The sequence below is a fragment of the Dermochelys coriacea genome, chromosome 1, assembly GCF_009764565.3.
Source record: "Dermochelys coriacea isolate rDerCor1 chromosome 1, rDerCor1.pri.v4, whole genome shotgun sequence".
In the NCBI taxonomy this organism is placed as follows: domain Eukaryota; kingdom Metazoa; phylum Chordata; order Testudines; family Dermochelyidae; genus Dermochelys; species Dermochelys coriacea.
In genome coordinates this window covers 32,118,944-32,191,032 of record NC_050068.2, presented here as the reverse complement: position 1 = coordinate 32,191,032, position 72,089 = coordinate 32,118,944, and the positions used below count along the sequence as shown (strand labels likewise).

Below are 72,089 nucleotides of genomic sequence, written 5' to 3'. Positions count from 1 at the left end.
CAGTTGCCTGCAGAAGTCATACAGGAATTTTTTTCCCCAAAGCACAATTGGCTAGGTGTACGCTGTGAGTGACGTGGGGTGGTTCCCTCTGACTTTCATCTGAAACATAAGGGATTGACCATAGCAGGAGATGGGACACCTGGTGGGGTGGACCAGTGCTCCAAGATGGTTCAGAGAATCTGTTTCCTTAGATGCCTGGCTGGTGAGTCTTGTTCACATGCTCAGGGTCCAACTGATCTCCAGAGTTGTGGGTGGGAAGGAATTTTCCCCTGGTCAGATTGGCAGGGACCTTTCGGTGAGAGGATGAGGCACTGATCACCTGCTAGGATCATCTAGGTATATCTGACCTAATCAATTCTCTACCATTGCAAGGGCCTCAGGCATTGGGGGCACCTCAGTCTCTCCTGTTCTCTGCCTTTGGCACACAACAGTTTAGTCTCCTAAAGACTGAAATGTTTTAGTCCAAGACAATTTTGGGGTTCAGTGTAGGGTTGCTAGGTGAAATGTAATGGCCTGTGAAATACAGGAAGTCAGATTAACAGCATTCCAAAGCATGAAGGAGGAACTAATCAGATTTCCCCTTCCCAGGAAAGACTGCTTGAGGTTAGGTGATTGCCCATTCTTTATGCAAATTGCACCCTTCAGTTCTAACACCCAGATGCAAACGGAATCATAACTGTAACCTACGCTGCCCATCTAGCTGCAGTAGTGATAGTGTGGGATGAGGAGCACTAGTGTTGCTAAGAAATGTGACCCCATGCCTTGTTATCCTGCATTTAATACATTAGCAGAGCTTCATATAGACAGCTAGAGGAGAAGTCCTTCTGCATTTTTGTTGTAATTTCCCCCATCTCCGATGGATTCCATAGCTAGATGTTGGCTCCATGGATGCAGAAGACACAAAATGAGAACTCATAATAAACATAAAACAACTGGGAGAAAAGGAGGAAGATCTTCCCCATAACATTCAATAGAAACGCAGATTCCAGATTCTCAGGAAGTTTCCAGGCCCAGAGGCTGTAGGCCAACTATTCAACTGGTGTAAATCAACACAGTTACAAGAAGTCAATGGAGTGATGCTGGTTTACAGCAGCTGAGATTCTGGTCATATAAATGGAGAACATTACAGCTAATCTATCTATATGCCTATGTTTTCTGAATGTGTGTGTGAATATAGAATGGATATAGAGAATACAATGGTGACCCTTACCTCTGTCGGTTACCTCCTGCTCACTCACAAATGTATTCATGTTTTACTCTTTCCTCAACATTTCCTCCAGCCCTTTCTCCAAAGAGCTCCAGTACTGATAGACAGTTGGCCTCTGAGTCTGTCATGTCCAGGATAGCCAGTTAAGATTATGCAAGCACTATTATGACATCCATGTGACTGTGGCATACCCCATAAGCTGCTGCTGACCAAATAGGTGTTGTAATTACATGGACTCTCTCACTTTGCTGGAGAGGATTATGGTCAAGATCCTCAAAGATATTTAGGCTCCTAACTCACACTGAAATCAGTACAAGTTAGGAACCTAAATACTTTCCAATATCTGGACCCATACATGTAAGCAGTCCAATAAGTGGCTAAATTTGCTCCAGTGTAGAATTTCTCATTCTCTCTAAATCATTTTGAATTTTGGTTCGGTCCCTCTCTCAGTTTGCCACACTTTCCAATATTGGTTTTATCTGAAAATCTGCTCCTGGTTGAATTTATATAAAATAAAAGCACCAAAGAAAGAAAGACAAGAAACTGCCTTGGAGGATGCACAGTGACACTTGAGTGTGATTGCTTGGTTTCCTTTGCTTTTTAATTCGGTTGATCAAAAAGCTTGATGAAACCTTATTGGACTGCATTACAAATATTGATTTTTATATTGTTTTACAATGAATTTAAAATTATACTTCATTTCCATGCCCTGCCAAGCAAATCAAGTAAATTAATTTATATTGCATTTAATACAGTGTGGTTTCATATGTAAAGCCAACACTTGATTTTGGAAGTTATATTGCCTTTAAAGCATACAAAGTGATGACGCTCTTTGCAGTAAACCATATGGTAAAAGAATTCCAATTACATTTGTCCCTTTCTAGGTATAACTAATTTTGTGCTTTACCCTTTCTGATTTTGTCTTTACATGTATGTGCTATTCTTTTGTACTCCTCCTTTTTCATGTTTCCACATTTTGTAGGATTTCTTTTTGATTTTCAAATCGTTAAAAAACTCCTGATGGAGCCATATTGGCCTCTTACTATTCTTCCTGTCTTTCTTTTGCATTGGCATAGTTGGTAGTTGTGCCTTTAATATTGTCTCCTTGAGAAAGTGCTAGGTTTCCTGAACTCCTTTATGCCTTAGCTTTTTTCCCCATGGGACGCTACCTACCAATTCTCTGAGTATGTTAAAGTCTGCTTTTTTGTAGTCCTCCTTCTACCATTCTCACTCCTTCCTTTCCTTAGGATCATAAAATCTATCATTCATGATCACTTTCACCCAAATTATCTTCCACCTTCAGGTTCACAACTAACTCCTCCCAGTTGGTCAGAATCAAGTCTAAAATGATGTCCCCCTGGTTACTTCCTCCATTTTCTGAAACAAAGCATTGTACCCAGTACATTCCAGGAACTTACTGGATCATTTTGTGTTTTGCCATATTACTTTTCCAACAGATGTCTGGGTAGGTAAAGTTCCCCATTACTATCTGGACTTGTGTTTTGGATATTTCTATTATTTGTTCTAGAAATGCCTCATCTCCCTCCTCTTCCTGATTTGGTGGTCTGTAATAGACCCCTACCATGACATCACCTCTGTTTTTTCCCCTCTTTTATTTTTACTCAGAGACTTTCAACTGGTCTGCTTCTCACCTCCTTCTGGACCTCAGAACAAGTGTACAATGCAATACTTCCTCTTTTTTTTTTCCTGCCTATCCTTCCTAAACAAGCTATACCCCTCTATACCAATATTCCAGTCATGAGATTTATCCATCAAGTATCTGTGATGCCAGTTAAGCTCAGTTATGACTTACAAACTAAAACTCCCAGTTCTTACTGTTTATTCCCATTATTACTCCTAGATTTGTGTATCGACTTCTAAGATGTTAAACAGATGCCCCTATGGATTTCCCTCTTGCTGCTCCTATAACTCTACTGGTTTCAGAGTAGCAGCCGTCCTAGTCTGTATCCGCAAAAAGACAAGGAGGACTTGTTGCACGTTGGAGACTAACACATTTATCTGAGCATAAGCTTTCGTGAGCTACAGCTCACTTCATCGGATGCATCACGAAAGCTTATGCTCAAATAAATTTGTTAGTCTCTAAGGTGTCACAAGTACTCCTGTTCTTTTTGCGGATACAGACTAACATGGCTGCTACTCTGAAACAAGATGGAAAGTACACAGCGGCACACAGTTGAGGCCTACTCCATTTTTAGTACATAAACAGGAGGCCACTTCCACAAGAAGCTATGGGCATGGTCATCACAGAGAGTTTGCCTGTCTCTGTGCTGCTGTTATGCACCCCTCACTGTCTACACCTGGCTCCATAAAGTCAGGCCTTTCAAAAATGCAGCATCATGTAGGAGCACAGGTAATTTTAATAATGCTTGTTCACTGCTGCTAGCCCATAGCAGGTCTTGGGGTTTAGATTCATAGATCCTAAGGTCAGAAGGGACCATTATGATCATCTAGTCTGACCTCCTGCACAATGCAGGCCACAGAATCTCACCCACCCACTCCTGCGAAAAACCTTACCTATGTCTGAGCTATTGAAGTCCTCAAATCGTGGTTTAGAGACTTCAAGGAGCAGAGAATCCTCCAGCAAGTGACCTGTGCCCCATGCTACAGAGGAAGGCGAAAAACCTCCAGGGCCTCTTCCAATCTGCCCTGGAGGAAAATTCCTTCCTGACCCCAAATATGGCGATCAGCTAAACCCTGAGCATATGGGCAAGATTCACCAGCCAGATACTACAGAAAATTCTTTCCTGGGTAACTCAGATCCCACCCATCTAATATCCCATCACAGGCCATTAGGCCTATTTACCATCAATATTTAAAGTTCAATTAATTACCAAAATCACGTTATACCATCATACCATCTCCTCTATAAACTATGCAATTTATAATGCAATTTATAAGTGTATGTAATTCATACACTTGTCTCACTAATGAGGATCAACGGATCAGCCCATACTGAATGCAGCTTGACAACACACCATCACTTAACACACATTATAGTCAGAGAGGACGATAAATATACCATTTATACACATTATGTACAAGGCCCAAAATGCCTGAGGAAGCAAGAAAACAAATGTGGTAAATGGAGAAAATGCACTACTACAAAAATAGCTAGCAGATTTACTCTTGCAAGTAAGAAGCTTCTGTATAATGTACAGTAAGATATAGGGCTTAACCCAACTCAGTGCTAGGTTGAATTAAAGTCAATCAAAGTTTTGTCTTAGTAGGGTATGAGGCCCAGATCCTTAAGGGTATTTAGACTCCTAACTTTCACTGAAATCGATGGGAGCTAAGAGCCTAAATACCTCTAAGGATCTGAGAAAGGACGTAGAATCTGACCCAATAACAACAATAATAATAATTTGCATTTCTAGAGAGATTTTCTTCTTCAAAGCATTTTACAAACATGTTTTCTAACTCTCTGCTTCAAATAAAAGCCATTATTAACAGACAATTATATTTTTCCATCACAGCACAGACAAATAGGAGAGTGAAGATAACACAATTTATTAAAGGGATTTTAAGCAGGTTCTTGCATGGAAAAAACATTAAAGATCCAGCACTCTATAGATGACTCTGCTTAGCTGTGTGCCTTATGGCTTAAAGCAGAATTCCAAGAACGTTACTTCGCTTTTTGAAACAGTTTCTCAATAAATGACAATTCAAAATATCTGCTTCCACCTAGTGGTGTGGGTTTGCATAATCTGTGTTATTTATATTCCGTTTTAGATATCTTTGCCTATAGGATAAAATACATCAGAATCTACTGAGACAATTCACACTTCTACATAAAGCTACAACAGCACTAAGAATGTATATATTTGTTAGCAAATACGATCATTAGGGACAAGGAAAAGGATAATCCCAAGAAGCAGCTCTCTCTTTCTCCTTCACTCTATTCTATATAGGTTCTTATACTATCATCAGTGCAGTATCTGAGCAGCTTCCCCTAGTACATTAATAATATGACTAACATCTGTCATGGTAATATCTTTTATTGGACTAACTTCTGTTGATGAAAGAACTCCACAGAGTTCTTCTCCAGGTCCTTGAAAGATTGTTTCTTTCACCAACAGAAGTTGGTCCAATAGAAGATATTACCTCAGGGTGACCAGATGTCCTCATTTTATAGGCACAGTACCAATATTCAGGGTTTAGGTGCCTATTAAACCCCTCCCCCCATCCCGATTTTTCATAATTACTATCTGGTCACCCTATACCTTACCCACCTTGTCTAATATCCTGGGACCGACATGGCTACAACATGATTGCAAATAACATTTGTCATGTCCAGTTCATTCTCTCTCATCCTCTTCTCATGGGGAGAATTGTGTGTGCAGTGGATTGTTTTGTTTTGGTAGGGCTTTGATTTCTGGTTTGTTTGGGAGTGAGGTTAAGTGTACACATTGCTCATGAATTTATATTAGAGAAGTCAGGTTGAAGAAATGCACTTTGCACTGGGAAAGGTGGAGAGGTTTGTCATGGTCCTTAGTTCCTTTGGGAGTTTGTTCCACTGTCACAGACTGTCCCCTGAGAAAGCTCTAGCTCCTGCACAGACAAACTTCACCCTTACAGTAGAAAACTTCGTGGTGCCTGAGAAATAGGACCTGTCAGCCTGATATTTTAGATATACTGGGCCCTAGCCATTGAGCACCTTGAAAATAAGGACTGAGACCTGGAACCTGATTTGATATGTTCATGTTGCAGAAGTATGTACACAGGTGCACAGTGCCTGAAGGCAAACAACAAACAAAACTTCAATTACCACTGAATGAGGGGGCCTGTGGAAAAAAAAATAGTACAATTGTGTAATTAAAGACTGTGTCAAAATGCATGTGCACAGTGCTCACACTACCTGAATCCTGGTGTTTCCTAACTTTCCATTGCTCAGTGTTGCAAACTTACTAATCGTTATTTTAATGCAGATTTTTATAAATTTGTTTGTCATATAAATATGAAGAAATACAGACACTGATTCATATCATTTTAGCGCAAACATCCCCATTTCACTGTTTGTTTGTTTTTAAATAAAAAAGGACAGGACTAGGTTTGGCAATTTCTATATTCAGCTGTAAAGAAAGATATTTTTAAAGGTTTTAAACTGTAGAAACAGAGACACAGGAATTGTCTAACAAAGAGAGGAGCAGATGATGTAGTGCACACTTTCCCAAGCCAGCAGAGTTGCTGCACCCCAAGAAATTCCCCCTCTATTCCTGAGTCAGCCTTTGCCAGAAGCATGCAGACAAAAGGGTAAAAGTAGCTCTCCATTTTAATATAGGCTCTTGTAACTTCCTAGGTAAACTGTTCCCTTCCATTCTTTAGTTGACTACCACTCAGGCTCTTTTCTTACGGGCAAACTTGAAATTTGATTTTTCTACGTCATGGCCAGTCTTTATCACCTCTCTTCTAAACTGAATATGCCAATCCCTGAGAGGACATACTTTCTTGTTTTTTCCTGATTCAGAAATCATAGCTCTGGGGATTGAGCTCCCATTTAAGATACCTTTAAAGATCACCTCCCCCCCCCCCCGTCCTTTATATCAGGATGTTCAAAGAGAGCAGCTATAGTTAGGGTGACCAGATAGCAAGTATGAAAAATTGGGACAGAGTGTGGGGGGTAATAGGCACCTATATAAGAATAATCCCCAAGTATCAGGACTGTCCCTATAAAATCAGGACATCTGGTCACCTTAGCTACACTTCACTGAACGCCATTGCTCTGACTTCGGATTCCCTTGTAGAATGTGTAGCACTGGGGTAGCTGTCTCAGCTGGATCCTTAACCCAGAGGAAAGACGCTCTGTCCTTTTAAATCAAGATCGGGAATAGCACATAGATTTGGGATAAAAAGTATATTTTACTTTGACTCTGTTTTATTATTTCTCAAAAGGAATAGTACAATAAAGATAAAACCATCATGAATAAACAATATAGATATTGATGCATCTGTTATGAAATGGGACAGCTGCTCTTCGACTAAAAGGATGGATGCCACATCAATAGATAAGATAAAAAGACAGGCCTGACTGAGAGATTGAACCCATAATTAGGTCCAAATTCTGCTCCTCAGTTACATGAATATGTCACCCCCTGACTAGGGCCCAAATCTGTGTAAAGAAGAGTAAACCTGGTCCTGAGGGAGTATAGAACAACTTGGAATTGTTTTTATTTTCTGTCTTCCAGCAGATGGTGTTACAAGTCAATAGTATTATTCATGCTGCAGCTGTATTACATTTCCTTGACTTTGGCTTGCTCTAAGATAATTTTGTATTTGTTATCAGGGTCAAACCCTCAGCTAATGTAAATCACATCGTTTCATTAAAGTCAAGAAACTTTGCCAATTTATCCCACCTAAGAATCTGATCTTTGCAGTTTAATACTAATTAAGCCCCTTCTATATTTATAAGGGAATCATGTTTCCTCAAATGGTTTTAAATTTGATGTCAAATCATTTCAAGTTTAAATGTGTTTAACGAAAAATTAACTGGTTCAAGTTAACATACCTGGGGCACCAGATATGTTAAAACTGTTTAAGAAGGGTAAATTTTAAAGATATTTCCAAATATGGACCACAGTTCAGGAAAGCAGCCCTATTCATCATAGCATATGAATGATGTAAGCAAGTTCTTAAAATTTGGAACTTGGCTCATGGCCATAATTAAAAAATATTCATTGACACAGCTGGACACCATCCACATTTGAAACACAAAGTAGCTTAAAACTGTTTTAGCTGAAGTGGTTTGAAACTGCTTCAGGAAACATGGTCCTCTTACAAGTATAGATGTGAGGTTGCATGTATACAGAGTAAATACTGATTTTAATCATAAAAATTTCCTAAGCACCTTACAGAATATCTAAATGCTTATTTTTAAATCCTAATCAAAGAAAAATTAAAATGATTAGTGTAAATAACTGAATTCTAAGTATTGTGTAACAACAAACACTCTTATTTTCTAGATCTACTGATAGCTAGCTCTGAGCCAACAAAACAGTATTTTCAGCCTTTATGGTTCTTTACTCCAGGTCTATTCTTTATCTAAGAACAAACAAGCCAAAGAATTCATAATACTGTTATCCCTTTTGACCCGAGCAATTAGTTAATATTTGGGGGACTTGTGAGTTTTTTCCACTAGGGGGAGAAATTGACGATGGAGTCAGGTATTTCTTTGATGCAATCCTGTTTATTTACAAAGAATGTACACAAAGTTCTATTTCCCTAACGACAGCAGGAATCAGTTTCTTTGCTCACACTTCCAAACCTCTTTCTATCCAGCAGTCTACCCAAAAGTGCGCTCTCTCTCTCTCTCTCAGCTTTTTCTGAGATCACACTACAAATACTTCTCTGGGGCTCCTTTGTGCTTCTGCAATGTCACACTCCTTCCCCGCCCCCCCATCCCCATCCCCATCCCCCTGCATTTGCATTCAGACCCCAGTGAAAACCCCTTTGACTGCATGGCTGAACTCCTATTCCAACTTTACTTGGTGGTGGCTTCTATTATGTCAGTAATCTATTCCACAAAGGAGCTTGATTGTTTGTACATTTATCCTGAACAAAGGACAACTAGTATGCCCCCCAGCTTCAATAAGGCTTCACCGCCCTCCCCAGCATAACAACCTGTTTTCATGTTTTTTTAAAATCTTGTACACTTCCACAAAACCTACAGCATTCTTTTATTTTTACTAACCTGAAACAGGATATTGAATGCATAATTTCAGTTACACCAATGTAAATCTGTAGTAATTAATTAGAATTATTCCATATTTAGCCTGGTGGCAAAATATGTTAACAAGTCACTAGAGAAAACATTAAACGTTTTGATCATTGTTATAACAGACCTATCACAAGCCAGAGAATTGAGATAATCATTTTTGGTTGGAAAATGCTGATGAAAATTAAACATTTTGTGCATTTTTCCCCCCATTTTCTAACCAGCCCAACAAGTAATCTTCATAGCCAAAAAACCTAAGGGGCATTCAGAAGGGCAGATTCTAGTAAAACTGCAGTTCCTGGAATTTAGTAGAAAGAAAATTGTATGGTATTAAAGTGATGGGGAGGCTGTTTCTTAGCACTTCATTTCCAACAGATTTGGATTCAACTAGTCAAATAGAGCACATTTTCAGGTATCAGTAAAGCTATGCCTACACGGATATCTTCCAAAGCAATTGCATGTTCCATTAAATAGTTATTCCCCACCCTTGCCTCAACCAGTGGTTCAAGGCGATAAGTTGACGATAAACATCTGTCTCTCTGACTACACTTGAGAGATTTCAGAAGAGAGCAGTATTTTTAAGGGCCGGGATTCGTTGTAAAGTGATTCGATCCTATCTCTGTAGTACCCAGATTTTGAGGTTGGATAATAATCAATGGCCATGGCCGTATACATGCAAACACCATGTACATCAGGTGCCAACCCAACAAAAAAAAAACCTCAGGAAAATAACTCATGACCTTTGCCTCCAAAAAATAGGTCTCTATCTAGTAAGTCAAATGAGTACCTCTACCTTTTAAGGCTCTTACTGAGCAAAACACCAGAATGTCTTATGCAACCATTAACTTTAAACACATGCTTAATTCCATCCCTCTTCAGCACTGAATGGTACATAAGCAAGTGCTTAATTGCTTTGCTGAATTGGTGCTTTAGACAGGAGATGGAAATTGCATACATACAAGCAGGTCTGAAGATCAGTATTTGATTCAGTACAGAGCAGTAGAACAGGTACAAAGTGGTCAGTCTGTTACAAAACTTCTGGGAAAAGGAGGCTGGCAGAGTCTTTCTGGAACAGAAAATGCATCCGATGAAGTGAGCTGTAGCTCACAAAAGCTTAAGCTCAAATAAATTTGTTAGTCTCTAAGGTGCCACAAGTACTGCTTTTCTTTTTGCGAATACAGACTAACACGGCTGCTACTCTGAAACCTTTCTGGAACAGAGTGATCAGAACAGAAATTTGACAATACTTAAATTATTTCAATCCCGATGCTGTTAATAATTAGAAGCCTGATTCTGCCATGCTCATTTACATCAACTAGTAGTTTATTTCATGAGTAGTGCTCATGTAGTAAGATAATTCCACGTAAGTGTGATGGCCACCATCTTGGCCGATGCACTGGGGACCTCCAGAATTAAGAGCATGAGATGCTACAGCTTAAGCTAAAGAAACAAGGCTCTGTAGCTAGGGGCTGTCACAGCTCATATGCTCTGTGGCTCGGTAGAGAGTAGGATCTGTAACACACTCACTGGTGGGTTACAGAAGGGTGGGAAAATCTGGACCCATGACTGGCTGTGTGGGTGTGCAACGGAAACAGAGGATACAAAAAACCCTTCCTCTTTCTCATGTACCTACCAGCACAGCTGAAACAGCCAAGAACTTAGTCCTCAAACACAAGGGCTGAAGGAGTGCTATACAATAGCAATACAAAATCCAAAGGGGCCAGAATTAGACCTGATGCCTTTCTGCACAGGCTGTTGGGTGTAGCCAACGTAGCCAGCCCTATAACTCTAAAAAGGAAATGCGGTCGCCACAACTGAACTTCCAGCCAGAACCCATGTGTGCTCCACCATTAGAGGCCCTGATGCAGCAAGCTACCCCTATTCAGCAAAGCATATGCTTAACAAGCTTTTGCTTGAATCCCACTAAAGTAAACAGGATGTAAGCACATGCTGAAAGTTAAACATGTGCTTATTCAATGTAGTTGTAGCTGTGTCAGTCCCAGGATATTAGAGAGACAAGACGGATGAAGCAATATATTTTACTGGACCAACTTCTTATTGGTGAGAATGACAGGCTTGTCACTCTCACCAGTCAAAGTTGGTCCTATAAAAAATATTACCTTACCCTCTTTGTCTCTCTAAGCATGTGCTTAGGTGATCTAGCTGAATCAGGGTCAACTTAAGCATGTGCTTACCTCAGTCAGGACTCATTGAGGACTAGTTCTGATGCAGTACCTCTCAACACCCTATACACATGGCTGTAGGTTCTAAAGGCACTGAGTCCTTGATGTTCTGCGACACAAAGGTAATCATTTCTGACATAGGATTCCAAACACTAGAATTAGAAGAAAAACTGTTTGAAAGCAGGTTTCAGAGTAGCAGCCGTGTTAGTCTGTATTCGCAAAAAGAAAAGGAGTACTTGTGGCACCTTAGAGACTAACAAATTTATTAGAGCATAAGCTTTCGTGAGCTACAGCTGTAGCTCACGAAAGCTTATGCTCTAATAAATTTGTTAGTCTCTAAGGTGCCACAAGTACTCCTTTTTTTTTTGTTTGAAAGCATTAATTTCTGGCCAAATATTGCATAACACTAAATCTTGCGGGGGAACTGGCAAAGCTGATCAAAAGTGCGTTTCAACTCAAATGATGTATGTGCTAGGGAAGTAAGCTGAGAAAACAGCTAAGATTTTTTGGGGCAGCTTCTGCTAATCCTGATTCACACCAGTTTAGAGCAAAATTTGATGAATATTATTGATAATAGATAACACCTTTATCTGAAGTTTACATTCTGTGTTCTAATCTAAAGTATCTTACACCACAACATTTTTGTCCAAAAGCTGGTGTAATTTAAACATTAGTGCAATAAAATGTGTAATTCTCTTTTCTGTTGACTTCTTTCAAGGACCAGTATACAAAACATTTTTACTTTCAAAGAAAAAGGATAACTACAGAGCTAGACATTTTTCTCCCTCTGGGACTAGAAAATATAACTCATTTAAACTTATGAAGCTATGAAAAAATATGTTGGTGCATCAAGTGGAGACCTGCATTGTTTTCCAATTGACTCATTAAGATTCTGACTTTCAGATACGCCAAGTTCTCAGACCTCCAGTTCAAGACAATGGGAGCTGCAAGTGCTCAGCATCTTTGAAAAGTAGGGCTTGTGAACATCCAGTCAAGATTTTCAACAACTGGCAGCTAAAATTAGGCTCCTAGATCCTTATTAGATAGGTATAGGTACAATAGGTATACATTTTTTAAAACCCTAGCCTTATTGCAAACACATTTTTGGAATAACTATAGCCATTCAATTTGCAGAAGTCTCTATTAAGAAACAAAAACAAAAAGAAGGAAGAAGGTAGTTTGCTTTTCTAAGTGTATTTATTTATCCAAACTGAAAGTAATTCATTTTTTCTTATTTGACTAATAGAAGATTTCATAACCAAAAAACTTCTGGTCTCTGATGTTTAAAGCATGCTGTGCCGGACATCCTGTGCAGCAAGCAATTTACATTGTATCCAGCTACCAATGTTCTTGTGAAGTGTCTTTAAAGATGAGTTAACTGTTTGAAGTGCAATATTGAGTTAATACCTGAAAATATGCATTTCCATATTGAAAAAACTATTCTCATGCTTATTTAAGAACATTACAGTAATAAATGGGCTATTTTGACTTTTGATTTATTATTTTATTTTATTGACGGTTCAAAATTTAGTAGTTTAATAGTTTTATAATAATTCCATTGCCATCAGATCTCTCTCCAATGTCTATATAAGTATTTCCCAAGAAGGATCACCACATTAGTCTCAGTCTTAATGACCTCTTGTAAAACAACAGATAATGAAAAGATAGTAGCATCCTGCATTGTAATGTGAACCTGTCAGATCTCAGAAGTTATAGCAGGTTCAGTCAATACCTAGACAGGACATCTCCAAGTGCTGTAGAAAATAGCACTGGTATGAAGAATTCCATCTGTCTGGGTCAATATGGAATTGATGCCCAACAATGTGTCAGGGGCACAGTGCTGCTAAATGCGTCATCTTTCACATGAGAGGTAAAACTGACACTTGTGTGATCAGTAAGGATCCCATAGCGAATTTTGTAAAAGTAGGTGTTTTTTAACTCCAGTGATCTGGCCAGGCTCCAAATCAGCTAATTACATTTTAATCTAAGCGTTCCTGCACTTGCAATTAGATAATGTATTCTTCATCGCTTCCTACTCTGAACTGTTGTGCTACAAAACTGTTAATGCATCCCATCTCAGAACTGGCTGCATTTTAGTGGCCAGCAAATGACCCCTTATCTACATCACCAGGGTGTTGTGATACTTAAGCTTTCTATATACGATAGGGCTTTTATGTTGCCTTTCCCCCCCATCACCAGAGCATCTACACATGATCAGTAACAGAGTCCCTAGTGGTCTTAACTTTTGTAAAGTGTTTTGATATTTGGATAAAAATTGCTACATAAGAACAAAGGGTTATATTTTTAAAATACCAAATCAAGAGGCCATCACAGTGAACTGGGTAGCTCTAGTGACTGTGGTTTTATGGAGCCTTTTACCCACAGGTGCTAGAACTAGGGATGCTGGGAGTGCTGCCAGAACCCCTGGCTTGAAGTGATTTCCATAATATACAGGGTTTACAGTTTGGTTCAATGGTTCAAACAGCACCTCCACTATACAAATTGTTCCAGCACTCCTTTCACCTTTATGTTACTGGTATATGTCAGGTGAATAGTGACTAAAAGTTGTTACCTTCTGATGACCAATGGAATATATTAAATAAGATGGTGGCTCCATTTTCTCGTCAACAGATGATAAAACAAAGAGGCTGAGGACAAAATGAGCATAGAGATTGAGCTATTCACCTTTACTTAGATGAGGCCCCTCCATTTCATGGTTGGCAGAGGAAAGTTTGTGCTACAACTTCCAGGCTGTACCTGTTCTCTGAATAAAAAGACTCCAGGGCTGTTGGTCTGGCACCTCTCACCAGTACTCAGGTGACAATCAGAATATTCCATACAACTGCAGCATAAAAGAACGGGCCCCAGCCACACTATTCAGTAGGATATATTTGGTCACAAAGATTTCAGTATAGCCCATTCACAGTCACACAGGAGTAAGTACCATGTAGCAATAAATAATGATGTACAGATTGAACAGACAATGTACAAAGCCAGTAAGGAACAAAAAGCTCAAAGACTTAAAGGCCTTTTACAAGATAAATTCCAAGACTCTCTACAACTGGATTTTCTGGGATTATGGTCAGATTTTCATCATAACTTGTTCACTTGAAAGCCAGAGGCAAAATGCACACAGCTGCACGTAAGCATTTATACTGTTCTAGTTCTTGGCATCCGAATTGCTAAGTCACAAAACCTTCTTTTCATCCCTAAACATCTTTACAGACAAAGGGAACAGTTCAGCATTGTCATTAATGCCTATCCATGGCTTGTTCCTTTATTAAGCCCAGCCTGGTCATGTCTCTGCATATGATGTCCTGACATCTAGCTGATGGTCAGATCTAGGTTGGACTGAGCTTGGTTGTATGTGCTTTCCTTGGCATCCTATCATCTGTTTGTCTTCTGCAGTGTCCCAAGGTGTAGCAGAGCCGGAACAGCATTCCGGCACTTTTGCTGCACAGAGGATGCTATTTTTCTTTCAAAATGGCACCCTCCGCACAGTGTCATCTCACACTTACCATACGTGGAAGGTCACGCCACATGGAAGACACCATTTTGGAGAGCCAAATGGCATCCTCCACACACTTGTGTGAGGTCACTCCAGGGCGGGTGTTCCAGTAGTGTACAACCCATTCAGGACTATATATATATTCAGTGACAGCGTCCCCATCAATGCAATCTTTTTGGTTCTAGCCAATCCTGTACCCTGATTTCACATCTCGCTCTCCTAACATCATTTTTCTTAAGCTCCTTCTACTTTACACCTATCATCATTCAAAGAACTCCGATCTCTACTTCCTCCAACCTTCTGATGTCTGTTTCATTTAATGCAGCTGCTCCCAGACCATAGAGTAATGTTGTTAGTACACTGCTTTGATAAATTTTCACTTTGGTACCAAACAATGTTTTTTGTTCATAATTTCATCTGTTTCTGTGCAACGCTCATAGCTAAGACACACCTCCTTTTAACTTCGATTGGCACTAATCAAGCTTCCTGGGTACATACAAGATTATACAGGTTCTACGACTTCACCGCTGATATATTTCAACATTATCTGTTGTTCCTTTTCCAACATGCAACCACTTGATCTTCTTGGCAGTTATTGTAAGTCTAAGTTGACTACACCGATTCTCCAAGGTAGAGAAGAGAATATCTTACACCATTTGACTTGAGCCAGTTGCTTCAATTTTCCACCAATTCTTATAACTTTTAGTACTTAGCTTTTATAATTGCAGTTATCATATCTGGAACTCCATATGACTTTGCTACTTTCCATAATGCTTCCCTCCAAACTGAATCAAATGCTTGTGAAGTCAACGAAAACTGCAAACATCTTTAAACATTTTCACTTTCCCCCACCATCAACTATCTGAGCATGAATATCTGATTAATGCAACTTTGGCCTGGTCTAAACCCATGCTGTTCCTTGCCTATTTCCTCTAAAATTGGCCTTAATCTGTTAATAACTGCTTTCATCATGATTTTTCCCAGACAATAAGCTTACATCACTATAATTATTAGGGATCATCAGTAACTCCTTTCTTCATGATTGTTTAAAGGCAGTAGTTGTACCGTTCAGCTAGTATCTCTTCTTGCCCCATGTCTTCTTGAATATTTTTTCTAATGCTCTGATAGCGCTCGTCCTACCAGCTTTTAGCAGCTCAGCAGTTATATTGTATATTCCTGCAGCTCTCATTTTCTAATTGCTTCACTGCCCTTCCTATTTCTTCTTCTGATTACAGTTCAGTGCTAATATCCACTTTGCCTTGCAAGTTGCTCTGTTTTCTAGGATGTCTAAAATGCTTGCATCTGGATCAGTGACAGGGTTCAGCACTTTGTCAAAATGCTCCTTCCATATTCTCAGCACCTAGTTCACCAGTCGTCTCTCTTACTGCTTTCATCATTGGCCTGATTGTGTTTCCATGCAATTTAACCTTTTTGTATATCGTTTTCTTGATGCCTCCTCTAGTTTTTGAGCCCTTTCCTTCCAAAACTTTTGCTTGTTAAATCGTTGTGATTTATTCACTGCTTTGTGCAATGCTTCTGGAAGGCAAGCTGATGATGGTGGAACTGCTGAAACCTGTTCCTAGCAGGCCAGTAGGCTATGACATGGCATTCCCATGACCTGGACAGGGCAGACTGGCCCAACAAGACATTACATCTGAAACTCACTTGTTATAGAAACAGTACTGTGAACCAAACTGATTTATATGGATTCTGATCCACTAGCAAATAGAAATGGTCATAGATTTCAGATAACAGCTAAACACATTACACATATTGCGAGCTGGAATGATAGAACTCTATTTGCGTCAGGCCAGGCTCAGCTAGTAACAGAGGAGTTAGGAAGTTACAAGTTTCCGTTAAAAACAACAAGGAGTCTGGTGGCACCTTAAAGAATAACAGATTTATTTGAGCATAAGCTTTCATGGGTAAAAACCCCACTTCTTCAGATGTACTTCAGACCCACGAAAGCCTATGCTCAAATAATCTGTTAGTCTTTAAGGTGCCACCGGATTCCTTGTTGTTTTTGTGGATACAGAATAACATGGCTATCTCCGATACTTGTCACAAGTTTCCCTTGCTGCCACACAGGAGATGCATTGCCTAGGTACAGGAAAGTCGACACTTGGAAATTACACTGTCCTTTACTCTGGACATTCAAGTGGGCAAGTGAAGCATAGAGATAAGGTTGCTATACCAGTGGGCAAGAGAACAGTAACTTCATCGAACAGCTGGAAACTGGTGTCTGAGGAGATTGTCATAGCAAGGTTTCCTACTACCTACAATAAACTATGCACAACTGTGATCTGCTGTTACATACACAAACAGACGCAGGAGAAGAGGAAGAGAAGGACAGATTTATCAACGGCTAGATAGCATTGTAGATGAGATTCCTGATCTAGCTATGATCCTGATAATGGGAGATATGAATGCAAAGATTTGTGGCAGATATGGTAAGCAAATGAACAGTGCTATCCTAATGCCATGTGGTCCAGCTAACGATAATAGAGAAAGATAAGAACTTGCTATAACAGGGGTTCTCAAAAACTTCATTGCACCACGACCCCCTTCTGACAACAAAAATTACTTTGTGACGCCAGGAGGGGGGCCGAAGCCTGAGCCTACCTAAGGCCTGGCTCCCCCAGGCCAGAAGGGGCCAAAGTTGAAACCCAAGGGCTTCAGGCCTGGGTGGGAGGGGCCTGAAACCTGAGCCCAGGGCTGAAGCCCAAGCCTGAGCCCTGCACAGGGCTCAGGCTTGGGCTTCAGCCCCGGGCCCCAGCAAGCCTAAAGCCAGCCCTGGCGACCCCATTAAAAAGGGGTCCCAACCCACAGTTTGAGAACCATCGTGCTATAACATGCACTAATTATTGGTGATACTTGGTTTCCTCACAAAGACATGCACAAGGTTACGTGGAACTCAGCAGATGGTTAAACCACAAACCAGACTGACCACATGTCAGGAGACCGGGTTGTAGGCAGTCAGGCATAGTGGTCAGAGTGGGAGTCATGCCTAATGGTGGAAGTCCAAATGCCAGAACCAGGGATTGAGACAGGGCCAAAACCAAGAAGCAGGTCCAAAGATCAGAACTAGAGTCAGAATCCAAATGCCAGAGCCAAGAATCAAGACAGAGTCAGAGTCAGGAATCAGAGCTGAGGGTCAGAACCAGATCATCGGGGGCAGGGAAGACAGGAGCAGGGCTTGTTCTGAGGCAGGAGCAAGGCTGGGTGTAGGACCGGATCTGGGCTGAAGCTGTGGAGGAGCAGAGCAAGAGCAGGGCTTGGTGAGAACTGAGCACAGGGAGGCAGAGAATCCATGGGCACTGAGCACCCAGCAAGCTACTACTGCTGCTGAGTTTAAGAACCAGCCTACTAACTTCTTCAGCCAACCAGGCAGGGCGGTCCATCAAGCTGCCTACCTGGCTTGTTAGGATGCCAGGAATATGGCACAGCTGAGGGCCTTACTCCTGACACCACATTGTTATCAGTAAAAAGCACAGACAATCACCGTTGGCACTACCCTCCAAGTGTGGTAGTGATCATGAACTACTAGTGGGAAAGGTTACAATTAAGTTCAAGTCCAAGAAAATGATGGATGCAACTGGAGCCAAATTTGATCTTGATGAATTAAAGGATAACTTTGTGAGGGAGGCATACAAAGTAGTACTTGGGGGCGTTTCAGGCCACTACTCTGCAATGAAGAAATCTCACTACAGAATGGATGGGAACTATTCAAGGACACAACACAAAATGCAGTGGAGGAAGTAACTGGAAATTGTAAGCAAACAGAGGAAAGCTGGTCAAGTCTGTGACAGAATACTACAGGAAAAATGTAAACAAGCTAAGACTGCTGAGAAAGTGGAAGAAGTAAAAGCATTGCACAAAACAATGAAGAAATCACAAAAGCACCTCAATCCTATTATTATCAGTGGAATTAGAGAGCAATGTCCGTGTGTGGGTGTGAGCGCACGCGCACAACACGTTAATGAAATGGGTTAAAATTTGACCAGATTCTGATCTCACTTAAGTCATGATTCTACAGCAGTCAAGCATGCACTCAAGGCACCCCTCCTCAGGACTTCAGTGGGACCCAAGCACTTTCCTGACTAGAAGTGCTTTTTGGAATCAGGGCCTTTAAGTCCAGTGTAGCAGGGTGCAGTCTCTGAACGTTCCCCCCTGTGGTGAAGCATGCTCCTGTAGACACCTTGCCTCGGTTCCTCTCCTTTGTCTTCACCATCCCACACATCTTTCAGCACACTCAGCTGCTGAGGTGACTTTAGCCCTGTACTAAGTCACATAAGAGTCAACCCTTCCAGGTGATTAAAGTCCAAACAAACCAAAAATAAAATCATCTGCTCCTCTTGGGCTAAGCAATCCACCCGTCATAAAAATAAAGGGAAAAGTAACTACCTTTCTGTATACAATGTTATAAAATCCCTCCTGGCCAGAGGAAAAACCCTTTCACCTGTAAAGGGTTAAGAAGCTAAGATAACCTCACTGGCACCTGACCAAAATGACCAATGAGGAGACAAGATACTTTCAAATCGGGAGGGGTGGGGAACAAAGGGTTCATCTGTCTGTGTGATGCTTTTGATGGGATCAGATCAGGAATGCAGTCTGAGAACTTCTGTTAGTTAGTAAGTAATCTAGCTAGAAATGCGTTAGATTTTCTTTTGTTTAATGGCTGGTAAAATAAGCTGCGCTGGGTGGAATGTATATTCCTGTTTTTGTGTCTTTTTGTAACTTAAGGTTTTGCCTAGAGGGATTCTCTATGTTTTGAATCTGATTACCCTGTAAGGTATTTACCATCCTGATTTTACAGAGCTGATTCTTTTACCTTTTCTTTAATTAAAATTCTTCTTCTAAGAACCTGATTGATTTTTCATTGTTCTTAAGATCCAAAGGTTTGGGTCTGCGTTCACCTGTACAAATTGGTGAGGATTTTTATCAAGCCTTCCCTAGGAAACAGGGTGTAGGGCTTGGGGTGGGGATTTTTTTGGGGGGGAGGACGTCTCCAAGTGGGCTCTTTCCCTGTTCTTTAACACGCTTGGTGGTGGCAGCATATGGTTCAAGGACAAGGCAAAGTTTGTACCTTGGGGAAGTTTTTAACCTAAGCTGGTCAGAATAAGCTTAGGGGGTCTTTCATGGAGGTCCCCACATCTGTACCTTAGAGTTCAGAGTGGGGAAGGAACCTTGACAACCCCTCTTGGGGGCTCAGTTTCTGTCGTTTTATACTCTCCCTGGAATCTCTCCCCAGCCTGGGTCCTCTCTAGGGTTTACAGGCGTCTAGTTTTTGACCGATGGGGGAGGGAAGAGAAGTGGGGGACAGAGCTACGAGGGAAGAGGCAAAGCAGGGCAGGGCCTTAGGGGGAAGAGGTGGAGTAGGGGTGGGGTCTTGAGGGAAGAGACAGAGCAGGGAAGGTTCGCTCAATGTCCGGTTTTCACAAATTGGAAAGTTGGCCACCTTAGTCCTCTCCCCTACATCAGGGGCATCTGTTAGAGACCTCCTGCTCCCTGTAACACATCCCCATTCTAGCTGTCCTCCTCAGCTGAGCTTTTGTTTTACATATGCCAGGTGCTCTTCATCAGGCACTACAGCTTCAGTTGGGAGGCAGCTAACTACTCTCTGGTGGGGCTGGGTCCATCTCCTCTTAAAAGGCCAGTCACCTTGTGACACTGAGAAACTAAGAGATTATTAGTGTTTTTAATTTTTAGCCTAGCCAATGTAGTTTCAGGTATTATTTTAATCTAAATTACAGAGAAGGGCTTTGTTTTGTTGTATTCTCAACTGAACCATAAAAACACAGGGGAGATGCATTTCTGGAAGGTACTCCGTACAATGATGAAAGCTGTACAAGAACCAGAGCACATCAGAGAAATAACAGAATGCCAGAAATATAAAACTGTAAACTATTTTGACTTGGTGCATGTTATATAGTCAAACTACCCCATAACAAAAATGTAATTTTATTTTAACATTTTAATTTACTAGAGACTGATGAGGCTTAGTCACAGAGAACAAAAGTGAGTGAAAAGAAGATAGGATGGTTTTGTGGTTAAAGCACTGGTATGGGACTCAGGAATCCGAATTCAGCTCCGCCACAAATGTCTGTGTGATCTTGAATAAATTACTTAATCTCTCTTTGCTTCAACTCCCCATCTTCAAAACTGAGATAGCACCACCGTGGTGCTGTGACAAAATATTCATTATTTGTGTTGCAGTCAGCTGTCACTTTGATGGAGCTATACAATGACCTACATAAATAGAAATTATTCTCCTTTAATTTGAGTTTGCTAGCAAGGAATGACACTTTTTCATGCTTTCTATTCTATAAAAGTCCTACACACATTCCACTCTTTAAAATAAGGCATGCTTTCCTAACTTTTATATTTTTCTTCCACAAAAACGTTAACATCATCTTTAACTTTATAGGTATCATGAAAAAACTTTAAAGAAATACTCTTGCAAAATTAGTCATGGAAGGACTTCTAAAGATTTTTTTTTTCCGCTATTCTTATAAAGCAGCCATTCTCAAACTGTGGGTTGCGACCCCATTCTAATGGGGTCGCCAGGGCTGGCATAAGACTTGCTGGGCCCCAGGGCCAAAGCCCAAGACCCACCGCCCAGGGATGGAGCCAAAGCCTGAAGGCTTCAGCCCTGAGTGGCAAGACTCAGGTTACAGGCCTTCCACCTGGGGCTGAAGCCCTTGGGCTTCAGCTTTCCCCCCCACCCCCCAGCTCGGGGCAGCAGAGCTCAGGCTTTGGTCCCCCCTCCTGGGGTTGTGTAGTAATTTTCATTGTCAGAAGGGGGTCACAGTGTAATGAAGTTTGAGAACCCATTATACAGTATATTTAGCTCTTCAGAAGACAGAAGAATGACTACAATTCAGTCAAATAGTATAATAGCGAATGATGTACAACGCTCTCGAGTACGCAGAGAAATTTCACAATACTTTCACATCGCACGTCTTTTGTTCTGATTGCTTAACGGCATAAAACAACAACAGACTACAATAGTCTGTAGAGTCGATGCCAATTTAAACAGGGTGTGCAAAGTATGAAAACTGCAATCCTGGTTCAAAATATTCTTAAGAAGGATGAAGAAAGAGGGTATTTGCACCTTACTGTTGTTCTCGATCAACAATATGTTGCCCTATTGGTGAGGAGAACAAACTTACATTTCGTTATTGAGGCCTAAGTGACCCACTTGAAATTGTTATTGAAAAAAGGTTACTTAGTTAATGATTCCAATAAGATTTGCTTATATACAGTTTTGTTTGCTTCTGTCCTTAGCAGCCCTTATCCACTCTTGTCATAAACATAAAGGGAAGGGTAAACACCTTTCTATATACAGAACTATAAAATCCCTCCTGACAAGAGGCAAAACCCTTTCACCTGTAAAGGGTTAAGAAGCTAGGATAACCTTGCTGGCACCTGACCAAAATGATCAATGAGGAGACAAGATACTTTCAAATCGGGAGTGGGGGGAACAAAGGGTTCATCTGTCTGTGTGATGCTTTTGCTGGGACCCGGTCAGGAATGCTCTTCAGAACTTCTGTTAAGTTAGTAAGTAATCTAGCTAGAAATGTGTTAGATTTTCTTTTGTTTAATGGCTGGTAAAATAGTTGTGCTGAACGGAATGTATATTCCTGTTTTTGTGTCTTTTTGTAACTTAAGGTTTTGCCTAGAGGGATTCTCTATGTTTTGAATCTGATTACCCTGTAAGGTATTTACCATCCTGATTTTACAGAGCTGATTCTTTTACCTTTTCTTTAATTAAAATTCTTCTTCTAAGAACCTGATTGATTTTTCATTGTTCTTAAGATCCAAGGGTTTGGGTCTGCGTTCACCTGTACAAATTGGTGAGGATTTTTATCAAGCCTTCCCTAGGAAATAGGGTGTAGGGCTTGGGGTGGGGATTTTTTTGGGGGGGGGAGGACGTCTCCAAGTGGGCTCTTTCCCTGTTCTTTGTTTAACACGCTTGGTGGTGGCAGCATATGGTTCAAGGACAAGGAAAAGTTTGTACCTTGGGAAAGTTTTTAACCTAAGCTGGTCAGAATAAGCTTAGGGGGTCTTTCATGGAGGTCCCCACTAGCTAGTCTCCTTGTATATCACTATGATATGTCAATATCCCCTTCACACACCTCTTAACCACCCAATATTTTCTCCAGTCTTCTATAACACTACAACATAGAGCATACTCAAACATAACATGACCCCAATACTGTATGAGCTTGGGCAGGAGGACCCTTGCCCCCATGTGCAGCTCATTGTAGGATCAAGGCCTAGAACAGTGGTCTCCAACCTTTTAAGCACAAGATCACTTTTTGAATTTAAGTGCAACCTAGGATCTACCCTGCCCTTTCCCTGAGGCGGGGGCTGGTGTGCAGGAGGGGGTGTGGACTCTGGGCTGAGGTCAAGGGGTTCAGAGTGGGGGGGCCCTCTGGGCTGAGCCTGGGACAGGGAGTTGGGGTGTAGAGGTAGTGAGGGGTGCAAGCTCTGGGAGGGAGTTTGGGTGCACGAGGGGGCTCTGGGATGGGACAGGGGATTGGGGTGTAGGCTCCAGGAGGGGACTCAGGGCTGGGATGGGGGTTGTGGTGTAGAAGAAATGCAAGCTCCCACCGGGCAGCACTTACCTTGGGCGATGGCACACCAGGGCTAAGGCAGGTTACTTGCCTGCTCCAGCCCCGCACCACTCCCAGAAGCTGCCGGCATGTCCCTGCAGCCCCTGGGGAGAGGGGGGCATGTGGCTCCGGGCGCTGCTCCTCCCTTCAGGTCAATGGGAGCTGCAAGGGCAGTGCTACTGGTGGGAGCAGGGAACGGAGACCCCCCCCCTCCTCCCCACGCAGGGATGAGCCGGCCACTTTGGGAGCAGAGTGAGGCCAGGGCAGGCAGGGAGCCTGCCTTAGCACTGCTGCACCACTGGACTTTTAGCAGCCGGAGACTGCGATCGACTGGCAGAGGCTCTGCGATCAACCAGTCAATCGCGATCTACTGGTTGGTGACTACTGGCCTAGAACTTTCCAAGATAAATAATCTCTTTGCTGCTGTTAGTAGTAGTAGTAATAGTAGACAAAAGAAAAATACCCTGTAATGTATTTCCCCATATCTTTTATAAACACTGGCTTTCCTAAAATCAATCAGCACTCATGGGAAAACACAATCTGCAGATAAATCTTCTCTAACATGGCACTGGCTCCTTTAACTATTTTCTTAATCTGTGACACATTTTAAAAAAATTCATTCATATAACACTGTCTCACGTAGGCCAACACAAACTGTCTTCTGTATTGCATCATTTAATGCAGCATCTCATGGAAACAGGCGAGACTAGGAAGAGCTGACTCAATGCAATGGCAGTCAGGCCAGGTGAAGGAAGAGTAGAACAAAAGAGAATGGCAGGCAACATTCTCAAACTCAAAACAATATTAAAAAAGAAAAAAGAAAGAGAGAATTCCAAGTTTCAGCAACAAAACAAAAAACAGGAGAAAATGACTTAGGCAGAGAAAATGGTAGAAGTAGGGGGGAAAATGCCACGTCTTTCTTAGTATACTTGCAATGAAGGAAATCCAACTCAGGCCGAGGTGGCAGACACCAAGACTTAGGGCCTTAGGCCCAGAATGAAAATTCAGTGGATGTTAGGAGCCTAAATACCTTTATGGATCTGGGTCCTAATCCTGAAAAATGATCCACACACGTAGATCTGTGTGTCTATATTTGTTTCAATGGTATTCTACACAGATAGAAGGAATCAAGAGAGCTCCACCCAGGTGGATCAGATTGTAAGATCAAGGAACGAAAGGGTATTCATTTGATATATCCCTTCAGACACACACATGCATGCATGCATGCATACACAGTACCCAGAGAGTTTGTTCTTTTAAAGAAATGATGTGACACACATAAAGCTTACTCAAAGGGACCCATCCTAGATGCAAGCCATAAAAATGTGTCGTAATACATGCCTGGAGAGTCAAATTGTAGGAATATAACCATTGGGAAATACAACTTAAAATAGTTTTATTTCCTAACATTCCTCATGTTTGAGGTGCACACTGAGGCAGGGAGTAGCTAGCATTTTGAAATGTACTCACACACTTGCTGATCTGTTGCTCTCAATCTACAATCTATATCCATAAACTCCCAAGGCCGGCATGCCAGATGCTAAGCAATGAGCAAAAGGCTGAGTGTCATCAACTTCCACTGCCTTCAGTGGGAGTTGTAGATGTTGAGAATTTCTCAGGACAAGGTTCCATGTGACTACCAACCAGTGTGGCCAACTTTTTCAGTTTTTGTTGTTCTTCCTCAAAGCCCTAGCTCTTGGGCTAATTCATAATTACGTGTGACTCAGTTTTTGCCTTTAAAAAGTAAGTTTCTAGCCCTTGTGTGCAGAGAAAAGCTTGAAAATATGACCTGAGGTCACTGGAAAGGCTCAAAATTTAGAAATTAAAGAGTCCAAGATTAAATTATTTCTTTAAAATCGCATGATTTTTTGAGGCCTGACCTGTGATTTTTGCAATGCTTTGGTATGGAAATACTGCTAACATGGTAGATGCAATTATATGCTGAGCCCTTGCAGTGTATTAAAAGGCCTGATCAGTGCTATCCCACAAGAAATATTGCCTTCAGACTGGACAGAAGGATCTGTGGGATCAAGTCCCCATATCGAGAGAGAACCTGAATGGAGCAGACAGGGTATGTCTACACCAGGGGTTCTCATGAAGTTGGGACCCCTTGCGGGGGCGAGTTGTCAACCTCCACCCCAAACCCCACTTGCCTCCAGCATTTATAATGGTGTTAAATATATTAAACAGTGTGTTTAATTTAATGGGGGGGGGGAGGGTTGCACTCAGAGGCTTGCAATGTGAAAGGGATCACCAGTAAAAAACAGTTTTAGATCTACCAGGCTACACAGCAGTTTGGAGCAACCCTCTCAGCCTCGTCAACAGACTTCGGCTAGCAGGAATCAGGCTTGTGCGCTACAAAGAGCTGTACACAGCCAGCGCTTTGAAGTTGTGGCTTGGGCTGGAGATTGGGCTTTGAAACCCAGCGGACAGAGACTTCAGAGCTGGAGCCCAGCCCACACCAAAAGTACTATCTATAACACAGCTATTCTGAGAGACCTAGCACCCTGACTGGAGGCTCTGTGTAGACAGACCCGCAAAGGCAGAGTAGCAGGCCGCACTCAGCTGATCCTCGCTGGCCCAGCGGCCTTCCAGGGTTGGCTGACTTCATGGTGGGGGTGGAAATCAAGGGCGGAGGTGTGGGGGTTTCAGAGTAGCAGCCCTGTTAGTCTGTAGTGGCAAAAAGAACAGGAGGACTTGGGGCACCTATGAGCCTAACAACTTTCTTGGAGCATAAGCTGTAGCTCACGAAAGCTTATGCTCAAATAAATCCGTCTCTAAGGTGCCCCGAGTCCTCCTGTTCTTTTTGAGGTGTGGTGGGGATTGACAAGCCTCCCCCTGGGCTGGAGGCGGAGGGAGGGGGGGAAGGCTGGCTGGCTCCTGCCACGCAGAGCGGAGAGGAAGTTTCCAAGGAGAGGGGCTGCATTCACCCTGAATCCTGCACCGCCGTCCCTAAGGCAGCTGGGGCACGTCGGGGAGGCAGCCCCAAGGGGCCGCGCCGCACCTGGGAAGGCCACCGGCGGCCTCTCTCCCAGGCTCGGTCCCTAGCCCCCAGGCCTGGGCGCGGCGCCAGAGGCGCAGAGAGCCGGCGGGGCTCCCCGCAGCGGGGCGGGAACCGCTTCCCCCGCCCCCTGCCGCCGCGGAAGCCGCCGCTTCAGCCCGCCCGCTCCACCACGTGAGCTCCCTGCCTCGGGGCCCTGCTCTCCGCCCGGCTGCTCGCAGAGAGGCGCGGAGTTGGGGCGGGCGCAGCCGGTCAGCGTCTGGTAGCGGCAGCGCGCGGCCCTCGCCTCCTGCCCTGGGGGCTGTCTAGGGCCAGGCACGGGGCCGACCCCTTCCCCCCAGGGACCATGAGACGCTCCGCTGGGGCTGCCAGCCCTTTGCGCGCTGCGGCGCTGCTGCTCGCCGCCGGCTGTCTCGCCGCGCTCGGTAAGTCAGAGCCGTGGGTAGCGGTGCGCCCGCAAGAGGCTTTGCCCGGTGTGCCTGCGCCGTGCCCCAAGCGGGACCCGAACCGGCCGCTCACGGGGGCTCCCCTCCCGCGTGGGTGAAGGGCCCCTGGCGGAGCAAAGCCCAGGGGAGACCTAGCGGTCTGGCGAGTGCTCCTCATAGGGGCTGCCCGGCCAGTGGAAGTGACCCTAGCTCGGTGTTTCTCACTCAGCCTTTTCCGACACCGGGGTCCGGCTTGCTGCCTCCCTAAACTGTGCCAGAGGGATGCCACGGACCGCTGGCTCAGAAACCTAGCCCTTCGTCCTGGCACAATTGCCCCGCAGGTCCCAGTTCAGAACTGCCTCTTCATTCCGAAGCCTGAGACAGCCCTGGTGAGATGTAAATCCAGCTTTCATTCGAGCCCCGGGAGCCGCTGGTCATGCAGGTTTATAAAAGCATGTTTTCATACCACGCGGATACTAATGGGGCGTTAGTCTCTAACTAGAGCAGTCAGCATCTTAGTTTGTTTTGCGCACTGGGGCTTTTTAAGGTAAGGGATCAAATGCAGGTATAGGAGACGTGTGTTGTGCCTTTCAAAGAGACTTGCAAAAGATGCTTTTCACCATTCTAGGATGATCTAATCTAATGCGTAGACGGCTACTTTGTGTCAAAATCACACTTTGCAATCAGGATTACGGTTTTACAGTGTGCGGAAAGATTTACGATCTGCATTTACTGAGCGATGGTATCATATTCATTGGATCAGTTGTGCACATCTTGTCCACTCTGTAAGTGACGATATGCCAAGCTATGTCCAAACAGAAGTTTTACTTCCTTAGGAAGGGAGGGAATGGACCAGGTTTGCTTTTACCCTCAGGCAATGCCCACTTCAGATGGATTAGCTAAAGTACAGAGTATGGGAATCTGTTGCGCACACTTCCAAAATGACCCTCATTTCAAACACACAGTTTACCTTTGGTTTGATCATGTTTACTGTTTGGTTACATTGTTAACTTTTTTCCTAATAAAATCTGAACCATGGCACTGAGATTGCAGAAATAATCTCATAACCTGTTTGTTCTATGACCTGCAAGATGTCTAGGGTAGGAATTGAAATCGGAATAAAATTGTATTAGAATAAAACTGTTTTCAGAGTAGCAGCCGTGTTAGTCTGTATTCGCAAAAAGAAAAGGAGTACTTGTGGCACCTTAGAGACTAACAAATTTATTAGAGCATAAGCTTTTGTGAGTTACAGCTCACTTCATCGGATGCAATAAAACTGTATTACCCATTGGTCAGTAAAGAAGCAAAATCTCAGAAAACCAGACCAAAAAGTTATGATATTGGAGAGAATAGCCATCTATCTGTTTTAAAGGTGTCTTGCAAAGGAAAAGAAAACAGGTTTTGATGTATAAAAAGGCCCAAAATGTGTGTTCCTTTTTTAAAATAATAATAATAGTAATAATAATAAAAATCAGTCTGCTGCTTTCTTTACAATGGAAATTCAGGTCATATCTTCCCAGTTTTTCTTGGAAGATCCTATGGATGACTAGTAGGTTTTGATTTCACAGATACTAAGGACGCAAAACATGACTGAATAAAAATCACTTCCCCTCTTTCCATTAAGATGCATTTGATTCAAATGTCTAACAAACGATTGGAAGAGAAAGGACTTTTGTTAAAGAATCAATTCCTAACCCTTTCAATTTATAGCTGAAAGCTCCCAATCCATAACTCTGATTCCTCTAACGGAGACCTCCAGCAAAATGGGAGACAAGACTTGACATTTTTGATACTCCTAAAGTGAAAAAACAAGTAGAACCTCCTCCCTTTCTTTCCTTAAAACAAACAAACAAACAAACCTTCTTGTACATTGCAAGAAAGCAGAAAAGGAAACAACTCCCCTAGATTTTGTTTTCTTGTTCAGCTTTGAATTCCACTCTCCCCTCTTCCCTTCAACAAAAAATACTAATTTATCTGGACACAAAACAGGGAGAGGAGATACTTGTATATGGGATCAGTACAATCAAAACCATAGCTGACAGAAGCAACTGGAACAATGGAACAAGGTGCCTAGATCAAGTTCCTTCTAGTGAACTATCCTAGGGGCCTACACTAGATGTCAGAGAAAGGAGAGGAGGGAGCCATAACACTCCTGGCCAGTTGTGTAGTATAGTGTCATAAATTGGGGGAGGGAGGAAATAGTTTTCCCGATCCCAGCTGAAGATCAGCAAATGCCCTAAGGCGGTGCTACATTTATGGCAAGACTGGTATCTGCTGTTCTTTCTGCAGTTGTGCAGTTCCTTCTATGTAAGGAAGGGCCCCTTTTTGTCTTGCACTGGTCTGGTGCTTATAATAATGTTTCCTTCAAGTGGCTGATCCCTGCAAGTATACAGATTGTTGCCTTCTCACATCAGATGAGTTTTTTTTAACTCAAGTTGTGAAAGCACCAGATTCGGTCCACAATGATAACCCTCTGAAAACATTCATACCATAAGGATGGCTGTAAAAAGCTAGATAGACAGAATCCCAGAAAAATTACTTTCAAGGAGTCCCACACAAACACAATAATTTTGTTTAAATAAGTAACCAAAATAATCTGCAAAAAAGAAACCTGACATCAGAAACTAAAGTGAAATATCAGTTGGTCTAGCAATCCTGAATTGCTTCTCGTCTTACAGACACACAGTTAGTTTAAAAAAAAAAAACAAAAACAAGGAGTACTTGTGGCACCTTAGAGACTAACTAACAAATTTATTTGGGCATAAAACTTATGCCCAAATAAATTTGTCAGTCTCTAAGGTGCCACAAGTAGTCCTTGGTGGGGGTTTTTTTTTTTTGTTTTGTTTTGTTTTGCTGATACAGACTAACACGGCTACCACTCTAAAATGGTTAGTAAAAGTTTTTACACTGAGTTTACTTTGGTGAAACTGCAATGAAAAATAGAATTAAAAAAGCAGGTGGAGGAATATGACAGGTTTTAAAGTCTCCATTTCAGTAGAAAACAAAAAGAAAAGGAGTACCCGTGGCACCTTAGAGACTAACAAATTTATTAGAGCATAAGCTTTCGTGAGCTACAGCTCACTTCAGCTGTAGCTCACGAAAGCTTATGCTCTAATAAATTTGTTAGTCTCTAAGGTGCCACGGGTACTCCTTTTCTTTTTGCGAATACAGACTAACACGGCTGCTACTCTGAAACCTGTCAGTAGAAAACAACTCTCCCTTGGATAAAAAAAATGCTCTTCTGAAGGAACATTGTCTATTGTCTTTTTTTAATGCATTATGACCCTGTCATACAATGAAACACTGCAGGAGGTTCTGTTTTACCTAAGGAACAGCATGATTTGTCTTTGTAAACCAATATAAAACCCTGGTAAGCAAGCTGACTGGCAAATATTGGTTAAATGTTGTAAGAAGATAGTTCTGTTTTTATTATCTGTATTTCCATGAACTGTAAAGTAGCATTTTCTTTTTTGAGAAATGTGATTTTTATGAGCTGTGCTTAACTGACTGTGTAGAAAAATAAGCTGTTAGCGCCTGATCCAAAGATATTGGAAAGATTCAGATGACTTCAGTGGGCTTTGGATCAGGCCGTTAATATGATATAGTGATGAAATTACAAGTTCTATTCCAAGACGAGTAACATAAAGGAACACTGTCAATTTAAAGACCTTTTTTTATATTAGGTAATTTTAAAACATTGTCAATTGCTAATAGAGTACCCCTTAAATATTATGTTCTGACTTTTTAAAAATCTAAATTCTGTTCAAAAATGTTGTGCGGGTTTTTCTGCTTTCCTGTTGATGTTTGTCTATTTCAGCAAGGATGAAAATGATTCACTAGTTGACAGTACACTAGAAAGTGTGAAACTGACAGTACTCAAAATGCTGTCAAATATTCAAAGTAAATGGGCTGTGAGAAAATAGAGAGAAATAGGTTTTCAGACAGAATTGTGATTTCAAGTTGATCGTGTTTTTTTTAATCTGCTAAATTATGAATATGCATCAAATATTTAAGGGGAAAACTTTATTAGAAAATTATGGTTTAAAAATAAAAAAAAATCAGTTTATGAATGTGTGAAATCCCAGAGATTCAGAGTTATGGTTGCATTTAAAAACAAAAAGGGGAAATGCAGAGTTAAGTTATATCAGACAAAACTCTAGTCTGTGTTTGTGTCCTCATCCACCCTACATCCAAAGATAACTGAACATTGACACATTATAAATGTTAAACATTGGCAAAACCAGCCACAAACCCCTACTGTACAATGCTATGCTTGACATATGAACATGTGCACTTGCTTGTGAGTTGCTGGTACCAAGCCCTGTGATCGCTCCTGTGATCATAGATTCTCAACTTGGGAGTTTAGGGCCCCAGAGTGGTCACAGCCACCTTCCCTTTCTTTATCTTTAGGTGGGAGTGAGAAAGAGGTGTCCCTCCCCCCAGTGTTTTTATACCTAAGAGTGGCCATACTGAGTCAGACCAATGGTCCATCTAGCCCAGTATCTTGTCTTCTGACAGTGGCTAGTGCCAGGTGCTTCAGAGGGAATGAACATAGCAGTGCAATTACCTAATGATCCATCCCCTGTTATTCACTCCCAGCTTCTGGCAAACAGAGGCTAGGGACACCAGAGCATGGGGTTGCACCCCTGACCATCTTGACTAAAAGCCTTTGATGGACCTATCCTCCATGAACTCGTCTATTTCTTTTTTGAACCCTGTTATAGTTTTGGCCTTCACAACATTCCCTGGCAACAAGTTTCACAGGTGTTGTGTGAAGAAGTACTTCCTTTAGTTTGTGTTAAACCTGTTGCCTATTAATTTCATTGGGTGTCCTCTGGTTCTTGTGTTAGGTGAAGGAGTGAATAACACTTCATTACTCACTTTCTCCACACCAGTCAAGATTTTATAGACCTCTATCATATTCCCTCTGAGTCGTGTTTTTTTTCAAGCTGAAAAAGTCCCAGTCTTTTAAATCTTTTTTCATATGGCAGCTGTTCCATTCCCCTAATAATTTTTGTTGTCCTTCTCTGTACTTTTTCCAATTCTAATATATCTTTTTTCTGTTGTAACATGATGTCACAGTATGAGAAGTTGTTCTGGTTAAACTTTGGAGCACCAGGGTCCTTGCATTCTGAGTTATGTTGGTTGAAGTTGAGTGACTCAGGGCTGAATCTAGCCTATCTTGTCATTGTCTCCTACCAGTTGCTTCAGTTTTGGTAAAATTAGATTGGGATTCTGATGAAAGCTAACTTCATCCTCACTACCCATAATGTGAGATTATATATAGCACCAGCTCTAGGCTGAACAAATCGTTATGGTTATTCTTTCAAAAGTTTAAAATTGAACATTGACTTAATGCAGCTTTGAAACTTTACTATGCAGAAGAAAAATGCTGCTTTTAACTGTCTTAATTTAAAAGAAACAAGCACAGAAACTGTTTCCTTACCTGTCAAATCTTTTTTTAAACTTTTTCTTTATTTTTTAGTAGTTTATGTTTAACACAGTACTCTACTGTATTTGCTGTGTGCTGTTTCCTGGTTCTGGTTCCAAATGAGGCATGTGGTTGATTGCTTGGTCAGTTCGAAACTCTGGTGTTTGTAACTCTAAGATTCTACTGTATAAGGGAGGAATGTTGGGGTTACAGAGAGTCCCTGAAATAGAGAGGGATGGCAGGTTGAGATTTACAGGGAGGTTGTGGCGGAGATGGAAGAATGCAAGGAGCCAGGTGTGTGCTGTGAGCTTAGCCTACAGAAACAACAAAGTGTACAACCCTCTAGTTATGCATAGGTTTAACACACATGAAGGTTTCCACTTTCTATATATACGCTATCACACTCAATTTCATCGATACACTCATAGAAATAGCTGTTGGAAATTACTCGGAGACCCTTTCTACCTAAAATTGGAACAACCGACTGATTCTCTGTGTATGAAAGTTTTTGTTTCTGGTCTATCCAAATTAGCTTGTGTCAGAGATTTGACACTGCATGTGGTATAGACTACAAGTGTTTTCAGGAGACGGGAATAAATCATTGTGACAGACACCATCTTAGATCCCCACAGGAAACATTCTTTCGTTCAGGCTAGGCCAGCTTGATGCAGCTCATCCACTTCAGCAGAGCACACCACAAACAGTCATGTTTCAAGATATATCTACAGATGACACTAGCAAAGGGAAACAGCAGAGTGACTGATAAAATAGCTGGTAGATCAGATAATGAATACACTTTTATCAGAATTAAAAGTAGGTCATTCAAAAAGCAGATGATGGAACTCGCATATAAAATGTCATCGTTAGAATTTATAAATTGTGGTTATTACATTAGCAGAGACAAAACTATTGCAATAAATTAACTTTTAACAGAATTAAAATCCATTCTTTGGACTCTCAGGGAAACTGAAGCTTGACCCTGCTGGCCTCTCTCAGGCAAATTCCCCACCCCCTTACACTCTGAGTAAGAACTGCAGGATTTGGTCCTTTCTAGGGGAAAAAAATTTAACTCTGCTCCCATGCTGCTTTCACGTAACCAGTCTGGGAAATTTCACTGTTATTGTAAATAAGTATTCTACCCTTTACATCAGTTCCATCATAATATCAAAGTGCCTTGCTACACTGCACTCCGTATGGGTACCTTAGGTTTAAAATACAGTTGGAACTAGTTCAACTCACTGATTTGCAAGCCTGATCATTCTGAGATCTTTACTGGGAAGTAAGAATGGAGATTTCATTATTACTAAGCCTTTATTGTATTTCTGAAGTAGATTACAGGACATGGACTTGTATTTTATGGTGTATTGTCACATATATAAAGAACTAAACTATCCTTGTCAGAGTAATAAACAGTCTGTTTTGCCATGCAGGATCACTGATCTCCTCTGTTGTGCTCGTTTTCTTGCTAAGTCACAAAAATCAGTAACCACCACAAGTCTCCTAATCACTTGTGCAAATTTAGCAGTTTCTATTGTGTGCATGTTTGTTTTCTCTCACCTTTTTTCTCTTAACAGTTGTATGTAGCCCATGTGCTAGCACTAGGCTGACCCTGCTGCAGAGAGGAGGCTCAGAAAAGTTAAAACAGAATCAATGAAAGCTGTGAAGTTAAAGTGAATTAAACTCTTGTGTGGGTGCTCTGATTCAGAACTGGTTTTAGCTCGCTGTAGCTTAATCCTCTTTAGGATGTAATTTATGCTAATTAACTTCACAGCGCTAATTGATTTGTCTTAATTTTCCTGAGTAGTTGGCTTCTTAACTTTGACTGAACTTATCATTAAACAGAACTGGTTAAATAAATTGAAATGAAGAAAATATTCTCTCTGCACTTCTAGAGGAGGCTACTGCAGTCAAAAACTGGTTTAGCACATCAACGGATCCTGGTTCCAGGTGCTTAGCCAGTGACTTCCACCAATTCAGTGGTCTGACTTCCTTTAAAACTTGGCAGCAAAAGTGTACAGTATATTCCCAATTATCTGAGTCGCATGCGGAACATGGGTTTCATTTGACTAATTGGGAGTTTAGATAATTGAGAAGGCAGGAGCCATGCTGCCGCCGGGGACTCATTGTCCTGCTCCTCCTCGCAATCCTGGATAGGGGTCTCTGCTCTATTATTTGAACACCCATATTATCTGTATCCCTTCCTGGTCCCCCAGCCTGAGAGACATGCTATAGAGAGCATGTGTCTCATGTTGGGGGACCAGGAAGGGGTTCAGATAATGCAGAGGTTTGGATAATAGGGCTAAACAGGAGTGTACTGTGCTGCTTAATATTCTTTTTTATTTAATTAAATAATTTGAATAGATTATAATAAATGTAACCCTTAACATAAGTTGTTAACTTGAAGATAATTTTAAATAAATATTTTTTAAATAAACCTGTATTTAATTTAAATTTAAAAAATCCAAATTAAATAAAATTCCTCGCTTGCTTGTTTTTTTTGTTTGTTTTTAGAGCATTGATTTTTATCCACCCTAATGGGTGGTATATGTGCAGCACCACCCCATGCAGCATTTTGACCCAGAGGCACATCCCAAAATCAGTTCCTCCCCTGTTTCCTTGCTGCTGTAACTTGTTACTGGCCAACAAGGAGGGCTATGTAGCCAAGGCTCTGCCCTTTTCCTTGCTCTTCCCAACCACTTCCTTCCCGCCTACTCTAGTTACAGCAGCTCTCCCAGGTCCAGGTTCTAGGCAGGCCACATGGGGTGGTGTCGGTGATTCTCACTCCCATGCATGGGCATGTAACCCATGTCAGAACATAGTACCAAGGTGGCACAGGTTAATCACTCAGAAGGCAAGAAATTCCACAAGTGAGCGTGCATGGTCACCCATTCCTCGGCCCCCCAGTATAGGGCCTGTGATAGTGAGGGGTGGCTTCACTAGTGTCAGTGGAATTACGCAAGTGTAAAATCATTGTCGCCAAAAGAAGAATCAGGCCCTGTATGTTTAATTATTAATGATCACACACTATTTCTCAAATGCAGTAGGCTAGACAAATATAGTAATTAATATCACTTTTCTGAGTATTGGATACCCGTGTAGCATTTCTGTAGCATTGTTTATTGCTCTATACGTGCCAAACAGGATGCCTGGAAATCAGTCTTATAAAAATTACACAGCAAACTGTGTGTGCATGTGTGCGCGTACATGCACATGCTTGCTTGTGGGTAATTTGCTTAATCTGTTTTTAAACCTTAACACGCTAACTGCCTGTGTGCAGCTGTTACGGAATCACTTGGAAGGGAGAGGTTTAGAGGAGAGATTCCAAACCTTAGGAACATCAGGACCTTTTAAGGGGGACATGCTTGGTTCTCTGTCCTGCTCCTGCCACCTCTAGCCCTCCCTCCCCCCAGGCAGCTCTTTACAGTATGCTCTCTCACTGCAATCACTATGGAAGGAGGTGGAGGGCAGTGGTTGTGTACAACCAGCAACATGAGAGAAGAGAGAAAGAACATGTGGTAGCTACAGCTTCAGAGATCCTTAAATGAGGAGAGGGACACAGCCCAAAACTGGTGGTGGGAAAGATAGGGAAGGAACAGCCCCAAACATAGGTGCAGAGTAACAGCCCCATTAAGACATAAGGACTGGAGAGCGGACACACCAAAATGGGGGCTGGAGGGACCATGGGAAAGAGCATGTAGAGAGCGGGAGATCTGAAAAGACAGAAGGGATAAGCAGAGATTTGGGAGAGAGGAAGTGAAAATCTGAAAGAATAGGACTGCCTTTTTGTTCTGTGTTTATATAGCATCTAGCACAGTGGGCTCCTAGATGCTACAGTAATACAAACAATAAATTTTAAAAATAGGACTAAGAAGGTAAGGAGAAAATGGAGACCTAAGGCCAAATCTGCATCAGAAAAGGTTTGCACTGCTATCTCAGAAAACCTTTCCAATGTAGACGAAACTTCTGATGGCCAAAAAGTGATAAACTACTGTATACCAGTTCCCTGAGCAAAATAAACCCTACTTGCAAAAACACTTTTATGCCAGTATCACTGTTAATCTAGGGCTTTTGCCAATATAGAAATTTCATTAGAAATCGCACCCCTAACTGACATTACTATTTTGACTAAAAAAGAAAAGGAGTACTTGTGGTACCTTAGAGACTAACAAATTTATTTGAGCATAAGCTTTCGTGAGCTTCATTTCATTGGAAGTGAGTTGTAGCTCACGAAAGCTTATGCTTAAATAAATTTGTTAGTCTCTAAGGTGCCACAAGTACTCCTTTTCTTTTTTGTGAATACAGACTAACACAGCTGCTACTCTGAAAACTATTTTGACTGTAGATTTTGCCTAAATCAAATGCAGAAGAGGAGAGAATGTGATGGGGGCTGTGAGAGAAAACAAAACCAAAATATTCAGAAGCAAAACTAGGGAAAAAAACAAAACAGGGAAAAATGCAAAAATCCAGACCCAGGCAGTCAGAATGTGGCCACATGCTACAGCTATGACAGAGCATGAAGTGAAGGGGGAAACGGAGAAAAAAGAGGCAATTAGTAAAAAGGCAGGTGAGCAGGGCTCCAACCCATGAAGGACAGGGAACACTGGACTTAAGGAATGTGGCCCTGATCCTGCTGGAAGGGAAATCAATGGCAAAATAGTCATTGCCTGCAATAGGACAAGACCCACCTTTTGTGTGACTGTGCTTTCTGCCATGACCCCAGTCGTGGCCTACAGATGGCGGTCATGAAGAAAAGGTGTGTATGCCCTTGGGACTTGCTCATTCAATTGCAGTACATTATGGTTGCACAAAAATGGCTTGTTTTTAATGCTAGAAGAGTTCATTCTTTCACGGTTTTCTTTTTTCTTTGAAGGGGCTACAAATACATCCATTCCAACCACAATCACACAGTCCACTTCAAATATTTCAGCATGTGGTAAGTGTCTGATAACCCTTTTCCTGCTGGTACTATATAGGCAAGCATCAAAAATACCCAAACAGAAAAATTAGACAACACTCCATAGACCGTGATTGAAACAGTGCATTTCATGGGGGTATTAACATTTTTGCAATGGGATGGTACAACTAAGAGACCTCCCAAGATAGATTTTTATTTTACTGGTGAAATTAAAGGTGACACCATTCTAGGTAACTTGCTGGCCACAAGCCATGAGCTCCCCAATGCCATAGGAAGAGAAGTTTCAGAGTAGCAGCCGTGTTAGTCTGTATTCGCAAAAAGAAAAGGAGTACTTGTGGCACCTTAGAGACTAACAAATTTATTAGAGCATAAGCTTTCGTGAGCTACAGCTCACTTCATCGGATGCATCCGATGAAGTGAGCTGTAGCTCACGAAAGCTTATATAGGAAGAGAAGAATCAAGAAAACAAAATCTAAAGCTCCTTGATTAATTTTCTTCTTGATCGTTTTGAACTTTAGCAAACACACTCCATTTTAGTGCAGTAGAATAATGAAGAGGCTGTCATGCAAGCAGTGGATATTTGTTTGAATTTTCCTACTCTGTAGTAGCCTGTGAATGTAAACAATAGGTGGGAATCCGTGTGTCATGGGGCAGGGAAAGAGAGAAAAATTTCTGTTACGATGAGGCTCCAGGGTAGATGCACCATGGAAACGTGTGCTGTCTCCATGGAGCCAGTATCACAAAACACTGCAGTTCAAACAAGATACTGGCAGTAAGAGTGAGTAACTCTGTTAAAGATAAAAAGAAAAGGAGTACTTGTGGCACCTTAGAGACTAACAAATTTATTAGAGCATAAGCTTTCGTGAGCTACAGCTCACTTCATCGGATGCATTTGGTGGAAAAAACAGGAGAGATTTATATACACACACACAGAGAACATCTCTGTGTGTGTGTATATAAATCTCTCCTCTGTTTTTTCCACCAAATGCATCTGATGAAACATCTCTGTGTGTGTGTATATAAATCTCTCCTCTGTTTTTTCCACCAAATGCATCCGATGAAGTGAGCTGTAGCTCACGAAAGCTTATGCTCTAATAAATTTGTTAGTCTCTAAGGTGCCACAAGTACTCCTTTTCTTTTTGCGAATACAGACTAACACGGCTGCTACTCTGAAATCTGTTAAAGATGTACCACCCGCGTCCGTATCCCATTCCTACTTGGAGGCCCCTAAATCCTTATTTATAATACAAGTTATTCAGACTTCAATGCTCTACCGTTGGAGCAAGAGGGTTCATATTGCCAGGTGTATTATGGTAAAATAAGTCAATCTGTATAATTAATGGGTGGGAGCTGTAGACGTAGAACCTTATACAGACTAACATGGCTGCTACTCTGAAACTTGTAAAACTATGCTTCCCTACCCTAGACCCCTGCCCCGTCCTTAGCAGGGCTGAAGGTATGAATTTTCTATGCAATTTTTAATCTGCTACTAAAACAAATTTCCATCTCATTTGATTTGCAACATTCCAGCCTTGGGTTGTTGGGTTGTTGCAACGTGACATTATTAAAAGAGAACAAATCATGGCAAGAGAACTGAGAAACTCAAAAGTTGTTTCTTGTGGGAGCTTGGCACAAACATGTTTCACCATGTCTGTAAAAGGTTGGTTGAGAGCTAGCACATCATACCACTTTCCACTGTGTGTTGAAGAAGCATTAGAAAATAATTTGTTGTCATGGCCCTCTGAAATTTTACACTTGAAAGAGGGAAGAGAAGGAAGTCTAGTTTCTTCCACTCGTCTATTTTTGTCACTTATTATTTGCTTTAATATCACAAGTAGATTACTACTTATTTATTATTTGGATTGTGGTAGCATGTAGGGGCCTCAGTCATGGGCCAGGACCCCTTTGCGAGCTAGGTGCTGTACTAACATGGAAGAAAAAAACAGTCTCTGCCTCAAAGAGCTCTGTAAATCAAGGAGTTATTATATCTTTAACAGCTACTTCTACATCAGTTAATAAGTTCCAAGTACTCCTATTTCTGTGGATCTTGGTGATTACCAAGTAGCCCTGAGACCTGCAGCAATCAGGGAGGTGAGCATGGGCTGTGAACATTCTCACTTGGCTCATTACTAGAAATTCCTGTTGTGTCTTGAATATTGCCCTGAAGAATGTGGTGATTCATACAGATAAAACTCCATCTGCACTCTCCATAGCCGTTAGCATTTTGACTTAAGGATTCAATAGTGGGTACACAAAAAAGGAAGAACAGAACATAATCTTACCAAAGCCTGGTAGTCTTGGGTAGTGGTGGAAATGGTGCATGTTTTAATTTCATTGTTTGCAGAATCCCTAGTCAGGCATGCAAGCATAGGCATGAATGAAAGAGGGAACAGAGATTAGTATTTTATAGGTTTCAGAGTAGCAGCCGTGTTAGTCTGTATTCGCAAAAAGAAAAGGAGTACTTGTGGCACCTTAGAGACTAACAAATTTATTAGAGCATAAGCTTTTGTGAGCTACAGCTCACTTCATCGAAAGCTTATGCTCTAATAAATTTGTTAGTCTCTAAGGTGCCACAAGTACTCCTTTTCTTTTTGTAGTATTTTACAGTTATCCTGTCTGCAACAGAATCATAGAATATCAGAGTTGGAAGGGACCTCAGGAGATCATCTAGTCCAACTCCCTGCTCAAAGCAGGGCCAATCCTCAATTTTTGCCCCAGATCCCTAAATGGCCCCCTCAAGGATTGAACTCACAACCCTGGGTTTAGCAGGAGCTTGACATCACATATGAAACCATTGTCAAATATGAATTGTGTTCACACTCTAGATGATTCTTAAATGCAGGTTTCCTGTAGAGTTACTAGCTTTATTATTATTTGTATTGTGATAGCAAGTAAAGTAAAGGCCAAAGTCTCATTGTGCTAGGCACTGTACAAACCTAACAAAAAGACCATTTCTGCTCAAACAATTTACAATCTAGGTAAGCTTTAAGAGCTTGTCTCCACTTACCAGAGGATCGACGCATGACTGGGGGTCGGTTTAGCTGGTCTAGTGAAGACCCACTAAATCGATTGCCGATCGCTCTCCCGTCAACTCCGGTACTCCACCGGAATGAGAAACATAAGGTAAATCGACAGGAGAGTTTCTCCCATCGACCCAGTACAGTGTAGACGCTGCAAAAGGTTGACCTAATCTACATCAACTCCAGCTATGTTATTCACGTAGCTGGAGTTGTGTAACTTAGGTGAGCTGAGCCCTGTAGTGTAGACCTGCCCTAACACACACACACCCCATTTGAAACAGATTAGTAGATTTTAAGAACAGAAGGGACCACTGTCATCCTCTGGTCTGACCTCCTGCATAACAGAACTTCCCTGAATTAATTAGTGATTCAACTCCAAATCTTGTCATTTAGTTTTTCGCTAGAATAAGTTTTTTACAGTGTTGAAAAATTTCTCTACTTGCTAGCAGTGAATAGAAGAATCCTGTTTCTTTGAGAGAAAATAGGACTGGTTTTATTTTAAGAGGCAATCACAGTGATAATTATTATACATGTTATACTATGCTGCTTAAAATTATGGATGCATTTGGATGTATCACTAGATCTTTACACACTTGTGGTGAGTCGGAATGTGCACTAAAGAATTGATGCCTTCTTTATTCACCCTAAATATTTGACTGAAAGTGTCCAATATATCTTTAAACGCAGGTAACCTGTCATGGTCATACCAGCATAAGAATTGTGATTCATCTTTTACAAATAAAACAAAATCATATGACATTTAATTGCATTATTAGTTGTTTTCCCTTTTTAAGTAATAAATATGAAATAATACAATCTAGGTATGTTTATCATTATGCATATCAGAGTACAGCTGGTCTTTTAGGGGAAAATGAACAGGCAATGTAGAAAGATAAAAGGACAGATGTTTTTCTTCTGTTGCTATCTCAAGTTCTTTCATCTTGGATTGGTTGGTAAAATACTAAGGGTAAGATTTTTTTTTTTCCCAAAGACATAAAAGAAGAGTTGGGTGCCCAGCTCAGTTTGACTTTCACTAATTCCCTTTTGTGCCTCTTGAAAACTCACCCTTCACGTTTGGAAATTATTGAAAGTAAATAAACTGCAAGAGGCCAGTGTATAAAAAATATACCTCTTTTCTGCACAGAAAAGGCTTACTGTGCCACTGAGCACTATAGTCTTGGTACAATAAGAAAAAAAGTTCAGAATGGGACTGAGAGTGCAAACATGCTGAGGAACTTTATCAAAATCCCTTTGAATAAGAGCACAGACATTTTTTGGGGGGTGACTCAAGGTTTGTGTATTGTGGTTCAGTGGGTCTGCTCATGGCCTAGGAACCAAATCTGTGTAATCCTATATATATATATGGTTCCTAGGCCATGAGCAGACCCACTGAACCACATATATATATATTACTATACATTATTCAATTTGGCATGTTTGGAAGTGATGGACTTTTAAAAAATAAAAACCTCTGACTTCTGTTTTATTCAGGTTGTATCTTTTGGAGTAGGAGAGCAGTTAGTATTGCTGTATGATAGAACTCTACATGTCTGAAGATCTTTCTAGGAGGATGTCTGAAACCTTCCTGTAACAAGGAGCCAGTTAGGAGACACTGCTCCAGTTCAGCCCCAGAATTCAGTAAAGAACATGTCGTTCACATGAAAAGGAGCTGCATGGCTCCTTCAAAGAAAGACAATCTGCATTGCCAGCCAGCATCGTCTTTGCTCTCCCCATGGTTGGGGTTCAAGAGTACAGCCTGCACGTCGTATAGGAGACGTAGCCAGAGTGGAGTTGTTGGGATGGCACGTGTTGGGGAGAGGTTTATTTGTGGGTATTGAAGAAAAATCAGCATCTGTGGGGTATTTTCTTCCCTTAGCACCTGATCCAAAGCCCATTGGAATCAGTGGGAGTCCTTCTGTTGATTCAGTGAGCTTTGGATCAGGACATTAGGACACACCAACAGCTCCAATTTCTGTTATTGGGACTTGCACAAAGACATCAAGTGTAGATTATAAACCAGTGTTTCACCATGTATTAGTTATGTGGCAGAAGGAGCTGCAGCCAGGCACTCTGCCATCTGCAAGTCAAAACAAGATGTAAGCAATAGGTAACTGAGGTTTTATAATGCATTTTAATGCCAAAAAACCCTTGATTTTTACGTCTAAGCATACTTGGATTTATTGATATTTTTTTTCTTCCTTTTAGATAAAAATGCCACTCTCACAACTATTTCAGGTGAGTTAAATTTTTAAATTGTGTGATAACCCTTTTTAATTACACTTTAAGCTTTTTAACGGTGCAGTCAAGTTCTTAATCATTACTAATTTTGCTGTTAAAAAAATCCTACAGTTGATCTGGTTAGAGTTCATATATTGTGCCCTTTAAATTACATATAAATAGTGCTATGATTTTCTATTTTTGTTTATATAATATTTGATTAGTTGAACTACTTACTGTTCTGGATTAATCTGTGAAATACAGTTTATTGCATATTACCCTGATTCCTTGACAGGATTCATTATCTTAGAGAGGAAAGAGCATATGGTATTGCTAGAATGGCTGCAAGTTGAGCACGCTATTGTCTAGATTGGTCTCTAGCTTCTATACGTGCCTCCTTCAGTTGCTCATGATTTTCTCAAACAAATTTCTTGTGTGTGGGTGGGGGAACACTGAATAGAAACAGCTGAGTTATTTTTGAGTTTTTAATTGGGGGAAAAAAAGCTTAAATGCTTCTCCCTATATATTCTGATGAAACATTTTGTACAGTGATTACTCAAATGACTGGAGCTACAAAGTTCAGGGTTGCTTGTGGCATCTTAGAGACTAACAAATTTATTAGAGCATAAGCTTTCGTGAGCTACAGCTCACTTCATCGGATGCATTTGGTGGAAAAAACAGAGGAGAGATTTATATACACACACACAGAGAACATGAAACAATGGGTTTATCATACACACTGTAAGGAGAGTGATCACTTAAGATAAGCCATCACCAGCAGCAGGGGGGGGGAAAGGAGGAAAACCTTTCATGGTGACAAGCAGATAGGCTAATTCCAGCAGTTAACAAGAATATCAGAGGAACAGTGGGGGGTGGGGTGGGAGGGAGAAATACCATGGGGAAATAGTTTTACTTTGTGTAATGACTCATCCATTCCCAGTCTCTATTCAAGCCTAAGTTAATTGTATCCAGTTTGCAAATTAATTCCAATTCAGCAGTCTCTCGTTGGAGTCTGTTTTTGAAGCTTTTTTGTTGAAGGATAGCCACTCTTAGGTCTGTGATCGAGTGACCAGAGAGATTGAAGTGTTCTCCAACTGGTTTTTGAATGTTATAATTCTTGACGTCTGATTTGTATCCATTCATTCTTTTAAGTAGAGACTGTCCAGTTTGACCAATGTACATGGCAGAGGGGCATTGCTGGCACATGATGGCATATATCACATTGGTAGATGCGCAGGTGAATGAGCCTCTGATAGTGTGGCTGATGTGATTAGGCCCTATGATGGTATCCCCTGAATAGATATGTGGACAGAGTTGGCAACGGGCTTTGTTGCAAGGATAGGTTCCTGGGTTAGTGGTTCTGTTGTGTGGTGTGTGGTTGCTGGTGAGTATTTGCTTCAGATTGGGGGGCTGTCTGTAAGCAAGGACTGGTCTGTCTCCCAAGATCTGAGAGAGCGATGGCTCGTCCTTCAGGATAGGTTGTAGATCCTTGATGATGCGTTGGAGAGGTTTTAGTTGGGGGCTGAAGGTGATGGCTAGTGGCGTTCTGTTGTTTTCTTTGTTGGGCCTGTCCTGTAGTAGGTGACTTCTGGGTACTCTTCTGGCTCTGTCAATCTGTTTCTTCACTTCAGCAGGTGGGTATTGTAGTTGTAGGAATGCATGATAGAGATCTTGTAGGTGTTTGTCTCTGTCTGAGGGGTTGGAGCAAATGCGGTTATATCGTAGCGCTTGGCTGTAGACAATGGATCGAGTGGTATGATCTGGATGAAAGCTAGAGGCATGTTAGTAGGAATAGCGGTCAGTAGGTTTCCGATATAGGGTGGTGTTTATGTGACCATCGCTTATTAGCACCGTAGTGTCCAGGAAGTGGATCTCTTGTGTGGACTGGTCCAGGCTGAGGTTGATGGTGGGATGGAAATTGTTGAAATCATGGTGGAATTCCTCAAGAGCTTCTTTTCCATGGGTCCAGATGATGAAGATGTCATCAATGTAGCGCAAGTAGACTCCAACGAGAGACTGCTGAATTGGAATTAATTTGCAAACTGGATACAATTAATTTAGGCTTGAATAGAGACTGGGAATGGATGAGTCATTACACAAAGTAAAACTATTTCCCCATGGTATTTCTCCCTCCCACCCCACCCCCCACTGTTCCTCTGATATTCTTGTTAACTGCTGGAATTAGCCTACCTGCTTGTCACCATGAAAGGTTTTCCTCCTTCCCCCCCCTGCTGCTGGTGATGGCTTATCTTAAGTGATCACTCTCCTTACAGTGTGTATGATAAACCCATTGTTTCATGTTCTCTGTGTGTGTGTATATAAATCTCTCCTCTGTTTTTTCCACCAAATGCATCCGATGAAGTGAGCTGTAGCTCACGAAAGCTTATGCTCTAATAAATTTGTTAGTCTCTAAGGTGCCACAAGTACTCCTTTTCTTTTTGCTAATACAGACTAACACGGCTGCTACTCTGAAAAAAGTTCAGGGTTGCTCTCTTTTGTATCTTTGGAGCTCACTGAAATCCAAGGAATAAGCCAAGTTTCAAGAAAACGATTGAATAATTTTAAAAATTAACATTAGAGATCTCATGCATTTTAGAATTTAGCTGCATGTGTTCGAATTTCCTTTGTGTTAATCTGCATATAGAATTCTAGTTTATATGCTATAGAGTATTATTTAATAGCTATGTAAAGAGAGACCATATTTTAAGGAGTATGGGCATATGCATAAGAGAACAGAGTTATAGTTAGGTTTCAACTTTACCATTTCATGAAATTCGGTGTTTGATTTATCAACCTAAGCGTTGTAGCAGTAACCCAAGATGGCTGCATGGAATATATGTTAATTTTGTCTTTTTCATGACTGAATAATTGCCATCATTAATATGTTCCATTTCTGTTTCCTCTGTGATGAAAAGTACAGTGAACATCATATAGAAAAGTACAGTGAACATTAGTATAAGAAATCCATCCTTTATATTGTTGTATTTTTTATTCCAAATGACTTCAGAACACTTTTAAAACACAAGAATCACTTCACCCACCACTGAAATTCAGACACCTATGGGGTGAGACATCACCGTTATTTATTGTTGCATAGGAACACTAGGTCATGAGCTGAAGAATAATGTAGCCGGTTATACCTTCGGGGGGAATTTAGGCAAAATTTAGGTAGCTGCATTGAAGACTATTGCCCCATATCGCTCCTCAGTGACCACACTTGGACACATCTCATTTACAAGGCAGCATCTTCAGAAGCACAGCGTCCCCATCACTGGGTTAGGGCATTGGGTCCGTACTGATTCAGAGGGAAGGGTTACCTTACTTATAGCCAGACTGAATTTGTTGCAGGCTATTATGCGTAAGCACTATTGGCTCATGCCTAGAAACTCCAGCTTCGGTGGCATCCGTTCACTCTTTAGACTGATGATATGAAGGCAGGTGTAGTTGTTATCGGGATAATTTGCTCTGCAGACTATCTATTACTGGTAATGATGGGCTCTTGTTTGACTCTGGATTTTGACTCAAGATCTACATTAAATTCTGGCTCTGTGACAGATTGCCTGTGTAGCTCCAGGCAAGTCAATTTCCAACCAGTGCCTTGGTTTCACATCAGTAAAATTGGGACAGTGCAACTTCTGTACCATACATGTTATGAGAATAAATTCACAGTATCATTCAGATACTATGGCGATGGAAGCCATGTAAGCACCTGGAGGCAATGTCATGTAGTGGAGAGAGCACTGGACTAGGATTCTGGAGACCTGGGATCTGTTCCTGGCTCTGCCACGGCCTGCTGGGTGACCTTGAGAAAATCACTTCCCCCCCCCCCGTGCCTCAGTTTCCCCATATGAAAAATGGGGATAATGATAGTGCCTTCATTTGTAAAGTGCTTTGGGATTTGATGATGAAAAGTGCTATATAAGAGCTGGATAAGAACTGAGCTCAGCTGTCAGAGCCCAGGGTGTAATGTGGTGAGGAGAAAGGGCATGTCCAGGGCATGGGTGACAATCCAGTGAATGCACGTGTGTGTTGTCACCAGTTGTTTTAATCATGCTATCACCCGGTAACTGTGGCTCTGTCAAGTGTGTTTAAGACCTTCTCTTCAAAGACAATGCCAGCAAAGCCAGCTGGTGACCAAAAAGTCTGAGGGTCCCAAAGGTATCTATCTCTAGCGTACACTGGCAACAGTGGTCCTTGCCAGTCCACCTACCAGCAGTATGAGCCTCATCCCAGTTTATTCCACTGTACTGATTATAAGGAACAAAACTCAGCAACCTTTCTGGTAGCTCAGCACTATGTTTTGTCAACTCTTGTACCCTCCCCTGCAAGTTCAAGCCCTAAGTGAAATCTTAAATACTACCAATGGTAAGGGCTGTTTTGATATTTACAGATGATTATGCCATTTGGAGTGTTTGCATATCATTTTTAAAATGTGTTCTGTATTTTACTTAATGTGTTTTACACATGCTTCAGAGAGGAGCTGAATTTCCTAATTGCTACAAGGTAAGCACATGAATGGAACAGCGCCAGACATTTAATCTGAATGAATGTTGCCTTTGAACTGCACATGAGGGATATTATGTGCCATCTCATAATATCAAAGGAGAGTGATAAATAAGATGTATTATGAGTATGGAGTAGTGTTCTCTACCGTATATTTTCTAATGTTTTGACAAGTCCAGTTTTAACTTTCTCAAGGAGTAAGGTTTCTACCACTTCCCTTTTAAAGTTTATTTCACAGTCTGGTAGATCTGTATTGCAGCCTCTCAATTCTTTTTCTTGTTCGCAGCTGCATTTGAAGCAGTGCTACTCAATCTTTGGGAGAACCTGATTCCTAAAATCAAAATGTGGCTTCTCAAGTTTTAAATAAAACTTCTCTGTAAGAATGACATTCTGTAAGAGGCTATATGGTGCTGAACAAGGAATGGAAACTGGGTGCCGGTATATGTGTGTAACTAAAATGAAACCAGTTTATTTTTCTTCATTAACTTTATCGTTAGTCAATTCAAGAAAACATTAGTATTACTGTAAATTTGAATAATCTAAAATATTAATCCAGATAAGTATAAATATTTCATTTTATCTGGATGAACCTTAGATGCTATATGGTTATATAAATAATGCAAAAGTAGCCTGCTATGAATAGAACTTTGCATATAGTAATTTGGGAAGAAAAGTAGAATTGGTCTTTTGACCAATATTATCTGTTTGGGGAAATGTCAGTTATATAATGTTTTAGTGTTTTACATTAGTGCTTTATTTTAGGAATGACCTTTTCTCAAGATTTTTCTGCTCTTCTACTTCAGTATTCAGGATTTCATTATATCACATATAGCATATTACTCTCCTCTATTTTTATATGTTTTTCTATGGTATTTTTATTCTGAACACATCATTGTCACTTTCTTAAGACTGAGAGTATTTGGTAAAAGTGAAATCAAAGTTAGAGAGATCACGTCAGTCAGAACTTGTGAAACAGCATTCCATTCTTTGTTTGAAGTTTGGCAAGACTATCCCTTTCTGAGGAGACAGTATAAATAGCTCTTCTTTATGCAGTATTACTTTAGTTTAATTTTCACCATAACAGGGAAGACCATAAGGAATCCTGGGTCTAATATATGTCCAATAGCTATTCTTTTGTGCTGTGGTTTCAAAAGTGATACAAAAAACAAGTCTTGTGGATAGGGGGAAGAGGCAGATATGGTATCTCTTGACTTTAGTAAGACTTTTGATACTGTCTCACATGACCTTCTCATAAACAAACTAGGGAGATGCAACCTAGATGGAGCTCCTATAAGGTGGGTGCACAACTGGTTGGAAAACCATTCCCAGAGAGTAGTTATCAATGGTTCACAGTCAAGCTGGAAGGGCATATGAAATGGGGTTCTGCGAGGATCAGTTCTGGGTTCGATTTGGTTCAATATCTTCATGAATGTTTTAGATAATGGCATAGAGAGTACACTTATAAAGTTTGCAGATGATACCAAGCTGGGAGGCATTGCAAGTGCTTTGGAGGATAGGATCAACATTCAAAATGATCTGGACAAACTGAAGAAGTGGTCTGAAGTAAATAGGATGAAATTCAATAAGGACAAATGCAAAGTACTCCACTTAGGAAGGGACAATCAGTTGCATACATACAAAATGGAAAATGACTGCCTAGGAAGGAGCACTGCGGAAAGGGATCTGGGGGTCATTGTGGGTCAAAAGCTAAATATTAGTCAGCAGCGTATCACTTCTGCAAAAAAGCAAAGATCATTCTGGGATGTATTAGCAGAAGTGTTATAAGCAAGACACAAGAAGTAATTATTCTGTTCTACTCTGCGCTGATTGGGCCTTGACTGGAATATTGTGTCTGGTTCTGGGTGCCACATTTTGGGAAAGATGTAGACAAATAGGAGAGAGTCCAGAGAAGAGCAACAAAAATGATTAAAGGTCTAGAAAATATGATGTATGAGGGAAGATAGAAAAAATTGGGGAACATGATAACAGTTATCAAGTAAATAAAAAGTTACTGCAAGGAGGAGGGAGAAAAAATGTATTCTTTAACCTCTGAGGAGAGGACAAAAAGCAATGGTCTTAAATTACAGCCAGGGCGGTTTAGGCTGGACATTAGGAAAAACTTTCTAACTGTCAGGATAGTTAAGCGCTGGAATAAATTGCCTAGAGAGGTTGTGGAATCTCCGTCATTGGAGATTTAAAAGAGTAGATTAGAAAAAAACCTGTCAGGGATGATCTAGATCAGTGGTTCTCAACCCATGGCCCACTTACGGCCCAGTCAGCACACAACTGCGGCCCATGTGATGTCATCAGAGCTGAAAAGAGGTAGGGCATGAGGGGCACCTGCCCCAGGTGCAGAGCTAGTGGAGCGGGTGTAAAAATGGGGTGATGCAGGATCAGGCCTAGTGGCATCAGCCCCCCATCCTGGCAGGATTGGGCACAGCTGCATTAGAAGGAGGCCAGGGTACTCAGCTTCCCCACACGCTGCAGGATCACGGGTTCAGTGACACCGGCTGAAGTAGGCTCCCCAGCCCTAGGACAGCAGCAGTGGGCAGCCTGCATGGCTGAGCTACCTGCTGCCGAGGTAGGAGACCAGTGGTCACGGGGGCAGGGGTGTAGGGAGGAGGGTGCGGGAAGCAGGGAGGAGGATGCAGGGTGCTAGGATCACGGGGGAGGGTGCAGCTGGGTCTTTGGGGGCAGACTCTAGGTGTAGGACTGGTGGACTGGCAACAGTCCCTGGATGGGGGGGGGCTAGATACTGGGGCACAGTCCCTAGATGAGGGGGTTGAGAGCTGAGGGCAGTCTTTGGGGAGACTTGGGGGATGCATGGGGGGAGTTCCTGGGAGGGGGACGGGATGCTGGAGGGAGCAGTCCCTATGAAGAGGGGCATTTTGCCCTGGACAGGGCACCCTGGCTCTGCAGGGAAGGCATGTGTGCCACCCCAGTGTTGGTGGGGTCTGGATGCTGGGGTTGGGTGATGGCATGGTATTACCTGGCTGAGGGCAGCCCCTGGGTGGAGGGGGCTGGGTATATGGAGGAGAGTCCCTGGCTGTAGGGCGCCCGACACCAGCCAGGGTTCCCCATCTTTGCAAGCAGGCTCTGCAATGTGCTCTCCAGGCGCTCAGTGCAGCCATGCTGCCAGAACCCCATGGAAGTGAGGGTGGTAATATACCATGCAATGCCACCCTTACAGTAAATTAATTAATTTTAACAGTTAATGTTTTGACTCATTTTGCTGATTTTAAAATGCTCTTGGTAGACATTTGCCAGTGTTGAAATGAAAGATATATATCGAGTTGAATCGTATTGCTGTCATATAGCAAATACTAAACCTTTTTTTTTTTTTTTTTGGTAGCTGTACAGGCAGTATATATATTGTGTGGATGAGGCCCACATAACACAGAGAGCTGCATATGTGACCCACAACGGTAAATAGGTTGAGAACCATTGCTCTAGATAATATTTAGTCCTGCCATGAGTGAGGGGGACTGGACTAGATGACCTCTTGAGGTCCCTTCCAGTCCTATGATTCTATGATTAATTAAGATTTGTCATGTTGAAAACTCTAAAAGATCTCAGTCCTGCAGTCACTCGTGCAGAACCCTGATTCAGGAAAGCATGTAATCACCTGCGTAACTTCCGCAGGAAAGCATGTGCTTAAGGGCTTTCCGGATTGGAGTTACTTTCCTAAATTGAGATCATAATTAGTAGTAGGGTTGGGCACAGAAATCTCTTTTATATAAACAAGGTTCCTCGCTTCAAGAGGAACTTATGAATTTAGGAATAATCACTGAAGCCCATTGGAGTTTTGCCATAGACTTTAATTGGAACAATATAAATATACTGGTATTTTATAGTAAAATTGTTTTTCAAGGCCAAATTCCTATCGCATTTAGATCAGTGTAAATCCAAATGAATTCTATTGAATTCAACAGAGTCACTGAAATACACTTGTGAAATTGATCAGAATTTTTCCGGGTTGGGGGGCCTTACAACCATATTATTCTTATTTACAATATTCTCACCTAATGGACATGAGCAGAATTGAATTCACAAGCGCTTTGGAATTCAGATGTTAAAGGGACACAGATGAAAGTGAACAATTGTTGCTAACAATTTGCAGAAGTCAAACCCACCTATCTTCCTACTACCTCCAAACCACTGTTATGGCTCTGAGCTCAAGTTAAGAAAAAGAAAAAGTAGGATGAAGAAATGCATCATGTGTAATGAATTCCCAAATGTGGGCTCTAGCTAGGCACAGGAGAGAGCAGATTACACAGCAGAGGACCCTGTCACCCACTTCTGGAGGTCAGCACTGGGGACTAGCAGTTTAGGAAATGCATGTGGGTAGATGGCCTCTGAAACCCAATAACAATGTGCTGGAGCATAGGTGCCTGCAGGAGCAGAACAATACCCAAAGCGATTAACGTGATCCCTCCTTTCTTAAGGGATAGTTTGCCATTTTGTAAGGGAGCAAAAATAGCTATTTTGTGACATAGGGAATCTTTCAAAATAGTGTTAATCAAAAGCTGCAATTTCATTCACAATTAGCATAATCTTTTTAAATATAATTTTCCATGTGATATCATTATTGTACACTGTTTATAGGTTCTACCAAAGCAACCACCATCCAGATCACCACCACCACCACCACCACCCAGACAAACACCACCGCCCCCAACCAGACAACTACATCAGCCACCGTCTCAAAACCCACAACAGCCATACAATCAACAGCCAGTGTCACAGTGACCACTTCCAATACTATGTCTCCTTCCAGCTCCGTAAGAGGTATATACTATAGACTGCTGCCTGTTTGCCACAGTGTGCTAACTTACATTCTTCTGTTATCTACATCGCTCTGCAGTCTTGAAAGCTTGCTCTAAGTATCTCCAGTTACTTTAGCATTAGGAAAAGGCCATTTGACCCAATGCGCATTTGAAGTTTTAAATGGCACAACATGTTGGTGAATTCATATTCAGGAAATAAACATGCCAGACTTACAGTTAATTGTAGTTTTATCTGATTGGGCATTTTACACATGTTTTTCTATTGTTTACGAACTGTAGCATTCAGAATTTCCTTAAAAGAATGAAGAATCTACTGAGTTATTGGTGTAAATCTTGAGTAACTCCACAGAAAGATTTACACAGGTATAATTGAGGTCAGATTCTGACCTGTCAACACTTAAATAAGAAGGATGTTTTGTTAAGTTGACTTAAGAACTTAGGACTCTAAGTCAGTTTTGAAAATGTTACCTGGGACTTTGAAATGGGCATCCCACTCCTTGAAGACATTTTGAAAATCCAATCCTCAAGCTAAAGTAAGGACAGTGTACTTAAAGGTTAATGTAAGATTTGACTGGGTTTTTTTTTTTTTTTTGAGGTATTAGGGGATGGAATTATATCTCATATCCTGTGTTAGTGGTGACTCAGTATTTTGAGTTCAGAGGCACTTGTGTTTTACAAGAACAGTTAACTAATATGATGGCTTGATTGTTCATGATGGATTAGATTGTTTATACTGACCTACCAGTAGGGTACTTTTTTAGCAGCTGTTCATCAGACATTCATATGACCAAAATATGTCCACTTTCTACTGCTATGAAAATGGAAATTGAAATCAACAAAAACATCAGTACAAACATAATAAGTAACAACTATGCATTGGAAAGGTGACACGCATTAGATAACATGATAAGTCTCTCTTATCTCGAGCTTCTATTATTCTTTGGTGATACCAGCTAAGCCAGTCACACTTGTTGAGTTCAATTAGTTGATGACTTACAACCTCCAGATGCTGGAGAAGAATTTCCAAGAATTATCTCTGCGCCAATAACAGGGAAAAACTGTAACGACAACACTATCTTTCCATTTGACAACAGTTATACAGTCACCATTCTGTTAGTGTGCTGGCAGTGAAGCCAAGAAAGACTCTATTTGTTTGCTAAAAAGAAGGGCCATTCTGTCTCCTAAATGAGAGCCATGTTGGGTGAAAGCCTGTTATAGAAGATAGCAGGAACTCCGCAGGAGGCTAAAGAACTCAGCTTCTCTATTTCTGTCATTCCTTCAGTTCCATTTTGTCTAAAGGCAATAATTCAGTTTGGGAGAGGATTTCATCATAAGTGCCAAATCTAAATTTCTAGTTGAACTCTACTAATATTCTAAATAACCTGTTTTTGCCCAATACAGCTCCTGTGCATAACAATTCCACTTAGGAAGTATAGGCCCTAATGAGCTTATTTAATACCATGTACCTGGATGGGTTATTGGCGGCTGGGGTTGAATTTGGGACTGCTAGATCTAAACACATGAGCCTCTACTCGCTGAAAGACCTAGCTCTGTTAGCCAAGATTGTAACAGACTCATGAACCCTTATGTGTGACCAGGCACCAGTAGAGGGGGACAGTGTGAGTTACACTTCATATGAGTAAAAGTTGTCAAATGTGAACATAAAGCTGTCAGTGTCAATGTTTCCTAGCAGGCAGCTGCTGACCCAAACCACTTTCACCATTGTCACATTGACACTTATAAACAGATCAATGTGCTTCAAGTTAGATGAAGTCTTTTAACATGGGAAGTGCCTGTTAACCTCAGCAAGTTCCATCACACATTTGGTTGGCCACATCAGCTTAAATTGCATCTTTTGATTGGGATGTTTGATTGGTTAAACCACTCTGGGATTGGAATCTGCCTGGGCGAAGGTGTGGGGCAGGTTACCTAGACGCATGATCTCTGGGACAGGAATCTGTCATGGGTGGATGGTGATTGTGCAGGTTTCTGTTGGGCTGAATAGCTGTATCTACAGGTGGGAAACCCAGTTTCCCTAACCCACTGAGTTAGGAGTTAAGGCGGAGTCTTGATTCAGGTAGACTAGTAGTTTCTAAGGAAAAGTGTATGGTAAGAATATATCATAGCTCAGGAATCTATGGAAATGAATATTCAATTATGATTGATCAGTTTGTGTTCGCTGTTCCAAAATTCCAGCTCTCCTGTAGATCTCTGGAAAGAGGTGTTGGGGTAGAGGGAGTTGCCTGCCAACTGCACTCTTGCCAGCCCCTGTGCAAGTGTATAAGGGAGCAGAGCGGCTCCTAGTGCCATCCTCCTCACTCACTGTATGTGCTGAAGCTGGCCAGAATCTGGCACTTAAGAATGTGGCTCTGGGTTCCAGTGAAGTTGGTTGATATTTTACCAGCAGCACAGTATAAAGTCGTCACCTGAGATGACGTTATGATTGGGCAGAGGGTATATAAGAACCTAGACAGAAAGAACTGCAGTCACAGTATATTACAGCAAAAGTTACAAGCGTCATAAAAACTGTCTTTTTGTTTTCTTCTTAGCCACGCCAAAATCTGCAGCTGTGCTATCCAGAACCTCCAGATTTGATGTGGGCAGTTTTTTCGGTGGCATTGTGCTGACACTTGGAATGCTAGCCATTCTCTATGTTGGGTGTAAAACATATCACTCGAGAAGAGGTGTGCAGTACAGAACCATGTAAGTTTTTTGGAGGCGTGTTCCCCTGTTAATTTGTTGGTTTCTGTTGGAAATGAAGAGAAGAAAATGCTCTACTTTCTTGTTCAATGCAGATTTTTTTAAAAAAGGCAGGTGAGTATCTCCGCCGCTTAGAGCCTTCATCAGTTTCACCTCAACTGATCCTCATTTATTCATAGGGCCTATTTTTTATTGGGGATTTTCTTGCTTAGATTTTAAGCTACTTGTTTGTACAGTGTCAAGCACAATGCACATTATGCTAGGCACTGCAATAATACAAATAAATAATAATTCTAATCTGTTCTATAAATTCCTTTCTAACTCCCCTGCCCTTTGGCTAATCTAAATTCATTCATTCTGTTTTTTTGTTGTCCTTATTTATGTCCCTGAAAGTTCTGACGGATTCTAATCTTGTTCCTGCTTCCTTCTCCATTTCCACTATAGGGTTAGGGTTGGGTCTTTTGGGGGGTGGAGGGGTTAACCCTAAGATCTTTTGAGAAGTTCCTCAGAAAGGTATATTGATCATCTCTTGTTCTCTGCATTCTTCTTTTGTGTAGTACTGTTATGCTGTAATTGTGCTGCCTTTTAGAACCTCCAGCCCTCTTCCAGAATCTTGCATATTAATATTTACTAGAATTCTTCACTGCTGAATATTTCTTCCATGAACTCTGATGCCTGAAGAATTCTCTCTCTCACCAACACCCTTATCTCTCCCTCACACCCGCACACTCACCAGGCCTATCATTTCTTGGTGTTATGCGTATAGCTACTCTTCCTCTACTTTCCTCTCTGTCCCTCCTGTACTTATTGTACTTATCTGTGGTGACATTCCCACTAGCTGAATGTTCAATAAATAATCCATTTGTCAACACTTTTATTTCTTCTTCCTAGTTTCTTATTCCTTTCCATCTGCGTATAGACTCTTTTGATGGTATTTTTTCTTATTCTTCGTTTTCTGTATAAGAGTATTTCCACCTTCTATGTTTTCCTGCATGTGTTGGATGCACATGCCAGATTCTTGGAATTAAATGACTATCCCTCTGTCCCCCTTACAGTCTACCATAATTTACAGACTGTCTAACAAGCCAGTTTTGAATCCAGGGTTTATTACCCCACCTGCTTAAGCAGAGACTTTCTAAATCAGTCATCTGTCATCACAGAAAGCATTCCAATGATCTATAGCCAACATTTACAGACTTAAGCCTAACTTTGGGCACTCATGTTTGAAAATGTTGAAATGAACCTCAAATCCTCCCCTCTACAATATAGGCACATCCACTGGTTTGTCTCCTATCTTACTCTTGGCTCTCCAAGAGATCACATGTATTGAGTCTGCCTTCAGATCTCTTCCCAAGTCCCTGAAGTCAAATAACTTGGTCTTTTGTTTGTCTTACCTAACGCTCCCTTCGCTTGTTCCTATATGGGTTAGAGTTAGTGGAAATGCCCCTATCATTTTCCAGGTTTCTCATCACATGCATTACCAGATCATAGAATCATAAGCTTGGAAGGGACCTTGAGAGGTCATCTAGTCCAGTCCCCTGCACTTATGGCAGGACTAAGTATTAGGATCCTTCATCCTGGTACCTGTTTCTTTATATGGGTCACATCTTGGGCTGAGTTCCTTGCTGTAGAGCAGAGGTGGGCAAACTACAGCCCGCCTGCTGGTTCCGGCCCCTAGGGGCTTTGGATCCGGCTGCGGGATTGCCACCACTGTCGCACCACGCCGCTCCACGAAGCAGCCACACCATTTTCCTGCAGCCCCTGGGGGTGGGGCTGGGGGAGCAGAGAGCTCCGCACGCTGCTCTTGCCTGTGGGCACCTCCCGCAAATTTCCCATTGGCCAGGAACAGGTTACCGCGGCCAGTGGGAGCTGTGCAGGAGGTACCCACAGGTGAGAGAAACATGCAGAGGCCTCTGCGCCACCCCTCCCCCCCCACTCCCAGGGGGCGCGCAGGGACTGGTGCCCGCCACTTCCCGGAGTGGCGTGGCGTGGGGCCAGGATAGGCAGGCAGGGAGCCTGCCCTGGCTCCGGTGCGTGCCGCTGCCACCCCGGAGCTGCTCTAGGTTAGTGGCGCCGGGCTGGAGCCTGAACCACTCCTGCACCCCACACCCCAACTCATTGCCCTGAGCCCCCTGCTGCATTCTGCACCCCTCCTGCACCCCAATTTCCTGCCTGGAGCCCCCTGCCACATCCCACACCCCTCCTGCACCCCAACCCCCTGACCTGAGCCCCCTCCTGCACTCCACATCCCTCCTGCACTTATCTCCCTTTCCTGAGCCCCCTCATACAACCCGCAACCCTCCTCTGCCCCAACCCATTGCCCTGAGCCCCTTCCTGCACACTGCACCCCCTCCCACACCCCGCACTCTGCCCCCGCACCCCAACCCCCTGCTGTGGCCCTGCAAGCAATTTCCCCATCCAGATGTGGCCCTCAGGCCAAAAAGTTTGCCCATCCCTGCTGTAGAGTCACTAATTAGGATCACTTGCCTCTGCTTTCTTTTTTAATCCCATGCAGTACTTGTTTCTTAGTCACTGATCAGGCTACTGGATATTTTTGGTTTATTAGTGCTATGTTACTCCTTCTTGTAGGGGAACAATGGCTATTTTGTCAAGACACATGTATCGGTTCAGAGAATGTCTTTTGGTTTTCTTACTAAGCTGCCTTTTCTCTTTTTTCATTGTACACTACTGCCCAAACTGTAATCTCACCCTGGGGAGTTAGACCCTCTTGGTCAGAAGCTGGAACATCTTTACACTGGATTGCCTTACTCCCTATGGTTTCCATTCTCCATGTCAGTTGAAGGTGTTTATTTTACTTGCGGTGAATTGTTGGAACTTGATAGTGTCAAGGGATTCTGGTACATCTCCCTCTTTTGAATTCTGTTTGCTGGTCACAGGATCCATTGAGTTACAGCTCCACCCCCTCATTTTCATCAGTGACTCTTCCAACACCCCACTGTTCAGCCAGCCTCCACCAACCCCTTCCAAACAAGAAACACATACAAGAGTCATCAACTAGCTCTTATTTTCAGCTATTCCTTTCCCAGTATTGCCAACCCTAAGCATTCAAAAATCATGTTTCAGACCCTTCTTCCCCCCCCACCCCAAGATCATAAGATTAGCTTAAAAATCATGATGTTAAAAAATGGGCATTCTTTTTATGTGCCTTTTGTTTTTGGAGTCTTTTGATTAGTGCATTTTAACCTTTTCTCCACAACAACGAGGACTAGAAACATCTTTGTTTAGAATGAAAGCTGAGATGCCTCATGTACTCACATGACTCCAGGGGGTGTGCTTTGAGAATAACATCATATCTTGTGGAAGTCATCATGAAATTGGGAGTTGGCAATGCTGCTTTTCAAAGCACAGTAGCTTAGTTGCCCCTGTCCTTTCACAAGAATCGCTCAACGGAATACTCCTCTCTGATTTTATTCTCCTCTGTTTTTAAAAACGGTCTTGTCTTTATTTTTCTTGTTAGACCTGTGTGAACATTTAGGAAATAATGACCCCATTGTCAAAATAGCTATTGATAAAAAGCAGGTAAAATGAGGTACTTGATCGATTGGAACATATGATATACCAATTAGTGAGTGAAATGCACCCTGGAAGTTAACGGCTGGTTAATGAACCTATCAAACGAGTAAAATCTATTTTGAAAGGGGTCTGAGTAACTGGAGAAGTATTAGACAAGTAGGAGGAAAAAAAACAAATGTTTCTCAGAAGTGGTGTCCTGGTAGTTGCCATTTGGCATCTTCAAGGCCAAATGCTAAGAAAATCTAGAAGAAATTGGAGAAAATATAAAGGACAGATATCAAGGGCCTAATTTTCAGTGCAACTGAGCGCCAGCAGATCCCTCCTGGACTTCAATTGAAGTTTTGGTTGCTCAGCTCTTCCCAAAGTCAAGACCGGAAAGGATAACACAACTGTAAGCAAGAAGCAGTGCAGGTTTATAGTGACAAGTCAGGCTAAATAAACTTACTTGTTTTTTCTGATAACATTTCAAAATTATTGATTAAAGAGAAGGTAGATGATGATCTGCCACCAAAACTCTCAATGCCTTCAACCATTATTATAGATCAGACAGTTTATTTTGATTACAAGTTCTCCATCATGAGCAAAGCAGCTAACGCAGGCAATCATTACACACCAAGAAATTTGTTATCAGAATGCCCTATATTAAAATCCTGTTATTTATTAATAATTATTTTTATTGCAGTAAGACCTATAGATCCCACCCCAATTGTACTAGGCACAATACAAACATAACAAAGAGATGATCCCTGCTCTGAAGAGTGTACAATCTGTGGGTCAGTGGAGGTATTCTTTTTCTAAAGCCAATGTACTTAAAAAGGGAGCAACAGATAGGCCCAATCCTATATTCTTTGGCTGTGTGCAGCAAGAAAAAATGTTCTCTTTGTGTTTTGTGACATACTTGTTGTTTCTCTTAGTTTGTGTAGCTCCTGGGGTCATGTCTATGGGTAGTAAATAAAACACCAAGTAAAACATTTGATGTGTAATAGCAATTGAAGTCACAGGAGTGTTGGGTGAACAAGACATGCAGAATCCAAGTGTTTTGTTTGTCCAAATAATACACTGTTAGCCATTTGTTTCAAAATATTTACCTGCCCCAAAAAGGGTATCTGCATTTGATTGGAGTTTTCAGAAACCATTATTTAAAAAAATTCATGTAGGATTAACACCAGAAAATCATCTTGCTTGTTTTTAAATAATTTCATTTTTGAGAGTAAAAATGAAGAGAAAGAAATAGGTGAATAGCTTCAATCACTAATATAGGCAAGGGAAGACAGAATAAAATGTACCCATTGTGAACTTTGGTAGTTACTTAGCTAGACAAATGAAATATGAAAACACTGCAATGTCTTATATGTTGAGCAAGGCTTAAGGCATGTGGTGAAAGATACGTGTTTTAACATCAGGCCTGGTTCTGAGAAGCACTAACAGAAAATCCCATACAGGCATTGTGGGTGCTCAGCACTTGCCAGGATGAGTGCCTTTATTAGCAAATAAGCCTTGCTAGCATAAAGTGGGTCATGACATTCTGAAACTTTTGATATGGTATTGTAGACAATTGATGCTTTTGCAAATGTTTAATTACCGTGTTTCTGTTACAGTGATGAACATGATGCTATCATTTAAAGATACTTCAGAGAAGACAATGGGGAAATTCCACCCGATCACTGCTTTTAGAACATCTGTTTGAAAAAGTTTTTTTTCCTTTCATAAAGATAGTCCCAGTCTCTATTGCATCCATAGATCTGATCCTGCACAGTGTCAAGCTCTTCCCAAGCACCCTGAGCTCCCATTTATTGCAATGGGAGCTGGAGGAAGTTAGCACTTTGCAGAAACATGCCCTGTTGTTGATGCAATTAAAAAAAATCTTTAACATTCATTATCTAATGATGAACTGAAATGCTTTTTAAAATAAATGCATACAAACTTTGAGATACCAAATCATTACCATAACATAACATACCATGTGACATTAAAATTGTGAATACATTGGATTATTGCCTACATACTCCATAAATGTGGGTGGTTCTAATTTGGGTCCAACAGGCTGAAAAAATACTAGTCGCAGTTAAGGAAAAATGCAATAGGCTTGGCAGGTAAACTACAAGAGGAAGTGACTTTGCTACTATTTTGTATTAAAATGTATTTATTTGTAACTTGAAACTTGGGGTGAACTTTTGTTAATGATTTGGGAACCTCAGACTTTGTTTTTTAACAAAAAATATTTCAGTTCAGTGCTGATGCTAGTAAAGGGATGTGAGATTATTTCAGTTTATCAAATTACAATTCATAATGTCGTAAACTATCCAGAACAGGATGATAGAAAACATACTTAAAATATAGTCCACCGATGATCAGTGATCTGTAGACATATTACCAGAGACTGTTCGTAACTGTTGATAGTGGGGGGACACAATGTAAAGATTCTGGTGGTATGCAGCGGGGTTCAGAGCAGGGCATATAAACCCTGGCAGAAATCTGAAGGGGCATGTGACACTGTGTGATCCTTCCACCACATTACCTCTGGGTCTGCAGAATAAAATATAGTGAGAATCACGCCATGGGGAACTGGGAGGGAGAGGAGATACAGTCCATGACAGTACTTGTCTCATATGAAGTGGTCTACAAGTTGAAATGGGCTAGATAATCATTATAATATACAGGTTTTATTTAGAATTAAATTAGTGATTCATATCCAGCAAGTCACAATGTTATGATTGAGATAAAATTGTATTTTTTTTTTTAAAAAAAGGCTTATCTCCTACTGTGAATATGAAGATTTCCACTGAAAATTATTCTAGCTTGAATGTAATTTAAAATCCCTGCTTTGTTTTATTCGGAAGCTTTATACAGGGTTTCTAGTAGGATTTTAGGAAGAGTTGGGAGTAACTCTCCAAATCTGAGTGGTAAAATATAATATGTAGGATAGCATTTAAAATATATATCTATGCCCTATATTCTTAAAATAGTTTGCAAGACCTGGTGCTGCTGTACTTACACATTATGATCTAGTCCGGGGTGGCCAGCCTGTGGATCCGGAGCCACATGTGGCTCTTCAGAAGTTAATATGTGGCTCCTTGTATAGGCACTGACTCTGAGGGTGGAGCGACAGCTCCAGTGTGCTGGAGGGTACTCACTGCTCAACCCCTGGCTCTACCACAAGTCCTGCCCCCACTCCACCTCTTCCTGTCCCCTCCCCTCAGCCTGCCATGCCTTCACCCCCAGAGCCTCCTGCATACCACGAAACAGCTGATGGGGAGGGAGAGGGAGGTGCTGATCGGTGGGGCTGCCAGAGGGTGAGAGGCATTGGGAACGGGGGTGGGGGAGCCTATGGGAGGCTGCTGACATATTATTGTGGCTCTTTGGCAATGTACATTGATAAATTCTGGCTCCTTCTCAGGCTCAGGTTGGCCAACCCTGATCTAGTCCAAAGTCCATTGAAGCCAATGAAAAGACTCCCATTGGGTGATATCAACAGACTTTGAATCAGATCTTTATTTCATAGGGAGTCATAAAGAAGGGGCCTGACACTGATTTCTAATTCCCTTCCCGTTTATACTGGTATAATTGTATTGACCTCAGTGGATGTAATCCTGATTTACACTGATATAAGAAGATTCGTGTGAGGCTCAAAGACTACAAATCTGGATATTTGGAATATTTCAGCAGCAGTGAGCTAATGTTCAATCCCAATTAGTTTCCCTTTGCAACTGGCCCTGTATGGAAAAGTGCCTCTGGTGGAGAGCTGCTTTGGTGGTTACTACTAATGATAATTTACCATCCAAGACACAACCACGTAGGTATTAGACAGCTATTGGAAGGTTTGCCCAGGGGCATTTTTGCATGCAAGGTGGCCAGTAGTGTGTGATGCAGCATTTTGGTGGAAACAGGTCTTATACCAGTTATTATTTTGTTTAGAAATGTTTCACTCTTTTAAGTCTTGCACTTTCATAGGATTTTATTTAAAAAAAAAAATCTGTCCTAAACACAAAATTCTTTCTGTATATGATAAGATCTAGCCCTGCAAACCTTTCCTGCTGTGGGCAGTCCTTACTCACACACTCCCTTTGCAATCAGTAGAGTTACTTGTTTGAGTACTCCCAGGAGCAAGGGTTTGCAGGGCTATGCCATTAAAACTTTTTTTTTCTCTTGTTTAAAAAAAAATTGAAGTATTTTAAGTGATTGTTAATTTCACTGTTTTGGGGAAAACCTTTCCTTTTTCTTTTTATATGTATATATAAAGACTATAGCTAAACTTTACCAGTTTGCAAATCGTTGTTCTATAGAATTTTTTTTGTAGTTACCCAGAGTTTTACTGTATTAAGTGCTACTCAGTAGAGTTACTGAGATCCTCTGACCTCTGTTGTGCAGATAAATATTAAAATGAAATGTTTGCCTTTATTACCAGAATGTCAGGTCCAATGTGTTTTTGATTTTATTAAACAGTGTTTTAATTCCTTAAGAATCATTCCCCAAAAAAATGTTGGATGAAAATGTCAATTTACAATATACAGGTGTTTAATGATCCGCTTTTTAGATGATAGAACACAAGAGTTTAATTTTTTGCCAGAACTTCTGCAGTTTGAAATACATTTTATTTTATTGTTTGGAGTTTGTGTGTAGAAAACAATATTAATGTCTGCAGTTAAGATGTAGCAATAAATGATGCAAAGGAAAGTTAAATTCCTTTAGGTGTGTGTATACTGTAGGAAGTGAAAATTGAGTCCTACTCACCATTAGGGTTCTGAATTTACATTCTAATGAAAGGGAAATGGATTTCAGCCTTATGGTCAGTTGACTGTTAATAATACTAGTCAGATAGTGACAGAACTCTTTGCTGTACCATAATATGTGTAAAGTACATACATAGACCTCAGTCCTGCAAGTTGCTCCATGTTTGTGGTCACAGATGCAGGTGAACTTGAATTCAGTGGGACACCATGTAGATGCAGGGGTCTACCCATATGGAGTAACTTGAAGAATCAGGGCCTTAAAATGCACAGCTGTTTAACTAACTTGATTGTCTGAACACTGCTAACCCTCTATGCCTATCCTATGGACACATAGCTGATCTGGGGCAAAAAGGGGATTACATCCCAGCTCTGTGCTCAGCCCTCTAGGCTGTGTTGCCTTATTGTAAAGCTGTTTGAACGTATCTACTCTGGAAATGTTATAGCTGCATTGTGAGAACATACAATAGAAAGTTCCCAAGATCTCACAATGCATCCATTCTGGAAATAGAAAAGGAGTACTTGTGGCACCTTAGAGACTAACAAATTTATTAGAGCATAAGCTTTCGTGAGCTACAGCTCAAAATGCATCCGATGAAGTGAGCTGTAGCTCACGAAAGCTTATGCTCTAATAAATTTGTTAGTCTCTAAGGTGCCACAAGTACTCCTTTTCTTTTTGCGAATACAGACTAACACAGCTGCTACTCTGAAACCTGTCATTCTGGAAATGTTATACAGAATATGCAGGTAGTCTCCGAGTTGTAAAACTGGTTGCCTTATAATGAAATACAAGATGTTAAAGCCTCAATTCAACAAAACACTTAAGCACATGCTTAACAACCATTAACATCAATGGGACTTATGCACATATTTACATGCATTATTGAATCAGTGTGTAAGAAAACTAGAATAAACAATGGCTCAATCTCTCTGCACAATTATTTTGGCACTCCCTCCCCCTGGAAGGAGAATAATAAGTTGAAAGATGTTCTTCCTTTTGTCATCAAATACTCTTTCTTTTCAGAATCTAAAATAAGTTGCCTTGAAAGTTTAGTGCTGCCTTGCGTCCACTGTGTTTTAAAAACGGGGGGAGAAAGAAAACTATAGTGCAGGCATCAGATTTGAGATTTTAAATGCTCATAGCTATTCAGATGACTTCCTTCAGTTTTGGCTTGAGCTTTTGATCTCAATGTGATGTACAAAATGAGCCTATGGTCTACCTTCAGACATTATTCAAATTACTTGTATGCAAAATTTCTAATCAAAATGTATATATGGGGAAAAAACAACATTTTGGGTTTTTTCCCACACTGGTAACTTATAAAAGGGCAATCTGTTTTTGCTCAAACTTCCATTTAGAAAGAAAGAAAGAAAGAAAAGAAAAATTTGGACTGAGACCAAAAGTGCAAAATTGTACCACAAAAGGAATCTGAGAATTATGGGTCTCTGTGGATGTTATTATAATGCAAAGAATTTTCAAAGCCAACAACAAAAAACAGGCAGGGCTAGAGTTTGAGTTATTCCAGGGTTTTTTTAACCCCTGTATGTTTGCCTTATTTTTTCTTTTGTAAAGTGTTTATGCTTCACTTAAACTAAATTCACCTTTTGTCAGACCCAGTAGCCTGAAAGAGCCTGAAAATTCTGCTCTCCCTTATATACATAGCATTCCCATTTTCCACACTTCACAAGAGAACAGGATGTCAACCAAATTATATTATGTAGGTTTCAGAGGACATCTTTCCTCAAAACAAAAGTCTGTCCCTTCTAATTTGAATTATCATGTGATTTTTAGAAACCGTTTGCAATTTTCATTCTCCAGCTTTATCATAATGAAATTCACCAGGTTGCTCTATTTTTATCTTCTGGAAATGGAAAATTACTGACTTATAACTTTGCTTCTCTGAAGATAGTATAACAAGATTCTCACTTCTGTGTTTCAGCTTCCTAGGGCAAAACCTGAAGCATATCCCCAAACTGTTAAGTTTATGAGCCTCTAAACCACTGTAAGAGTGGGGTGCAAGAGCCTAGTTATGTAGCAGTTGCACACCTCCTGCTCAGCTTAACCTCTGATCTTGGAGCTTTCCAGTTGGTTCCTTATTGGGCAGGGGCAGAAGTCCCAAAGGAAGTAAGGCAAGCAACAAAGGCTTGAAGATCTTTTAAAAAAAAAAAAAAAAATGAAAGCCAACTAGCATTTCCTCTATAAATATAACACCCCCATCCCCCATTGCTAGTGGGGAGGAAGGCAGGTGAGTGAAAAGCCTGTCAGAACAGTTTCAAAGGAAACAGAATTACAGGTCCATAACTTTTCCCTTCTCAAAACATAGTACCTGATGGAGTCACACCCCTGGAGAATAAGGAATTCTAGAGACTGTCACAGATTCAGAGGGTCTGATCTATGCCCCAGCCTGTCACCAGTCTCTTGGGAGTGACTACTTTAATGGGCTGGGTCCCAAGGGCCCGCACAGTTCTACTAGGGCAGCCTTGTGGCGTCCAAGACTCTGGGATAGGGCCTTCAGTACCAGCAATCCCTTTCTCTTTCCATGGCTCCCTGCAGCGAATCCAGCCATGCCAGGCTCCTGTGGAAGGCTCATACTATACCCTATTAAGGCACAAAGTTTTCAGTGAGTATTTGCAGAGACAACAGGCAGCGTTTTCAATCAAGGTAACAATTTATTCGTCACCTTTACTCCGGAAACTGAAAGTCCTTGGATTAGCAAAGAGAGGCCAAGCCAGTGCCATCAGCCAGCCAAGCCGTAATGGATTCCATTTCTGGCCCTCTGTCCTTAGACCTTAGCCCAGAGCTTCCAGTTTCTTCTAGAAGCCAAATGTATACCCACTCTTGGCCCCAGCTCAGGCTTTTGTTCTCCAGGCAGTGCTGTGCTGAGCTCACAACTTCATTGGCCGGAGCTTCCCGCTGTTGAGAATTGATGCATGAGTCACTGGAGTTTGCATTGTCTCTCTGGATCCCCTGTTGAGCTGGGTAGGTGGCAGCCAGTTCTTTAATGATACTATTAATTCCACCCGGCCCGGGAGACATTCGTACACCGTCTTTTAGTCTACCCTGAGAGCAAACTTAATTCTCTTTCTTCCTCCGTGCCCCCCCCCCCGGGCCATTCATTGGCAATGCTCAGTATGGGGAGAAATGGAAGCATGCATAGGATTCATAACAATATCACAAAAAATTCCCATGTCACGTCTTCCCTGATCAAGGATGAATTGAGCAGTGTCACTTTAACCAGTGTCCTGGGGATGTCTGAACCCACAATTGTTATCCATAGATGGAGGGGTATGGACAAGGGGGGGCAAGCAAGGGAATGAGCCCCCAAATAATCAGTGGGGGCACAGAACTCTGGCCCCCGGGCAGCAGGGGGAGAGTGAGCTCCTCCAGCCACAAGGAGAGCTGATAGCTCCTCTGTCCCCAGTGCTGTGGCAGGGGTACAGAACGTGCCCCTCCAGAACCAGTCAAATTTTTATTCCTTTGCATGCCCCTGCATGAATGCCACAGCATATTTCCCATCTTCTTGGTAGCTGACTGTCACGGAGTCCCCAGGCCATGCTCTGGAACTGCTCTCCATGAAGCCAGTCAGGACTCTGGGGAAGTCTCCTTTCTGTGAGCAGCCTGTCTTCAGGACACACAGCTCACACGGCTTCCACCTTCCTGGGTCTGACCTCGGAGCATTCAGCATCCTCTGCCCCTCTGTGCGCTTCCCACAGCAAGTCCGCCCAGGTGGAGTCCTGAGGAAGCCAGAGGGTCCTGCACCCCAACTCCAGTCCGATGTGACTCTCAGCCAGCCAGTAAAACAGAGGTTTATTAGATGATAGGAACATAGTCTAAAACAGAGCTTGTAGGTGCAAAGAACAGGACCCCTCAGCTGGGTTCATATTGGGGGGCAGTGAGCCAGACAACCATGTCTCCACTTCACTCCATTCCCCAGCCAGCCCCAAACTGAAATTCTCTTCAGCCCCTCCTCCTCTGGGCTTTGTCCTTTTCCCAGGCCAGGAGGTCACCTGATTCCTTTGTTCTCCAGCCCTTTAGCTCTCACCTTGCAGGGGGGAACGGCCCAGGCCATCAGTTGCCAGGAAACACGGTGTTGGCCATTCTTTGTGTCCAGACCCCTGCATGCACCTTCCCTCTAGGGATCTGCAATGATCATACACCCTTATCCCACCACCTAAAGAACTGCATAGGGGAAACTGAGGCACCCCCACACTATTCAAAGGAAACATTAAGAACAGTCCCGCTTCATCACACTGACGTACCAGGTACTTTCATGATTCTTACAGCACAGTTTCTAATCAATCTGAGTTTTCATAACACAGGATAGAGTAAAAAGAAAAGGAGTACTTGTGGCACCTTAGAGACTAACAAATTTATTAGAGCATAAGCTTTCGTGAGCTACAGCTCACTTCATCGGATGCATCCGATGAAGTGAACTGTAGCTCACGAAAGCTTATGCTCTAATAAATTTGTTAGTCTCTAAGGTGCCACAAGTACTCCTTTTCTTTTTGCGAATACGGACTAACACGGCTGCTACTCTGAAACAAGATAGAGTAGTTTCACATCCTCTCTTAGGTCTTGTCTGTTAGCTGACACGAACAGGATGCACATGGGAAGTTTTCCTGCAGTCTCCTGAGCCCTTTTGTTAACCCAAAATTTGGGGTTTGAAACTGGTATGGACTGTAGAATTATCTCCTCCCACTCATCTGTCAGGGAGCAAGGAGACCAGTGAACCCATATTATGCCGTGTGTCAGCCTTCTTGGCTGTAGCCTGGGGTATCCTTACCCTAGGCTGGGGTAGGAAGTGACTAGGGTGATCACCTTTTCAAAATGCAAAAATGGGACACATCCTTCTCCCTCCATGGCCCTGCCCCCTGCTCCTTGTCCTCTTGAGACCATGCCCCCTGGCCAGAAGCTGGAACCAGACAGTAGTAAAACCAATCCAAGCCCAGCCTCTGGCCCTGCCTGCTGGGGCATGCCATCCAGGGCAGGGGATGGGTTCGGGACTCCAGGACTCCCCACAATGTTCCAGGCTCCCTGAGCAGCTCTTACTACGGCCCGGCTTTGGTTTGGCCAGGGGCAGGGCCTTGTGGGTGGGGGAGAAGAGGAGTGGGGCCTCATGGTAAGGGGGTGGGGAGCTAAGACCTACCTCAGCTCCCCCCACACACATACACCGGGAAGAGGCTGGTGCCACACTGAGCCTTGGGCAGGCTCAGAGCAGTGCTGAAGGGAATCTGGGAAAATGTATCTTTCAGGATTGTCCCACCCAATTAGGGATGGGTGGTGGACCTAGAAGTGACCATTTGAGCATTTGGGGGGAATTGGTGTAGGTCTGTCCCCCTGCAAAGTTGTTGTTAACCTAGCCATATCTCTGGTCTCCCAAGGTTTGGAGTGGCCAGGATGCAGAGTCCTCCCCCTCATTGGCAGCCCCCTTGGGCAAGGTGGCTCTGTTACCAGCCACAGCCTCATGGCTGCTCTATCCTTGTTCATCTACAGATGTTACACCTCAGGTGCTTGAGCTCCCTCGGGGGGCCTACTGGGGTCAGCTGTCCCCCCCACACACACACACACATACACCCCTGTGGGTTTATCAGAATCCCATATCTGGGGTGCCTCCACTGGTTCCCTTTCTCAGGACCCATGCTTAGGCCAGTGCCTTTGGTGGTCTCTTCATATCTGGACCTACTGTCCACAAACTGATCTGCCAGTCAGCCGGCAACACATGGATGATTAGGTGCTCAATCCACCAGACGCATATTAAGTTCAGGGGGGTCATATTTCATAGAATTGCTCTAAATCAATCAAATCATACAGTGATTCCAGGGTTGTACTTACAGCGATGACCTGTGCTTTGGGGGGGAGGGGTGTAAGGAGGCGGTAGAGTGAAAGCGGTGGGTTTCAGCAGTCTTACTGAGCATGCTCAAAAAGAAAAGGCGTACTTGTGGCACCTTAGAGACTAACAAATTTATTAGAGCATAAGCTTTCATGAGCTACAGCTCACTTCATCGGATGCATTTGGTGGAAAAAACCATGCATGGCTCTTGGAGTCTGCTGGTCAGAGGGGTACCTCACTCATGGTCCCTGGTCTCAGGCCTACTGAGTACAGGGACACTGGTGCCACATGCACGGCAGCATGGAACATTCTGAGCCAAGGGCTTGTTTGCTCAGCACTCACAGGCGAAATGAAGAAGGGGAGCGAGCACATTCAATACAACCACAAAACAACTTGTGGCGCAACTTCCTGATAGTCACATCCCAAAACAGTAGCAGAAAAGCCTGGTGGTTTGGTGACTTTCTGGGGCCAGATCCTCAGCTGACAAAGTAGCAGCACTCCACTGAAGTCAATGAAACTGTGCTGATTTATAGCAGTTCAGAATCTTGCCCTCTGACTTCAGCTGATGACAAATCAGATCATCAGTTCAACGGCTGCTGTTTGACATCATTTTAAAATTTCCCAAAAGCCCCGAACACATCTCTTGCCAGTACAAGAAGGGCAGTGGGTTTGGAATGCTGACATTTTACAACAGCCTTGAGTCTCTTGGGCAACAGCGTTACATAGGAAGTCAGTGTTTATAGTCCCTTTTTTGTTTACCACTGTCTGCTGCAAAATTCTTGCACAAAGGGTCGAAGAAAGTTCAATGCTGAGAAGAAACTGTTCTTTTCTATTATTGTATCAGCAACTGAAGCTCTGCCAAGAGACAGCGCTCAGAAACATTTTCAAAGCTGACTGGTAACTTTCAAACAAGGCTTTGAGTACAGTGTGAAATAAGAACAATAGTTACTTGGTTTATAAAAAGAACAGAAACCGCTCGGCCCACAGACCAATACTTTCCACTATATAGAGATTAATGTCATTATGCCTCACTCCCTCTGCCTTCACACTGAAAGTCTCCTAGGGCTCGATGTGCACTGCACTTCAGCCACCCATCTTTTGGTTTCATTTTACACCACTTGGCTTGCCAACAGTGTCACCATGAGGCACATATCTGCCTAAGTGCTAACTGCTTTTCACAGCAGTCAGACCTGGAACTGGCACGGACACAGTCATCTACACCAACCTTTAGTTCACAGCAAGCTGGGGTGTAAATCTACCTTGCACAAATATGCCACACATTAATAGCCTGGGTGGAACCTGTGGGCATGCACTAAAAGTTCCCCAGTGCACTTGGAGCTACGCTGCATTGAAATGGGAGTAGATCCAAGCACACTGGGAAACGTTTAGTGTGCAGCAGCAAGGTCCACATGCACACACAGTACGCAGCAGGTTACTACAGGGTAGAGTGACACCCCCGCTTGCCACAAACTGTTGTCTAGCCAAGCCCTTGAACACCTATCAAGCTGCACTTGATTCATAGACCAAGGCCAAAAGGGACCATTATGAGCAACTAGTCTTACCACCTGCATTACACAGGCAGGATCTGAGCCCTGGGGCTGCAGGGAAGGGACTGATCAGGCCTCTGGGCCAGCTCTTTCTGCTCTGTAAAAATTCCTGACGGTGCCTCTTTTTTTGAAATATCAACCTAGAGTGTGGCGGATCAAACAAGAAGAAATGGCTGGGAAAAACCAGATGTATGGTAACTCTTATGCTCATGGTCAACATGTAAACACTCCCTTTGGGAAAGCTAGCCCCCCTGCTGGTGGCTCTTCTGCTGGAGGCCCTTGCCCACCAGCGCTCTGAGCCCTCTCGCAGCCAGAGGAGCCCCGGTCAAAATGCCCCAGCTCCAGGCCACTTGCCCAAGCTGAGCTCCCACCAAGTTAGGCAGTCATGTATTTATCCATGGCTTAATCTCAGTTGTAGTCAAATTGGTTTATACATCTACTTAATTAGGGATGAGAAGGCTAAAGTCAGGTTATAAATCTCCTTTTAGGCCAGGTAAACAGCCTCATTTGAAGTGATGTTTCTGTATTAGACAACCAAACAATACTATAACCTGGCTTAGCCATGGCTCAGTTTAATTGAGGGGTCTCAGGCTCAGTTTATCTTAGGGTCAGTGCCAGTTCTCAAATCCTCCTAGCAGGCCAATAATGTCACTGAAGATGGTGTTCAGGAAAGAAAATGTTTATATTGTATTTTTTATTTTGAATTTCTTAGAAATAATAAAACTGTCATACAACTTTATACAATTCTTCACCTGCCAGAAAGTTTTTAGTGTTTACCAGACACCTGGCACCACTTCAGGTCTGTCAGTTTGTTGATGTTTGGTCTCAGTGACTGAGCAGTTGAAACCTTCGGGATTGCAGCAAGGTGGACATCAGATAGTTGTGTTCGGTATTTTGCTTATATTCATTGTGGAAAAAAATGACTCCGCCCCCATGGCTGACTCTGCCCGGCGACTAGTGATGATATCTCTGTCCCTCTCCCCCAGCCACTGGGAGCTGTTGGGAGCGGCACTTGCAGCAGACAGAGCTGGAAGCATGGCTGCATGCTTCTCTCCTCCGTGGGCCACAGTGGGGAGGTTCTCAGGACGCAGATGGGCCGCAGGCTGGGACTTTGAGACCCGTGGTTTAAGCTATACTGGTGCAGTTGATTCCACACCTCACTTCCAGGTCCTATCTACATAGGACTTAAGGTCAACTGGCATTTTAGATGCCTACAATGTACCAATGTTGTCTATGTGCATGGAACTGGTTTGTTAAAGAGCGTATGTGTGGTGCTGTACAAAATATGGGCCCTGCTCTGGGTTTATAGATCAACACTACAGCACGCATTAAGTCACAGACCCATCCTCGTCAACTTGTCCAGCTTATGGGCTGGCCACTGAACAACCCTATATCTACAGATGCTCTTCACAGATCTTGTTCAGCCCATTTATTTCTTCTTCAATTAAGACAGCAAGATAAGTCCAGGATGCACATAAACATATTGGAACTGCAGGCAGTACAAAAAGCTTGCCAGGCCTTCCTGGCAACCATCCAAAACCAACACGTTTATCATATCAGACACCACCACCATTTTCTACATAAACAAAATCCCAAGCCCTATGTGTGGAAGCTGAATATCTTTGGGAATGGTGCATCACACACTATATTCTTTAGACAGCAGCCTACCTACCGGGCACCCAGAACCCATGATTGCCTATGCTCTCAGTAGAAACTTTGCAACTGACCATGAATGGGAGTTGCATGACTAATTGCAGACATCTTTGGCCAATGGGGACCCTCAGTGACAGATCTTTTGGCATCCCACACCAATACCAAATGCACCCTAATATTGTTTGAGGGGAGGAGATGGAACTCAATCATAGGGGGATGCCCTAATCCTCAATTGATTGGACTGGACAAATTATGCCTTCACCCTCCCCCACTTACCACGAGTGATCCACACAGTCAGATGGGAAAAGGCAACAACCATCCTCATAGTCGCATTCTGGCCTCACCAATCTTGGCTTCCGCTCCTCCTCTGCATGTTGAAGTACCGCCCCCCCATCACGCTTCAAACATTCCCAGAGGTGTTGGCCCAACACAACAGCAGACTCAGATACCCCAACCCTATACTCTCTTCACCTGACAGCTTGATTATTGGACGGACACCTACACTAGCACAAGAATGGTCTCTGACAGTAGAAGATGGCCTCAAACAGCAGGA

General features: G+C 42.1%; 1 protein-coding gene across 3 annotated transcripts; it reads left to right on the top strand.

The window, feature by feature from the left end:
• The first annotated feature begins 26,141 nt into the window (after window positions 1-26,141).
• TMEM123 (transmembrane protein 123) lies at window positions 26,142-62,185 on the top strand. 3 transcript variants are annotated; one of them, XM_038396248.2, is made up of 6 exons: window positions 26,142-26,671; window positions 36,973-37,035; window positions 42,243-42,272; window positions 51,363-51,545; window positions 54,094-54,247; window positions 59,377-62,185. In XM_038396248.2, the coding sequence occupies exons 1-6, from the start codon at window positions 26,593-26,595 to the stop codon at window positions 59,399-59,401; spliced, it is 534 nt and encodes a 177-aa protein (XP_038252176.1). In that variant the 5' UTR covers window positions 26,142-26,592; the 3' UTR covers window positions 59,402-62,185. The 3 variants fall into 3 exon arrangements, 2 of the variants coding, with proteins under 2 accessions (XP_038252176.1, XP_038252190.1); XR_005292018.2 differs by having other exon boundaries at window positions 26,393-26,671; window positions 54,094-54,358; window positions 59,377-59,484; XM_038396262.2 differs by lacking the exon at window positions 36,973-37,035 and having other exon boundaries at window positions 26,402-26,671.
• Window positions 62,186-72,089: the final 9,904 nt, after the last annotated feature.

What these genes read in the sequence shown, in the direction of transcription:
- TMEM123 (XM_038396248.2), top strand. Translation starts at nt 26,593, where the DNA reads ATGAGACGCTCCGCTGGGGCTGCCAGCCCTTTGCGCGCTGCGGCGCTG. An exon ending in TTCAAATATTTCAGCATGTG is followed by an intron (nt 37,036 to 42,242) that starts GTAAGTGTCTGA and finishes TCTTCCTTTTAG; the next exon opens with ATAAAAATGCCACTCTCACA. An exon ending in TCCTTCCAGCTCCGTAAGAG is followed by an intron (nt 51,546 to 54,093) that starts GTATATACTATA and finishes TTTTCTTCTTAG; the next exon opens with CCACGCCAAAATCTGCAGCT.